At 40.8% G+C, this 72,089-nt stretch overlaps 3 protein-coding genes across 4 annotated transcripts in view; 2 read left to right on the top strand and 1 right to left on the bottom strand.

Moving 5' to 3' along the window:
• The window catches only part of LOC146504628 (uncharacterized), a 14,402-nt gene extending 5,253 nt beyond the window's left edge, over positions 1 to 9,149 (bottom strand). Inside the window, exons 1-3 of one of the 2 annotated variants that reach the window (XR_014868678.1) lie at positions 8,583 to 9,149; positions 6,558 to 6,586; positions 1 to 6,131 (exon numbers count right to left, since the gene is read on the bottom strand). The exon at positions 1 to 6,131 is cut by the window's left edge and continues 1,961 nt beyond it. Coding sequence is in view for 1 of the 2 variants with exons in the window: in XM_085130646.1 (XP_084986772.1) it covers positions 1 to 5,113 (5,113 nt within the window). In the remaining variant the exon portion in view is untranslated. Of the gene's footprint in view, positions 6,132 to 6,557 lie in introns of both variants that reach the window. The other variant, XM_085130646.1, reaches the window with a different exon arrangement.
• A 7,662-nt stretch (positions 9,150 to 16,811) lies between these two features.
• On the top strand, positions 16,812 to 37,353 carry LOC146504627 (PHD finger protein 12-like). Its single transcript, XM_085130744.1, has 15 exons — positions 16,812 to 17,545; positions 17,799 to 17,980; positions 20,327 to 20,399; positions 23,751 to 24,207; positions 24,329 to 24,449; positions 24,539 to 24,671; positions 24,789 to 24,953; positions 26,188 to 26,331; positions 26,887 to 27,586; positions 28,975 to 29,079; positions 29,203 to 29,349; positions 29,464 to 29,559; positions 33,194 to 33,276; positions 33,370 to 33,508; positions 34,635 to 37,353. Exons 1-15 carry the CDS (start codon positions 17,480 to 17,482, stop codon positions 35,105 to 35,107), a joined length of 3,084 nt encoding a protein of 1,027 aa, XP_084986870.1. The 5' UTR covers positions 16,812 to 17,479; the 3' UTR covers positions 35,108 to 37,353.
• Positions 37,354 to 56,272: 18,919 nt separating this feature from the next.
• Positions 56,273 to 59,646, top strand: LOC146504626 (uncharacterized). The gene is made up of 2 exons (XM_085130976.1): positions 56,273 to 56,636; positions 57,817 to 59,646. The coding sequence occupies exons 1-2, from the start codon at positions 56,561 to 56,563 to the stop codon at positions 58,425 to 58,427; spliced, it is 687 nt and encodes a 228-aa protein (XP_084987102.1). The 5' UTR covers positions 56,273 to 56,560; the 3' UTR covers positions 58,428 to 59,646.
• Positions 59,647 to 72,089: the final 12,443 nt, after the last annotated feature.

Genomic DNA, 72,089 nt, shown 5'->3' with positions numbered 1-72,089 from the left:
CATTGTCTCGCTCTCTTTCTTGTTCAACAAGTGGCAACCTTACGAGATCTGATTCAGGTGCCAGATTACACCATTCGTCAGTCACACCTCTGTTCTGCTCATATTCCTCAACAGCGCTCTCGATCTCCTCACTGTTTTTCTCATATTTTTCTCTGTTTCTTTTGACAATGTGTTGCACGTACTCAAGACGGTCAGTACCTGGTAGCTGTACACAGCCAGCACCATAGAAAGCCTGATAGGTTGGCAACGATGGTGTTTTCAGTTCGTGGTCTGAACGATGAGGAAGATACAGTTTAAGCAGTCTTCCGTAATATTGCTCTGGATGTTTTTCTTGTGAGCAGCGGTGAAATCTGATGATAGCAGGCTTATCGTTTTTGCGCCTTTGCACAAATCCTATCTCATTGAGAAGGGGCAAAACATCTTTACCTTTTGTCTGTTGGCCATAGACAATCCTGCAAGTAGCAGCAAAGTCTGCCATGCACATCTCCTCAAACTCTGGTGTTTCAGGTCTGGCTTTGTATTTGTCATTCAAAGATGTCATCCAAACATTGGAAGACTCGGGTGTTGTGTTGTCCAGAACTGACAGGGGACGACTCATTTTCACAGGATTATCATCAGTTGGTATGAAGATTACAGCACGTGAACATTGCTTCATGTGAAGACCACATGCACGAGCAACGCACTCCTGTGCACTGATCTCTCGCTTCTTTGAATATGCCTGCATGACGGCTCTCATTTCATCGCACTCATTTACACTGTCCTTATGGGAGTTCTCAATGACAGTTTTCAGGTACTCAGATAGCCCGCCCTCTTTTTTTGATATATATTTCATTAAATAATTTGCAGCGCCAAAAGCATCTAAAACAAAGCTTATGTCGATATTACTGTTCCAGGCTTCAAGCAGATGTGGATTATATCCATTTATCCAAGAGTCTTTTGGATCACGCTTTAGTATGATCGTACTCCTTGTGTTCATTTTATTCAGGTATCTCTCATATTCTGCATGCGTCAACTTGCATCTTGCCAAGAGCTGCTCTAAACTCATAGAAGCAGTTTCAGGCTCATTCAGCAGCTGGTTCAGTGGTCTGAGCTTGTTCTTTGCTGTTTCTACTTCCAGTGCATCATCCTCACTGGGTCTTGTGATCATTGTCTCATTGCAGGGTGGTTTAGGAAAACCAAAACGGCACCCGGAGCTTAAACTCCTAAAGCACGTCTTTGTGTGGTTCTTACTATGTTTTTGCACTTCTGTTACTTTTTTGTACAGTTCAGGTTGTTTATGTGGATCAGGCAGCTGAGCTGTGATGTATTTGTTTATAAAATCCACAACAGTTTGCTCATCATCCTCCTCAAACACAGGAGCACCTTCTACCCACAGGAGGCAGTGTATGTGTGGGCTTCCTCTGTGCTGAAACTCAACTCTGTAAAAGTAGTCAATGACTTTGCCAAGTGGCTGTGCAGGAGATAAGAGTAAATCTCTGAATAATGCTTCAACTCTCTTGTCAAACATGCGCATTGTTGTGACAGGATTGCTTCTCAGGATGTCACACTTTGCTGACCAGTCGAGTCCTTCAAAATTGACTTGTTCACCTTGCTGCCTTGTTATTGCCTCAATCACTTCAGGCCAGCGCATTTCAGCAGCTGAAAATGTGCAAAAGAACGTGGGAGTTCCCAACTGTCTGATCATGGCAAAAAGATCTCTTGTTGTTTTCTCCCAATAGGCTGGGGTTCCTCTCAGAGGCTGCATGAATCTCACTGCATCTTTATTTCTCACCAGTTTCTCCACCTCATGTTTATCTTGTAACATGCCTGAGGTTATTTTTCTCCCATCTCTGGTCAGAGGCTTTGCCTTCCTTAACTGTATTGTCATGCTGGAAGTAGCCAGGTGTATTTCAGTCACAAACTGTGCAAAGAACAAATAGTTTGTGTCTTTGGCAAAACGATCATCAATGCTGAAAAGTCTTGATTTGAAATACCCACTGGGGGATACTTTGATCAGCCTTCTTTCATCAAGTGTGTTTTGGCCTGTAGGAAACTGCACAGGGAAGGCCATGGCCTCCAGTTTAGGTGTTTTGAAAAAACTTATTGGATTGTTTCTCTCTGCAGGAGCAACAGAGTAGATTCCTTCACTGAAACATAATATCTCCTCAGCCACATCAGGGGGCTGCAAACAGGACTCGAGTGCAAAACCACCATTAGTCAGTCCATCTGCTTGCTCTGAATCATCTCTCATCTGTTCATGTGATTCTTCACCATCACAGGGTAACATGTCAATGTCCTGTTCATTGTTATTTTGTGCTTCACTCAGTGCATTTTTCTCACAGCTGTCAATTTCCATTAAATCAGCCTCATCATAATCGTCCTCATTCATGTTTTCATCATCCTCCTCATCATCATCATCTTCATCAGGAAGTGTTGGATCACACAGCTCAGCATCATCTCTGATGCTCACATCCTTATACTGTGGATGAATCTGCTTGAGTTTATGCAGTGCTTGCAGAAGTTTAGACCAGCTTACAGTCTGAAACAGCTGATGACCTTTGTAAGACAAGCGTCTCTTCAGTTTTACTCTCATCACCTGAGAATTAATTCTCAATCGAGGTAGTGCTTCAACAGTTTCCTGTACCTCTGATGGGACACAGACCACATTCCCTCTAATTGCTCTCTGTCTGCCTTTGGGAAGAGGAATAATCTTGGCAAATGGTATGCACTTGGCTATGAGATGTCTCTCCAGTATGTTGAGATCAGACAGTTCAGGTGGAATATCAGCAAGCTCCAGTTTATTGGCAACAGCAAGTGCTGGCATGGATCCATTTTTAAGATGATCGTGGCAGGTGTGACAAATCCACTCTCTCTTTCTCTCATCGGGAACATTGCACTGCTCATTTCTGCAGTTTTCATCACAAACATGAACAAACCTTCCCGTCAAACATGTTGCAACCACCTGTGGGTTTTTCACATAATTTGACCTTCTGCAGGGTCGCACTTGGTTTGGAAATGAAGCCTTGAAACACACAGTACATGGGTATGATGGTCCAGCTTTGATTTGTGATTTGAACACAGATATGGCCTCGTTGATCACACTGTTGTCACTCTCCTGGGTTTGTCTGTTCACCCATCTGTATTTCCTTTTTATTTTCATTGCACATCTCATTTTGTGCATAATCCTGAATGCAAGATTACTTTGATACCTGTCTCGCATTAGTTGTTTCATTAGTTGTTTGTGTCTTACTCTGAATGCGTTGTCACGTGCATAACGCTGAGTCACTTGAGATCTCTGTCTCTCTCTGAATTCTGGGTTTTCTTGATACTTTTTAGTTATATAGTTTTTTTGTTTTTGTCTAAATTCAGCATTGTCACAGTAGCGTCTTTTAATATATTGTTGTTGTTTCTTTCTAAATTCATCGTTCTCACAGTAGCGTCTTTTAATATATTGTTGTTGTTTCTTTCTAACTGTAGCATTCTCAGAAAAACGTCTTTTAACATATTGTTTTTGTTTCGTTCTGAATTCATCATTCTCACAATAACGTCTTTTCATATACTGTTGTTTTTTCTGTCTGACTTCAGGATTGTCTTTATATGCCTTGCTTGTGCAAGATTTTTTCTTTTCTTTGTACTCTTTATTTGAAGCGTACTTTTGTTGTTCTTTCCTTTTTTGGTTTTCTTTTCTCTGATTTCTGGGTTTCTCTGATGCCATTAATCTTCTTCTCATTTTGTGCCTTTGTTGTTTATTAACTTTTTTCAGTTTTTGTAAAACTATATCAGAAATATCACAGGCAGCAACATTTGTTATTGCAGCATTTGATTGACATGAAAAAGCATCCCTTGATGGAAGGAAACTTAATTCACTGCATAGTTCTTCAGTTGGTATATTAGGTGGTTTATTCTGATCTTCATATGATGTGAACTGAGTCATGTGGACTTCTTTTTGTTTCACCAGTGGCGTACAAATGGACATTTGACAAAAGATGTTCTCAGTCAGACCACTGGTTGTGTTTCTCCTTGGAGTAGAGGAGTTTGCTTCATCAACAGTTGTATCAGAGTGAGTAGGTGCCACAGCAGTGGCAGCTGTTGGTCTGCAGACTGTGTCTGTGATAGTATCACTCAGGTTGACTGTGCTCATACTGTAGAACTGCACAGGCTTCAGTTCATAGGTACAAGAGGGTGATATCTCCATCATTTCATAAGAATCCTGGAGCCTCTTAATCATGTCACTGAGGAGTGTGAATTTCAGCATCACAGCTGTACCATGATTACGTGACTGTAGTGCTAGAGGAAGACCACTGGGTGTTCTGGAGTGTGGATCAAAGAACCCATATTTGCCTGATGTGGATCTGAACACTGCGATACACAATCCACTCATAATCAGTAAGGCATACTGCACATCTGACAACAGGCAGCTCAGTCCTGCTTCTAAGCTGAGAAAGGTATCTACTGCCTCCTCTGGAGGTTCTTCAAATGTCCCATACCGGGAAGGCTGTGTCATGTCGACATGATACATAGACCTGCGAGCATCAACTTTGTCTGGCAGCTCATCGGTTGCCAAATGAATATTTTTAGGAAATCTTTTCTTGGCCTCTTTGTACATCACATCACCTTTATCCAAGACCAGATTAAGGTCAGCTGTAGTCATATTTTCATTCTCATGAAGGAATGCAAGAAATGTGAGTGAGTTACATGTGCACTGCTTGTTTCTGGAGTCTCCATATTTAGGATGTGCCTGGCTGTGAGATGCACAGACATGTGTAACAGAGGGCTGGTTTTCAAGGTTCACTCTTTCTGCATGAGATGGTCCTGCCACATCACTGTGACAGCCTCTTTTCAAAAAATCAGCATAATCCACCTGTGGGTCACTTGACACCTCATGTTGTTCACTAAATTCATGCTGCAGCCCACTCTTTACAGCATCAGCATAAGATACCTGTTGTACATGTGCAGGAACATGTTGACCTGCCTGTTTGACACTGTCACAATTGATCTTTGCAGACACACTGTCTTCTGCACAGCTCTGAGGAAAATCAAACTCAGCCTGTTCACATATTGGTACACTGTGAAACTCATGGAACTTCTTCCAGCGTTGCTTTGCAGCTTGTGACTTTTTCTGCTTCCTTGGCATTTTCACACACCTGCAAGTGTTTCTTAGTCTTTAGAAAATATGTTCACAAGATAAGAGTGGCACACACCAGGAGATGTTGTCTTTGTTTTTATATTTCAGTTTTTATTTGTCTGAAACAGTTGTCTTTGTTTGACAGTTTGTTCTTCAGTTGAGAGAATATTATGCACTCTCTTTATTGGCTTGGCACAACTTAGCAGCAAGCCCAGAATGAAAAACAGGTAGAGAGAAAATTTAGAAGAGAGAACAGGCAGAGCAGGAGAGACACGGCTTTAGATCAAACCGCAATAGGATTCTTAGTTTGGCAAATCACAATCACACCGTGAATTAGAGTTTTCTTTGTTCAGTTTGTTCTTAGGTAGAGGCAATATATGCACTCTTTATTGCTTTAATGGCTTGGCGTTTTTCAGCAGCAAGCCAAGAGTGAAAAACAGGTAGAGAGAAAATTTAGAAGAGAGAACAGACAGAGCAGGAGAGACAGGGATTGGAAATCACAATCAAACCGTGAATTAGTTTTCTTTGTTTGTTCAGTTTGTTCTCAGGTTGAGGCAAAATATGCACTCTTTATTGTTTTATTGGCTTGGCGTTTTTCAGCAGCAAGCCAAGAGTGAAAAACAGGTAGAGAGAAAATTTAGCAGAGAGAACAGAAAGAGCAGGAGAGACACGGCTTTAAATCAAACCGCAGAGTTTTCTTTGTTTGTTCAGTTTGTTCATAGGTTGAGGCAAAATATGCACTCTTTATTGCTTTATTGGCTTGGCGTTTTTCAGCAGCAAGCCAAGAGTGAAAAACAGGTAGAGAGAAAATTTAGCAGAGAGAACAGACAGAGCAGGAGAGACACGGCTTTAGATCAAACCGCAATAGGATTCTTAGTTTGGCACAATTTCGCACAAACCACAGAGTGAAATACAGATGGAAAGAAGGCAGAGACAACAGGTGGAGCAGGACAGAGGATAGAGGGGTTGGGGGGTTGGGATGTGAGAGAGAAGACTGGAAATCTGGTCCTTGTTCTTCTTCTGCACACTGTGAACAAAAAAGAAGAAAAAATAATAATTTTATTAAAATGAAATCACATGGTAATTGTTTGAACTAATTGTGACTACTAAATAAAGGACAAAACAAATATTCAAGCTAAACTGTTGTTGGCTGCCATGTGCAAAAAGTTGCATAATTGGGCACTTTTTAAAAGAATAAATATTTAATTAAATTCAGCAATACTATTTTTAAATACAAATATGATTGAGTGAATCATTAACTAATCACATGTAGTGTGACTACAAAAATGTACGACAAAAATATTTTAGCCCAATTGTTAAGCTGCACTTATGTGTATTTATTATAAAATTGTGTTTAAAAGGTCTAGCACAAAGTTTGAACCCATCAAAGCTTATATTAGTCAGATTATTTTTTTATTTTGGTCTACTTCTCTTATAGTATGTGCCTACCTACCAGGCAAAGCACAGATGTCAGTCAGGTTCCTGAAAGTGTAAGACGAGAAGTAATATGTTAGTTGTCTGTACAGTTTTATCAGACTAACATAAATACAAAGCCCACACGACATGATACACTGAACTTATAGTCAGCAGGTTATAGAATAATACAGCACACCAACAGACACAGCAGCTATTTTATAATTCAAACTAATTAACTTAAGTATAGAGATTGACAGACCACGTGACTTTCGCGCATTGCATGCCGGTAACTCGTGGCAAAAAATCCAAGTACCGCATCAAATGCAAACATTTGCAGCACCGCAAAACGTTCATTCTCCGGTTCCAATACCTTCTTGCTTTTTCTTTGCCCCCCAAAAAAGTTATGTACAAAACGAAGGAGAACAATGCCGGACCGTACAAAGACAGACTTGATGAAAAGTCAAAGAAAAGATACGAGGAAAAAAATCAAAGGAGTGAAAGGTTTATACCCTTACGAGCACACAGAGTGGACAAAATACGTCAGCGTGCTGCCCAACTTTCACCACGCTCATATTTATAATCATACGGTTCTTGGAGAGAGTGCATACACTCATGAAGTTTAGTAACTTCAGGTCACTGCAACAAGCCCAGGTACAGTTTACCGACGGATGGGTACAGGAGCTTGAAATGCACCGTGTAGAACGAAAGACCATCGTACGTATCATAAGTTTACCAGTCTCACAAATCGTCTTCATAAATACACATTCGTTAACCGTTTATTAATAGGACCTTTAAGCTAAACGGTAATTAATTAGTAGTGGAAATAATTTCTGGTTCGCATTACAGAAATGTAGCAGTGACAATAATACTGTATGCTGTAATCGTACTGGGCAATTAGTGATACAAAAAACCTGTTTTATCCTGTGAATAAAAGTATATGTTTTTGTCAATGTACCATGGTAATAAATGAAGCGAAACGCAATATTGTGTCACAAGTCACTATTTATGCACAATAAACAAATGAGCATAGCGCCACAATTTCTGTTCAGCACCAGACTTGCTTGTAACCTATATCACTAATTATGTTATAAAAAATGACGTATTAACTACAACAGAAGACTGACCTTTGTGAAAATGTTTTGAGCAAACTAATCTGTGAGCTGGAGTGTTCTGGGACGTTATATTTGGTCTTTGAATGGCTGTAATCCAGGCCATCCATCGCCTCTTTTTACTTCGGAAACATGGCTCGAACAATTTCTCTTCAACGACGTAATCCAATAAAAAAACGATCTCTTTACCCGTCGGCTTCCCGTGGCTGTCATGCGACCGGCTATTGCAGTTAATAATACAACAGCTTCTTGACAGTTTTTTGTGTTTCTTTTTATCGCTGTGTAACTGATTTCAATTGAAAGCCTGCGTGCGCTAGTGCCTCTTGCCACGAGTTCCCAGAATTCTTTGCGGTTTTACCCTTGAATGACGTCACATTTTCAATCTCTATAGCCACTTATGTAAGGCTACTGTTAGACTGTTACTAGCCTTAGCATTGCTGCTAGCGCTAGCATTCCGGCTAGCATTAGCACTTCAGTTAGTATTAGCAATGCAGCTAGCGTTAGCATTCCTGCTAGCGTTAGCATTCCTGCTAGCGTTAGCACTGCTGCTAGCATTAGTGCTACTGCTAGCGCTAGCACTCTTACTGTTAAAACTGAGCCACAATGGCAATAATAAAGCTCATTTGTTACTTTTGTCTCACTGACCGCCAAGACATATCACAGGAATATATCACAGGAATATTCTTTTTGTCAGTTAACAACTGCTAAGGCTAGTGTTAGCACTATAGCTAGCGTTAGCATTGTTGCTAGCATTAGCATTGAAGCTAGCGTTAGCACTGCTGCTAACAGCAAAACGTCATAAACGTATATAAATGATAGCGAAGGTTATTCTTTCTTTTTTCTTTCTTTATTCTTTGAACTCTGTTGGACTTCATATGTGAGTTTAAATGTCAAACATGTATTTTTACCATCATAAAAATAAAACAGTGCAGTACTGAGTATACTGTACTTACCACAGCAGAGAGCAAAGCGGAATAACAACAGTTGGTCCAGTGATGGGTTCAAAACAGATGAGGCGTTCAGGTGGTGCTTGGAAATTTGACCATCAGTTTGAACAGCAATAAATTGGTACTTTTTGCCCGAGTATAAGCGAATGAGTGACATACAGAAAAACAGGGCAACTGGCGTTACATGAGCAAATAAAAAGTATTTCATCTTGAACTGTTTTGTGGGTTTTATTTTAAGACTACTCTAAGTGTGTTAGTGGGGAGATAAACTATACAGACTATAAACAGAGACATTAAATGAGATTAGATTAGTTAAACGTTAATTAAAATGTGGGAAAATCAACTACAGACAGGTAGATGCTGTGAGCTTTAATTATCCAGTCAGAAAGGATGATTTTAAAGTCATCAACTGACTCAAACTGCCCAGATCTGAAAAACCTGTGTGCCAATCACAATGCTCTCCTTAGTTGGCATATACTAACTACTGACAAACTATTAATCTGTGGCAAAACCCTGTCAAATCTCTCTTATTGTACCTATTGAAAACGTTAATCTTACTACAACTGCTTAGATGCAGCAGACATTTTTAGGTTTACTCTTGGCACAGTGAGAGAGAGTTTCTGAAGAAACTGCAGTGTGAATGCTTGAATCTGAATGTATGCACTGAAATGAAATAATTGCTGAATTTTGAGTTAAAAATTTTGAATGGGATAAAAAAAACTGAATTTTTAACTTGAAAACCGAAGTGGTGAACTGCTAAAAGCTGACATTTACACAGAAGAAGTTGGAAAATAGATGAAAATGTTTTAAAGGTAAATGAGAAAAACCTAAGAAATGAGAAAATAAAATTTAGAGTCAGAAAACATCTGAATGAATATTAAAAGTTCATATTCTTTGAATCACTGAATGACTAAAATGTGATCCCTCCACTTGGATCCACACAGTTTAAAAAGTTTACATCTCTGAGCTTTCAAAGACACGGTGTTGGAAAGAGAAGAATGATGGCTACGTTTTGAGGGTAAAAAGATGGCTGTAGAGCAAACACTGTGGACACAGAAGTCGTTCAAAGAGAAGTGTTTAAGATGAATCTTGGCACAGTGAGAGAGAGCTCGTTAGGCAGGCAGGTGTGAGCCTGGTTGCTATAGTGACTGCACCCAATGGCTCCATACACACACAGACAGAAAAGTCAGCCCCAAACAAATTCTTCCCAAATTAAAAGTACACGTTGTATCGACAAAATTCTTTCACCGTAAGCACCAGCAATGTCTAGTCTACATAATTCTCAGTTTTCATGCCTGTGGAGTTTATTATATGGACGTGGTGACAGTGGAAAGACACCATGCTCTTCTGATTTTCAAACGAACCTTCTGAGCCATTTTAACATTAGAGTCTATGGAAGAGTTGGAGGGAGGAGGCTGTGCATTGGTGACATTTATGAAAGAACCATAACACCTAGTACAATAATAAACACATTGGATGAAAGAGGACAGCGATGGCTACGTTTTGAGGGTAAAATCATACCTGTAGAGCAAACGCTGCGGACAGAGCAACAGTTTTAAGAAAAGATTTTAAGATTAATTTTTTCGCTCCTCTCACTCTAGCAGTTGAGCTGTCTCACTCTAGCCCCAACATTCCGTCCCATACACACTCATTATAAACTCTGAAACGGCTGAAAAAACATCATGAAACTTAAACTGGAACTGAAGAAAAAGTATAATAGATATTGAAAAGATAAATACAAGTTGAATAGTTGAATGTCTTGTCTTCGTTTTAAAGTTTGAATGGTGGCTCTATGTCAATGTATGTGGAAGTAGTAAGAGTTTAAAAATGAGTAAGTTGAATGAGGATTTGAAGGGTCTCCCCATTGAAATACATGGGAAATTTTTGTTGAAAAAAGTTGAATAAAATTAAAAATATAAATGTTAAAAATGTGAAAAATAGAAGCAGTCATGTCCAAAAGAAGAGGAATCTAACGGTGTTTGAATGGTTTTTCTAAGTTGAACGGTTTTGAAGGAGTAGGATTTCAAAAAACGTACGGAAGAATAAAATATAATAATAATAAAGAAACAGAAGAACAATACTGTGAATGCTTTGACAAGCATTCACACTAATAAAAGTGCAGTAACAGTAATTAGTGACTGAGCAGCCCGGGGCGTTTCTTTTGATTTCTTTAGTAAATTAATTCACCTGCACAGCTAAACGAACCCTGACAGCCGAGTCCTCATTATAGCTAGCTAGGTCTCAGGAGCTAGCTAAGGACGGTAGTTACGGATTAGCTTACAAACACGTTTAACTTACCGAAAAAGTGCAGCGGGGCCTCGGGTACTTCTGTCGGGTAGTCCAGTTTACTGAAGAACACCTCAGGCTGTCAGGTTAAAACACTCGGTCGTGTGTTCGTAGCGTAAACGCTGGCCCTCCTCTCAGAGCCTACGCTCTATCTGAGCTGACCTATATTGCAGCCAGACACCAGGGGGCGATAGAGACGTTTTGGCTTCATTTTTGGGGAGCTGTCGCGTCGTCCATGTTTTCTACAGTCAATGCTCTAGCGCCGTTGCTGCCAGAGCGATGGTGGCTGACAGATTTTTAAAAACTGTTTTGATTTTCTTTCACAAATGTGGGGATTGTGTTAAAATGTACAAAACAATGTCATGTTTTGTGACGAGGACCCAGGCAGAGAGACTTGATGAATCTTATGATTTAATAAAGAAATTTGCAGACTTGCACAGAGATGGTAAAATTATGATGACTGATAACAGAGACGAAGACAACAGACGATGAAGACAGGGAGGAACAGGGGTTTAAATGCACCAAAGAGACAGTCAGAGGGAACTGGAGACAACTGGAGACATTTAAGGATGCAGGGACTGACAGAGACAGGGAAGAAGTCTCATTGTGACGAGTAAAGTTTATCTTGCCTGGCTGGGCATCACTCTGGGTGCTCAGCACCCCCAAAGCTCTGATACTAGAATCGCCCCTGGTTACCACTGTCCTGTTGGAAATGGATACTAACTAGCTAACTGACTGAATGCCCATTAACCTTATAACTCCTGTTGTGCGTGTATGTGTGTGTGTGTGTGTGTGTGTGTGTGTGTACAGAGAGACAGCCAGGTTCATAATGGATATAAGGAAGTTTTTTCAAAAAAAGGAGCCACATTCAGGTAAAAGTGTAAGAACAAATGATCCATCAATCAAGAATAATGTTGGATCAGTGTTTCAATGTTTATATCTTTTATTAGATGTTCATGTGGTTTGGTTATTTGCCTTTTGGTTGAAAGTACACTGAGAGAGGACTTTTTGTTAGTGATCTTAACAGTATTTTTTTCATATTAATGTAATTTTTCATCTGATTGAATACAATCTATTTGTGTATGATTGTGAGTCCAAAGAGGGAGAGAGGAAAGAGGGAACGTGAGGAGAAAGTACAAGGTCAGGAAGAACCAGGTAAGAAAACAGACAGGGAACAGTGACAGGCACAACAGAAACTGTTAAACTGACAAAGAGAAAAAACCTGATTTTACTCACACAGTCTGGAAGTTGTGTCCTCCCTATATTAAAGCTGCTGTACAGAATCTGCAAAACAAACTGGGTTGAAACATTTTGACCCTCTTTAACAACATTCCAACATAACATTATCATTGATTGGGGAGATTAAAATTAATGATATATTTTTATGTGGTTCAGCCACAACTCTACTAAAACCTCAGCCAGTAACAGGTAGGCCAACTTTTGGACCATCCAGTTGTCTGTATGACTGCCGCAGTACGTACATCACATTTGCACACTATCAGAAAGTGCCAAACAGCCCTGGTGGAGTGAGGAGCTGTAAAGAGAAGCAGATGCTCTGTTTATATTCTAAAAATGTTTTAAGCTTGTTTCAAAGATTCTGTACAGCAGCTTTAAATGTTTTCCAAAAGCACACATACACTTAACTTATCAGTGTTTCTCAAGGTTTTTACAGTGTGTACCACCTGATAAAAATGTCAAGCTCTCCTAAGGACCACTATGAAAGCATGAAAGTCATAAATCTTACAACACAAAATTATTATTATTTAATTAGTAAAATTAATATCTGCAATAAAGATTTTTTCATACATTGTATAAATTCTACCACATGCAAAGTTGCCTCCATTTTTATAGTTTTTATTAATATTTTGTAATAATTTATTTGTAATAATTTATTCCGTTTCGCGACTGTTTTTTATGTATCTGTATTATATTATACATACACATTAAAAGTGAATCTCTGTCCAAAAAATGCACTCAGTTTACTTTTTACTCACTATGAGCATCACTCATTATTCTCCTCCAGTAATTAAGGTTAGGATAGGTATTTTTTCTATTCCAATCCATTCTTCTTTTGCAGCATTTAAATAACCTTTATCAGATTTGATGGTTTTGTTACAGACTTTTCAAAAAAGTGTTTTTCTTTTCTTTCACAAATGTGGGGATTAAATTATGTTAAAATGTACAAAACAGTGATGTCATGTTTTGTGACGAGGACCCAGGCACAGAGACTTGATGAATTTAAGAATCTTATGATTTAATAAAGAAATTTGCAGACTTGCACAGAGATGGTAAAATTATGATGACTGATAACAGAGACTAAGACAACAGACGATGAGGACAGGGAGGAACAGGTGTTTAAATGCACCAAAGTGACAGAGAGAACTCGAGACAACATTTAAGGATGCAGGGACTGATAGAGACAGGTTTATATTGCCTGGCTGGGCAGCTCTCTGGGTGAGAGAGATCAGCACCCCCGAAGCTCTGATCCTAGAATCGCCCCTGAATATATATATAAATAATATAATTATATATATATATATATTTATATATATATATAATTTCTCTTTGATATTTGGTCACATTGGGGCCTGATGAATGTAAAAACAAAGAATTACCAGATTTTTTTTTTTTTACCTTATTTTTGCTTTTAATAAAAATAAGAACCACATATGGGGATATTCATTTTAAATTGTGATAGAACAGTAGCAGTATAATGTCCTCATAAGTTGATATCAGGCTCTTGTAGAGCAAAATTCAGTATTTTGGTCTAAATAACCCAAAATGTGATGTCCACATATGTGAATACTTTTTAAGGGCTTTTACAAATGTGATCAAAATATGTAGATTCAAAAATATAACTAAAAATTCACTGTGTAAAAAAGATTTTTTTATTTTCAACATTCTTGTACTACATATTAATGTACATTTTAATATATGCACTAAAATGTTCAATAAACTGTAGCCTGGTGAATGGTCATGCTGGACATGTGTCCAACATGTGATGGCTAGTAACATTAGTAATTTAATTAAAATAAATTGGAACATGGGAACATTTCTAAAATGGAATGTCATATATTTCTGTGCACAAAATCACATAAACTAACTACCAGCATGAAAACTCATTTTGCCAGCTACTCAAATACAACTGAGCAGTGCCTCCCTCTGCTGGCAAGGGTTAGCAATTACCCATCATTCATGGTAATTCTGTCCACTATACATTAAAATTGCAAACATTTCCTCTCTCCAAGGCAACCATTTTTAGGTTTTAGAATCAGCCCCATTAAAAAAAAAAAAGCCAGTATATATATAAAGCCCTTCTTAGATTTGCTAGAAAATGTCAAAGAGTTGAAGGCAAAGGTATGAGCTTGCTGAACTTTTTAAATATATATGATTGTTAAAGCAGAATAAGGCTACATTACCATATAGAAGAAGATGCATAGATCTAGAGTAAACAACCTAAGTGGTTAAAATTAATTAAATATAACGCAACATGCACATTAATTTTGCAGTAATATCAATTTAAATATATTAGATATGAAAATAAATATTTTTCTGCACAATGAGTACTAACATGCAATTTTCTGATAACTGCCCCGTGTCACTGGGTATTGGCACAACATACAGTGCCACCTTCATCATTCCTGTTCAACTTGTGCATTCAGTACAACTCTGGGTAACAGAACTACTCTGACAGTTCTACAATGATTGGATGTATACGTGATGGACAGCAGCAGGAGGATGATTTTGTGGAGTGGTCTGGAAGAAATCATCTCTGAGTAAGACCAGAGATCATCAACTACAGAAGGAAGAAAACAACTACAGCCTGTGCCTATCCAGGATTTTGAGGTGGTACCTGGTGCCCACACTGACAACAAGGTGAAGTAGAAGACCAACAATTAGCTAGCCAGTTTTAATCTTCTATTTCTGTTGTTGCTTTTGTTTTGAAAGGGAAATTCTAAAGGAGCCAGTTGAGGTGGTTTGGGCATCTGACTAAGATGCCTCTTGGACGCTTCCTATAAGTGAGGTATTCTGGGCAGTGGACTCAGTGGAGAGATCACACATCTCTGCAGGCCTGGAATGTCTCAGTATTCCCCGGATGAGGGGAGACACCCCGGATAGAAGAGGTGGCTGTTGTGAGGGAAATCTCTGTTTAGACTGCTGCTCTCGCAACGTGAACCTGGATAAACAGCAGAAAAGGAATGAACGAATGGAAGTTATATATCACTAATCAAAGTTATACTTATTTTATTTTATTGTGCCTAATTTTATTTTCAACTAGTTATTATTGTTGTTAATTGTTAAGATTTTATTAAGCTGCACACCACTCTACTTATTTAAGTTATTTAGGTTTGTTTGATTTAAGTCAAACATTAACTACTATAACATAAAAATTTCCCAGTTCTGGGATAAATAAACTATATCTATCTTTACCTTAATATCTAAATACTTCTATTTTACCGAGACTTTAAATGCAGGACCTTTACTTGCTGTGGATGTTGTGATCATGTGCCTACTTTAAGTGGGCCTGCACAGCATTTTTATTCCTTGTCTACCGGTCCCATATATTGATGCAATGCCCCACATTTTAATGTGCTCTAGTTTGCAACAGAGAACACTAAGATGAAAAAGTGTGGTTCAGAACTGATGTGCTATAAGTGTTCTGCAAGAGCAGAAAAGTGCTGCATAACAATCCATTTAAAGTCCATTTACCAAGAATCAGTCCGTGTGCTGACCTATGGATTAATTGCTATTAAAACTGAAAAACAGTTTGGCTGCTAAAATATATTTAAACAGTTTTAATACTTAATATGATAGACATCTATCATATTATAGACATATGATAGACATAGACATTTTCTATTTTAAGATTGGACATTTTCATTCACATAAATGGCAGTATATATGTCCTTCACATAACTGATGCCAAACTGTTAACTAGCATAGTTTTGTTTTTGTTTTTTTGTTTCTAGATTCAGTTTTCATCACCTCTCAGCATTAGTAAGGTGTCCCACACAAACATATTCTTTACCCTACATGTAGTGTTTTGGGATCTGGTCAGACTTTATAGTTGGTGTGATCTGGTTAACAAAAACCAGATAAACCTGCAATAAATACAAATTTTATTTATGTGCGAACTTATATTATTTATGTGCTAGATGGAAAATAAGTAAATTAGGGCTTCATACATTCTTAAATAAATCTTTGATTTAAGAGAATATAGTGGTGGATTATTGATTTGTTAATGTTTTGGATGTCTTTGTTTTCTAATGATCTGTGCATTACTTCAGCGTTTCACTTTGCACAATCTGGTCCTCTCTTAATTAAAGAATGTGTTTCAGACTTCAGCAGCTTAACCCAGTGAGGACTTTAATTGCAAAATACACAATGCCCTCTGTCAGAAAAGTCTGATTGGTAGACGATAACTAAGCGCTTTGAGGACAGTGACATCTGATGTGATTTGGTGCTATATAATTAAAACTAAATTGGTTTGAATTGATCTGAACATTTCTGTTAGCTTAACTGACTTGTCATCCAGCTGATATAGGCTCCAGCTGGTATAGGCTCCAGCCACCCCGCGATAAGGATAAGCGGAAGAGAGTGGATGGATGCTGTCTACATGTTGAAATAGACTACATGTTGAGCAAGCGGAAGAAGAATTAAGATGGTAATTTGAGCAGCTGAAACGCTATTGTAGCAGAAGTGCAAATTACATGAGTCGTGTTCTTTAACAAACAATAAAGCTATTGAAGCAAGAAGCAGTTAATGCTACTCTCGTAGCAGCACAAGTACGTGGGCACAATAGTAATGAGTAGTGCCATAAGGCAACCGACAGGGAAAGTCATAGCAAATAAAATAACTTCAAAACGTCAGTGCCACTCAAAACACCGTGTAGACAATGTTTTACCGCTTCGTTATAATGCATCCGTAATTATCTATATCCGTTCCAATACGCATGCGTGTCCGGTGTGCGCGGTTGCGCCAACTGTAAGGATGTTGCTAGCAGCCAGTGTAGATGCACAGCCTTTTCACAACAATAACATCAACCAAATTTGCATTTCCACATACTTGATTTGAGGATTATACATTCCGGACGCTGTCGGAAACCAGGTTTTGGGCCGTACTACATCTAGTTTTCTCCTGGATTGTTTGGTTACATTTTGTTTTGACAATGGGAGCGGAGGGCTTTGCAGATTTACAGCGCTCCTTTTTGCAGGAGCAGAAACAAGAATCATGGCTGGCCAGCTAGGCCGCAGATGGATTGTGTAGCTAAGAGCAGTAGTCTACTGATAGAAAATTCTGTATGTTTTCGTGGCACTTACACATAAAAAGTGGTGCTAAGGAATCAGTATTTTAACTACATAGTTAGACGTCATTTTTGTTACCTTTTTATGGCCAACCACGGCAGCTAGTGAGACCGCTAGCTTCACAACCTTGACTGGTTGACGTTTGCCTAGCTAGCTCCTTTGGGCAGCTAACGATAGCTAACGTCGATTTACCAGACATCCTCTGACCGAAAACGTTCGGGAAGTAATCTCTTACAGGATTTATCGTGGTTATTGTGAGCACTGAGGCACTTGGTTCGCAAATTCCTTTTGCAAAGTCTTTTTTCTGGATGAATGTGGGACAAAATGGAGACCCCAACGATTGTGTACGATTTGGATACCTCTGGGGGCTTAATGGAGGTAAGGCTGCTATGTCTAAGGCCTTAATTAAGCGAAACATTCCTCTGTTGCTAACACTTTAATATATTTTACCAAATTTGAATCGCAGCTGTCATCATCACTGTAGCCCGCTGTCAAGCTCTTAGCTTGCTAATTCGGCTTGGTAACGGAGGCCACAAATTACTGTTACCGCTCTCTATACACGTCACAGCGGACACTAGACAAGCAAAGGACAGCCGCGATGTCAAACTAAACAGCTGAACAACTTTTGCAGCAAATTCAAACACTGCTGGCGCCCCCGAAGTCAGACGAGGTAGAGAAACGGAGTCGGAAACTGGTGAGGGACGTCCGGAGGAGCGGCAGGGCGACTAACCACGACACCTGCGATAGTTGCAGGGAAGGGGGAGACTTGCTGTGCTGTGACCACTGTCCTGCAGCTTTCCATCTCCAGTGCTGGTAAGTTATTTGACTGAAGAACACGCACAGAGTCAGCAAAACAAGCGGAAATAACTGCTAGTCCCCGTCAGTTATATGTGTAAAGATGGCTGAATGCTAACTCAAGTGATTGTCCTCGGTTACCGTTTCGCGGTGGTTCCGATTCTCATAGACACATGATTTGAAATGTGTAAAGAAATGATCTGTTAAATGGTTTCATTTTGCCTAATAGTTTTTTCGCTACAAAAGCTCACGCTTATATCAATGAAAAGTCAACTTTAACGATCAATTGTTCTTCCGAAATTCCCGCTGTGTTCTCCGTTCACGTTAACCATGGAGGCCGGCTTTAGCCGCTGTGTTGCACTCTGTAAGGTTTATTATTAACTCCCATTTTTCTCTGGAAGCTGCTTGCATGTCGAATTTACTTGCACACATTGTCAGAATCTCAGGAAATAAAGCAGTTGAAGTTAATTAAAAGACGTTTGGTGATCTAAGATAGGAACTGATAATTAAAGTAACAGAGCAGAATGTTTTCTTGCTCTGGGAGGACTGTGCACCGTTATCCCAGTCGTCTATCTTGTATACTGACTTTTGGACTTTATATAGTTTGGAAGTGTATAGCAAACTTATTTTCACGCGTCGCTAATGAAAATATAACATACAGGAGTTTGAATAAATGCTTAAATATGTCGTATCTGCAAGAGGCTAGAATTAGCTTGCAGTCGGTCCTCCCCTCCTGCCGAGGCTGCAGCCAGCGGAGCTGCTGGTAAAAATGTAGCCTCTGTTTACAATATGGCGACCTCGTTGCTCTTTCCCCCCTTCTTCCACCGCCATCTTACAAACCTTTAAAATCAACTGTGATGGAAAAGGGGTGCATTAATAATACGGACGAAATATTCCGCAGTTTTTTGGACGGGTATAACAGCGTTTGTTGAGGTAATTTTGGTGCCGCAGCGATAAATAAATACCCGTATCATTTTTTCTGTATTACTTTGGTATTTGGAAGAATTGAGTCCAGACTGTCACCTGAAAACCGTATAAAACCCGTCTGTACATATATAGCCACACCTGTGGACGCCTTCATATTTTAAATATGTATTGACGAATTTTGCTGCTTTAATGTCTATAATGTAAAAGACAGTGTTACATGGGGTGACAACTCAGTTGTGCCATGCACAGCGCATCTCACATGTGACCACTTCAAACACAAAAGTATCATTAAAAAAAAACTTGTTTCATATTTTAAATCTGTGGAGGAATGTATTATTGTCGTCATTTTACTGGATATGTTTTGTATTTCTTAGTCCAATTTTTATGCTAAATTCTGCAATTATGAATTCATACACCGGATGCATCAGCAAAAAAAAAAGTTTAAAGTTGACTAGAAACTATAGAAACAAACAGCCAATAGAAATGAATAAATTGTTAAAATAGACAAATAATAATGAGTGAAGAGAAAAAGTAGTTAAATAAGCTTACTACAAGCAAACTAACGGTATGCAGCCATTCTCTTCCGCTTATCCTTGTCAGGGTTGCTAGGGGAGCTGGAGCCTATCACAGCTACCATAGGGCGAGAGGCAGGGTGCACCCTGGACAGTTCGCCAGTCTGTCGCACGGCGAACACGTAGAGATGGACAACCATTCACACTCAAATTCACACCTATGGGCAATTTAGAATCATCAATTTACCTAACCTCACTAACTGCTTGTCTTTGGACTGTGGGAGGAAGGCGGAGTACCCAGAGAGAATCCACGCAAACACGGGGAGAACATGCAAACCCCACAAAGAAAGGCCCCGGCCAGGTGGTAGAATCAAACTAAGGACCTCCTTGCTGTGAGGCAACAGTGCTAGTCACTGCACCACCATGGTTAAAAATGCAAGTTAAAAAGAAAGGAGTAACAAAGCATAATAGGTAGATGGTTCAGTTTGGTCACTAAGTGTAATTTTATGAATAACTGTTAAACGGATGGTGGTTGCAAGTAGCAGATGAGTGATGGAAATACCAAGGTAACAGTTAACCAGACATAATTTTAAAAAATGGTAAGGTGAAATGAGGTGGATCTGATGAAAGTGTTCTTGAATGGGGGCAGTATGTAGTGTAAAACATTGGGAGCAATTGATTATTAATGAATGTGTCAGCTACTGTAATGAAAATGTAACATTGGTAACTGCCATTACTTTGCACTGTGTGGATGCTTTTGTTGTAATGCAGCCATTGGCCCACCAGATGGAGACAGAAGAAGCTAGACTTGTTTTGATACCAAAACAATGGGATCAAAACAGTTTTTCATTTGAATGAAATGGGAATTAGAAATTGTGATTCATTTTATCTTATTAAATATTTAATTTCTGTCTTCTTACGACAGCAACCCACCTCTGAGTGAAGAAATGCTCCCTCCAGGGGAATGGATGTGTCATCGCTGCAATGTTCGAAAGAAGGTGAGTGACAGATGTTTTGTTACACATTTTATTCATTCTGCTTTTGAAATGTATCCTGGAGAGTGTGTTCCATGTACTGATAAATGTTGAAAATGAAAATGTTGGTGCACTTTTGCAAAAATGTGATGTCTTGATAAACTGATCAGATATTTGAAGTTTACACAGCTGAATTCTCACCTGTAAATATCTTAAAAGTTTATTTTGTGACCCAGAAAGAGTAATATTAAAACTAAGTAGCTGCTGTCAGTGTTGGAAACTGGAATTGGCTGGGCCGTGCTATGAATTCTGGGATAGGTTGGGCAACGAAGGATACACCCGACCCATCCTTGAAATCTGGGGAAATGAAGGACACATTTGTCGGAGTCTTCGAATTTGGACAGCCTTCCTCGTGTCGCTGTAATGTAATCGACCTCCAAATGCGGTCTCTGAAGGGTGCGGCCCCTGAATTTGAACACAGCTATGATATTGGAGACTGCGGCTGTGTCCCAATCCGCTTTGGAGTATGCACAGTTTGCGTACTAGGAAGTACGAGAAGTGCGGAAGTGAGAGGTTGTGAAATGGGACGGTCTAGCCTTCGTCACGCTGCTCAGGTTGCCTAGCAACCATGATACAAACCACGAGAAACGTTTCATACAGCATTGTTTGACAGAAATGAAGGAGAAAAAATGTTTTGTTGGTCATTTTTTTATGACATCACTTTGATTAGTTGAGTATCTGAGGCTGAGACCACAGGACTGTAAAACATAATTGTTGGGCTTCATTTCTGTACTGAACAGTCATTTCAAGATTAGTTAGTAAATAACAATTAGTTGTTCATGAGACTAAAATCATCTCACTTTGGTAATCTAACTATAAAATGGCCAATTGTCAGATTATTATGATATATTACAGCAGTGAGCTTGAACTTCAGTAAAGATTCAAATTGCATTTATTCAAATTTCCTATCACCTTAAATCTTCACTCAAAGACAAGTATCTTTGACAGTGTATATATAGATGTATTATATATAAGAGACAAATATTGTTTGTTTAATATGTTGGCATTATTAAATTTGGCTCAATGCTTACATATATGTGTAAAAAAAGAAAATGTACGAGCTGTGATAACTGTTTCTGATAGAATGAAGAGTAGACTGATATATTAAATATTTGTTTATTGGGTGAGAAAATCAGACCATGTCATAACTGCTTTAAGTCATACAGAATAGATATCAGAGCCTTAAACAGGCTGACGTCTGCTAAATGGGTCAAACTGGGCAGAAAGTATACAAACACATAACATCCTTATAGAATATGATGTAACACTATAGATCAACATACCTCAGAATATATAAAGCATATAAACAATTACAGCGATATGATGCAACAAACACAGCAGTACTACTAATCCAAAATACTCAAAGCTTCATAGAACTGAAACAAACATTTATTTTTAGCTCCATTCTGCTGCTGATACATACTTTAGGTTTCTGAACATTAAACTTGTTGCTGCCTTTCATAGTGTGTAACTTGAAGGCCCTGAGTACTTTCTCCCACACTGAAAACACTGGATGATAACATTATTTGAACATTACCTAATAAGACTGATTCAGGACAGACAATTAGTTATAACTTTTCTAGCAGTCCTTCACAAACAGGGAACAGTCTGTCTATTCTCTCCATCTGTCAGCTGCTGCTGGCTCTTCCTCCTCCTCTTCCTCACACACTGCTGAGTTTGTCCTGGTGGATCATCAGGGGTGCAAAGCCTCACTGATGATGTGCAGCAGTGAGTCCCTCAGTCTGTCCTCACTCTGGACACTTGCAGTCGTCACACATGGAAATCAAATGTGTGATAAGCTGCAGGATTCAAACACAAGTGTGACTTATAAACACATGTTCATACTTTTATTCCACAATCAGAGAGAAAGAAACAGAGAGAGAGTGCAGGACAGACAGGTGACAGTCTCAGGTGTATACACTGCTACAAAACGGCACCAGAGAAGGAGGATTTAGTTTTTGTGTTATTACGAAACAAGAAGAGTTCCCAGATGGTACAGTGGACACATGAGTGACTCCTGTGATTAAAGCATCTTTCTTTCAGCTTAACGAGTGAACCGTCAGCTCGTTCAAACACACGTTAAAAGTCCGTTTGGCTCGACACCACCGAACAGAGGCAGCAATATAACATAGCTAACATTAACAGTGCAGTGAATCCTGCTTGTGCCGTGATATTCAGGACTGCAGGACTGTTGTGTTTGTGGATGTCTGACTGACTTTAATTATCCATAAAATCGTCACATTCTCTGTCAGATTAAGGTTGACTATTGAACGGCGTATATTTTAAAGTAAAGGCTTTAAAACCAAGCTGACTCTGAAAGTACAAACATCACTAATGTCACACAACTTTGCCGACATGTGGCCAACAGTAATGTTTTAATGTTCATCATTATTAAACATTCGCACATAAATAAGTGACATAACATTCAGTACTTACTTTTAAAAGTTTACTCTTCGGCTGCTCCGCTTCAGTCGTCTGCCGTATTTTTCGGCAAAATTATCCACACCCACTGTCGCGCTATGAATTGTGGGAATTATGGGACCACGAAGTCTACAACGGACCACACTTCAAATTTGGGGAAATTGATGGCGCATTCTGAGTACACTTCGGATCGGGACAGCCGTCATCGCGTCGCTGTGACGTAATCGGTCTCAAAATGCGTACTCCGAAACGTGCGGTCGCTGGTTTGGGACACAGCCTGGTTCTTCTTCTTCGGGTTTAACAGCAGCTGGCATCCTTGTACATGCAGTGCTGCCATCTTCTGTTTCATTTTGTTGTTACACTCTTAAATCCTACTACTTATTCCTGCATCTTTCGGGGTCTTACAAAGCTTCAAACGACACATTGACTATTAAATTAGTCGTCAACGATTTTGATAGTCGACGTAATCGTGACTAGTTGACAAATTGTGGGAGCCCTAATACAAACCACTGCAGAAATAAATACCTACAGCATGCTCTAATAAATATTATGCTTGACCATAATAATTTAATAAAATGTTATGGTCAAAAGTATTGAACGTTGTGTGAGGTCTAACAAGTACATGTACAGAGATGAGTCCACTGTCAGAGGCCATAAGAAGATTAACTGTAACCTTCACTAAAGCTGTTTCTGTGCTGTGATGAGCTCTGAAACCTGACTGAAACTGTTCAAATAAGCCATTCCTCTGCAGTAGTTAGCTTTTTTAAAATTATTTTTTCAAGAATCTTTGAGATAAAAGGAAGATTAGAGATTCATCTATAATTTTCTAAGACAGCAGGGTCAAGAGATGGCTTTTTAAATCAGTGTTTGGGTTTTTTGTGTGACTTTGTACAGAAAAGAGAACAGAAGTCTGAACAGACCAACGGCTTGCCAGAGAAATCCTCCTCCAAGCGCTCCGCTTCTCCATCCGTGGAGCTGGAGCTCAACGCTGGCCCACTGCGGCTTGACGGTCTTCCTCCGGGGGCCGGAGCTGCAGGCCCTGGTCTACGAGTGGCCCAGGTGCGACTATTGGACCGCAGAACCAGCAGCAGGCCAAGCAGCCGACCTGGGACTCCAAATTCCAACACTTCATCCACCCCAACCCCCTCAGAGGAGCAGAACGATGGAGAGGAGGAGGCAGCAGAGCCTGAGGATGAAGTTCAGGGTGCAGAGCTCGAGAGTTCTACAGTTTCTGCTCCGACACCGCGACTCCTCAAAAGGCCCTTTCAGCTCCTAATAGCAGCTGCTATGGAGAGAAACCCCACTCAGTTTCAGCTGCCGAGTGAGCTCACATGCACCACTGCACTACCAGGTCAGTCAGTCATAATGACTACCAAAATATGATTTCTTTCAGCACCCTAAGTTTAAAATACCTCTTTATATATGCAGTTTAGACTGTTTCTTCAATGTTGCTCTTTTGTTTGGATTTCTAGGCAGCAGTAAACGGAGGAAAAAAGAAGAGCTGCTTGGAAAGCCCTTCAGGAGGCCTCAGCATGAACTGGATCCCAATGGTCTAGTCCCTTTGCCAGTCAAAATCTGCTTTTCATGCAACAGGTCAGCAGTTCTAGAGCACAGTGCAAAGAGGTAGATGAAGCCCCGAAGTGATGACAGCAGGTACTAATTCTATTTATTTGGTCTCTCAGGAGTTGCAGGTTGGCTCCGCTGATCCAGTGCGATTACTGTCCCCTCCTGTTCCACATGGACTGTCTGGACCCTCCACTCACAGCTTTACCTGCCGGCAAATGGATGTGTCCAAACCATGTCGAGCACTTAATAGTAAGATGCACTGTGCTGATTCTAAGCTAAAGCTAAAGCTTTCCTTTTCCTTTTATTGATATCAATTTTTATTGATATATTTTTCTATTTTATCTCAAATGTTTGTTTGCCGTGCAGCTGAATCAGAGGAGCCTCAGCCTGTCCAGCCGCTGTCAGCTCTTCGATCAGTTCCAGGACAGGATGTCCCAGCACGCAGTTAAGTTGGACTTCCTGCGTAGAGTACATCGACAAAATGCTCCCATCCGGCGCACCGCTCACCAGCGCAACAAGAAAACCATCAAGGTAGACGTTTGTCTCAGTGTGACGGTGCAGTGTGTTGGATTTCATATAATCCTTTTTTCTTGGCCACTGGAACACAGGTGGAGATCTAGGAAATTAATGGCTTTAATAATATATCTGTTACACTAAGACAGTAATACCTAGATATAGGGCGGGGCCATATCATACCGTTCACGGTAATACCAGTGTAATGTTGGGCAACGATAGGAAAATGAAATATCGCGATAGAATATGGGTAAAACACGCATGCGCAGTGCCTTTGTTTACATACGCACATGGCGGCGACGCAGAATGAGAAGAGCGAAAGCGGCTCATTGAATGAAACAGATGAACCAGAACTGGTTTGTAAAAATGCTGCAACTTCAGTGGTGTGGAACTGGTTTAGCTTTTGTCCGTCAGATACACAACAAAGCACTATTTTTGGTAGAGCATGCTAGCAGGCCGTCGTTATTACTGTGTTGTTTGGAAAATACGGCACTTAAAATCAATCCTTTGATTTTTCTGAAAATCGACAGTGCACCTTATAATCCCGTGTGCCTTATGTATGAACTCTGGTTGTGTTTACTGACCTCGCAACGATTTTATGTACACGGCGCTCGAAAATCTGTCAAATGTTTTAGTACGACTTTGCTAAACTACAAAGCCGCACCGCTTGATGGATTGTCGGAGCATTACGGCTATCATAGGCAAGAGCCTCGCGGAGTGATATGTACTGTGCTTCAACATAATGTTACCGTATTGTGTGTGTATAACCTCTTTTTAAGTTTTGTGGATATTATACATGGTTATGCTGAGGATATGTCGGCCAATTTCCACTGGAAATGCCTTTTGGTTGAACTGTCAGCAAGGAATTTGCATTTGCACTGTTAAATTTTATATAACTTTAATGCACATAAAAAACAGCTGCTTGTTTAAGTGGAAATACATTGATGGGGTTTTTTTTTTTTTTTTGCACTAATAAAGTTGAGGAGTTGTAAAGTGTTTTGTCTAGTGTCAATTATATCGTTATCACAAATTTTCAAATGTATATCCTGATAAATATTTTTGGTCATATCGCCCTGCTCTACCTAGATACTGACATACTGTCTTTTTTTCAGCTTCTGAAATTTAAGCAGTTGTGCACTTGTATGTGAAGTGACCTTTGTGAGTTAGATGCTATTTTTAGACACATCTGAACATACTGGTTAATTTGTTAGCAAGTGTTAAATTGTCTCTAACAGTCAGTGTTTTTTTTCAGGTGCCAGATGCCATCAAGTCCCAGTACCAGAATCCTCCGCCCATGCTGCTTCCTGCAGGGGTGCGCCAGCTGGAGCTGGTTTGTAGTGGGATTCCTGACCATCAGCCCACAAAGCATTTCACTACAGAGGCTGAGCAGCACGAGGTAGGCACAAGAGAAACCAGCAGCTGCCTAACATGTTCTTTAAGTCAGATTGTAATGATAGTTCCCTGAAACAGGCTTTTGTGTGCTACAATCTGTGTCATCTGATGTAATAGGATGTGAGATTAATAGGAGTGCAGTTTAAAGATGATTGATTGCTTTCCTTTTCATTTTGGATGATTGGATGAGAGTTTGGACAAGAAGTTTTTAGAGAGTTTGATTTTTGGTGTAGATGAGTGAAACACTGACACGTCCTGTGTACTGTGTTTATCAGAAAGTAACAGAAAATTCAGTTTCAGAAGTTCTGAAAGCTGAACCAACTGCTTCACGGCACTTCCAAACCTTCAGATTGCAACAGTTGCATTAGAAAGTCTGTTTTTTTCACAGACTGTGTAGACTGTAGAGCTTTGAGTAATTAATTGAAAATTGCAACAAAAGATAAATTCTGGTATCCGTTTGTTTGTGTGATTATAAATGAATTCTTGATGAAGGGGAGGGCCTCTCAACAGAACTGCTGGTTGCTTTTTTATAAAAACATACATGTGTTGTGTTGAACAGTGGCTTCAGGATGTCATCGCTCTCCAGTGCAGTATCATGCGACACCTATCCATCAAACAGAAGGCCTCACCAACAGAGTGGCACTTTGAGCAGAAAGCAAATACACAATCAAGTGGAACATCAGAGGACATGAAAACTCAGGCCTCATTAGAAAGGACTTCTTCCCCTGACCCCTGCTCTAAAGCTTGCAGTACACCCAGTGACTCACAGGGGGCCTCTCTTTCCAAGGACAGCCCATCAGGGCTAGCTCTTTGCAAATGCACCGCGACACCATGTCAGAACTGTAGGAAACCTAATGGACCTCTGGAATTGGTTCAGCCTCCCAGAGCCAATGGACCTGTAGACTGTAACAGTGCCTCAGATTCCTGCAGGCAGGCTGAGCTACAGAACAGACTGAAGCCTGGGAAAACGCCATCAGCTTCTGCCTCTGGACTGGTGAACCACATAGGAACAGAAACGGTTAAGAAGGAACCCGAGAGCACTGTAAATGCATGTGCCCAACAGAACTGCCCCACTGCCCCCACGATATGGCCCCACAGTGGCCAACAGAACCACAAGAGCCAGACAGAGCCCCAGGAGGAGTGTGTGAGCACCGATGAAAAGCCCTCCTTCTCAATCACCAGCAGTTCCTTGACAGATGCGCCATCTAGAGGCAGCCAGGAGCACGACACAGTAAAGTCTGGATCAGCACCTACTCCAGGTACACATCATCAGAAATGTCAAAGCTGCAGTCTTAATGTATCACTTTATACAGCTAATAATAAGAATATTAATAATAATCATGATAATAATCATGATAATAATAATAATTTATTTTAATAATACTTTAATGTGTAAGAGATAATGTACAGTAGCTATAGTGATTACGAGGGCCCCACCCTGGAGCCAGGCCTGGGGAGGAGCTCAAGGGAGTCTAACCAGAGACTGTGTTTTAGCCCATGCAGTCTGGCTGTGTACAGGCTAAAGAGATGACATGGGCCCACCACCCCCCCCACCCCCCCATGTGCTCACCACTTGGAGGTGTTGTGGAGGTTCTGTGCAGTGTGTGTGTGTCAGTTGGCAGTAAATGGGGGCCATGGTGTGTATGAGAAAACATTTAATTTAAAGCTATAGCAACATTATTTTACATATTTAAATTAATATAAATACATTTTTAACATTAAGAAATTGTGTTAATAGTCATACTGTTAGGCTGAATTATTATTAGTATTAACATCTCCACTTTCATAATGTCTGTTTTGCATTAAAGCACAGAGAATGCCTCAGAACTGAGAATGGTTATATGCTCACCTTTCTTCACTGCAGGCACTACATGCTTGTTTGAAGTCTTACACACATTCACTCACACACTTTAACACACATGCATTCACACGCGTGCACACTGACCAACTCTGCTTCATCCAGGAGATGCAATACTGTCAGAACTCTTTTTTTCCCCCTCATAATGTAAGAAAAAGCTCCATGAAAATGGGAAGAAGGTCATTTTATTTCATGGATGGATGGGATGCATAGCTTATTTTATTTGGCAGGGAAAAAAATGTAAAATTGTGATTCTGTTATTTAAATTTTTAATAATTTATCAGTTTTTTGTCTTTAGGAAAATGTCTCTTCAAGAAAGTGGAAATGTGATTGTGATATGGGATGTAAATACAGTGAAAGAGTTGAGCTCTTTTTGCAGATACTGTGTATTGTTAAACTATCAAAACAAGCATTTTCTAAAGTGGAAACAAATGAAAAGTTCATTTTAAAAGACCTGAGTTTTCTCTTTTTTGAATGTTTACTGTTGCTATTAATTGAATACTCACTGCTGACATAATCGATGGTGCTAACAGTTTTCTTGCATATTTTGTATCGTGCAGCCCCATTTACCAAAAGGATACATGGCCATTTAAGAGGACATTTTATTTTCAGTTATGGAGTTATGAAGAAACAAAAGTTATTCAGATACAACTTGCTTTGCCTTCTATCTCAGTAATAGTTCCTGTGCACTTTTTTCCTTTATAGTGAACTATCAAAAACTGTCTTTTTTCTGGTCCTTCTTTTATCTCATCTCATCAATTTGTCTTTTTTTTGCCTCCTGTCCCTCAGACATAAAGGCTGCTCCTGCACTGACGGACTCACTGCTGCCCAACACACTGCCCTCCATCACCAACCTGTCCAGCTGCATGAAGGATGGAAAAGAGGAGGATGGGGGTGAGTTTGTCACTCTGTGGCCACATGTGACAGTTTAAGAGCCTTCGTATTGCTGTGTTCTGCTATGAAGCACACGAAGATGTAATTAGCTTCGAGCGGTTGTGTGTTTGTGTGTGTGTGCAGGGATCGAGCTGGACAAACTGGATACAGAGATGATCAAGCTCTTGGCCTATCAGAGGATCCAGCAGCTCTTTGCTCCCAAAGTGCCCAGCACTCAACCTCCCCCCACCACCAGCACTACCCCAAAAACCTCAGCACCCCACCCAAACAGTAAGACACCTTTGCACTACAATTTAGTCTGTTTACTTGTCAAGAAGTCAGTTTTTCTTCTGTTTGATTGCTGTTTTGTTCTAATTATTAAAACCTACACTCTCCTCCTTCCAGGTCAGAAAAAGGTGCAAGCCAGAGCGGTCTTTTACCCTCTGACAGGAAGAGGAGCAGCTGTCAGCATGTGCTATAGGACGTTACACATAGGATCAGGTAGGACATTCAGTCGCTGTGACTTTGACCCTGCTGCATTCTGTGCCCTGACCCTGAGCCACTCTTAGGTTTCACCTTTGATGGGGAAAGTTTCACGTACTGACGTACTTTTTAAAAATCATACCAGTTCACCAAACTCCAGTCAATCATGTTTGATTTAGGTTAGACTCTTGCCTTATGACTAAAGTTTAGTAAGACCGAAGTGGAACATAAGTAAGACCCCATTATACCTGCTGTGTGGTGCCTGGCAAATGTCATCGTATAGCAAAATTGATGTTATCCATCCATCCATCCATTTTCTTCCGCTTATCCGGGGCTGGGTTGCGAAGGCAGCAGCCCAAGCAGAGAAGCCCAGACCTGCCTCTCCCCAGCCACTTCCTCCAGCTTGTCTGGGGGAATACCAAGGCGTTCCGAGACCACCCGAGGGATATAATCTCGGTCTGCCCCGGGGCCTCCTTCCGGTGGCACATGCCCGGAACACCTCGCCCAGGTGGCGCCCAGGAGGCATCCTTGTCAGATGCCCTAACCACCTCAACTGGCTCCTTTCAATGTGGAGGAGCAGCGGCTCTACTCTGAGCCCCTCCCAAATGGCCAAACTTCTCACCCTATCTCAAGTGAGAGGTCAGCCACCCTTCGGGGGAAGCCCATTTCCGCCGCTTGTATCCGCAATCTCTTTTACACTCAGCTCTCTTCACCACAACAGACCTGTATAGTGTCCGCATCACTGCGGCCGCCGCACCAATCCGTCTGTCGATTTCCTGCTCCCGTCTCTCGTGAACAAGACCCCGAGATACTTAAACTTCTCCGCTTGGGGCAGGAACTCGTCTCTGACCCGGAGTGGGCACTCTACCCTTTTTTCGGCTGAGAACCATGGCCTCAGATTTGGAGGTGCTGATTCTCATTCCCACCGCTTCACACTCGGCTGCGAACCGTTCCGAGGGAAGCCAGAGACTATCACCCGATGAAGCCAGCAGAAACAACTTCATCTGCAAAAAGCAGAGATGAAATCCTGAGACCACCCAAGTGAAAGCCTTCCACCCCTTGGCTACGCCTAGAAATTCTGTCCTTAAAAATTATGAACAGAATTGGTGACAAAGGGCAGCTCTGGTGGAGTCCATCACCCACCAGAAACAAGTCCGACTTATTGCCGGCTATATGGACCAATGCAACGGTTGTATAGGGACTGAATGGCCCGTAGCAATGGGCCAGACGCCCCATACTCCCAGGACTCCCCGAGGGACACAGTCGAATGCCTTCTCAAAGTCCACAAAACGCATGTAGACTGGTTGGGCAAATTGTCATGCACCCTCAAGTATCCTTGAGATGCTGAAGAGCTGATCCAGTGTTCCACGACCAGGACGAAAACCGCATTCTTCCTCCTGTATCTGAGGTTCGACTAACAGACAGACTCTCCTTTCCAGCACCCTGGCATAGACTTTCCCAGGGAGGCTGAGGAGTGTGATTCCCCTGTAGTTGGAACACACCCTCCGGTCCCCGTTCTTAAAGATTGGAACCACCACCCCGGTCTACCAATCCAGAGGTATGGCCCCTGATCTCCATGCAACATTGTAGAGGTGTGTCAACCAAGACAGCCCTACAACATCTGGAGCCTTCAGGAACTCAGGGTGGACCTCATCCAACCCAGGGGCTCTGCCACCAAGGAGTTGTTTAACTGCTTCAGTGACCTCGCCCCCAAAGGAGGTCCTCGAAGTATTCCTTCCACCGCCCGACAATTTTCTCAGTCGAAGTCAGCAGCACTCCACCTGCACTATACGCAGTGCAGGTCGAACACCGCTTTCCCCTCCTGAGTCGCCTGATGGTTTGCCAGTCCTGGCCGCCGCCTGGCTCACAATGCACCCTACCCCTACGGTACCTCCTGCGGGTGGTGGGCCTGCAGGAAGATGGGCCCATGTCCCTCTTTCGGGCTGTGCCCGGCCCGATAACCCTATCCCAGGCAGGGTGAACTGTTCCCTCGATGGTCTTGCCATAGGGGTCTTCCGAATCGCTCTTTGTCTGGTCCCTCAACCAGGACCAATTTGCCATGGCAGACCCTACCAGGGGGCAAAAGCCCCCAGGCAGCATAGCCCCTGGGATCCCTGGGACACACAAACCCCTCCACCACAATAAGTTAGGGATTCGCAGAGGGGACTTCTCCATTTTTATGATGCATCGTTCCATTGCTGCTGCAGCTGGGTTAAAGTCTGTTTTTAATGGCATCCTAACATCATTATCAGTACAGGAGTTTAGAGATTCACAGGTTTCACAGAGGGAGATGTTGAAACTTTGAAACTTGGCTTTAAAATTCCTTGGCTTCCAACTTGGACTTCTTCTCCTTCTATACCAGCGCTGATTTGGAGGATGGGCAACACCTATTGTTCAGAAGAATACTGCAGCACGTACATGCACCGTAACAGCTAGCATGAATGGATATAGCTGTGTGATGGCATTGCCGGGGATACGCAAAGCTGCCAACACAGCAGGTGTACCAGGGCCCCTGGTTTGGTGTCTTAGACCTGAGCTAATCACTCCTACAGATACAAAAATGGGAAGTGATGCAGAAGCAGTGTGTGGAAAAACTAACAACACCCCATCATTCATTAGCTTGCAGAACCACCAGACATTCTTGTGTAGATTTGCTGATCTGCTTGGAGTCATTGCACTGCCTGATCCTAGGTGAATTTTTTTGGACTTTAACTCCTGGGAATATTTTGCAGCTGTCTTGCATGTTTTCCACTTGAATAGTGAATAATCTTTCTCATGCTAGAATTATGAGCGTGTTTGGGACTGGCTTTATGCCACCTCAAATACTGACATGCAGCACTCCATTTATTCTTTAAGACAGCGGTCCCCAACCTTTTTTGCGCCACGGACCGGTTTATGCCTGACAATATTTTCATGGACCGGCCTTTAAGGCGTCGCAGATAAATACAACAAAATAAAACTAGTACCGGTACCGAAAAAAAGAAGATTTATTCATAACACACGTGAAAAGACCCAGGAAAACCGAGTCAACGATTAAAACGATAACAAAATAACGCTGAAAACCATACATTTCACCCCTGAGCCTCAACTCTCGCGGCCTGGTACCAAACGACTCACGGACCGGTACCGGTCCGAGGCCCGGGGGTTGGGGTCCGCTGCTTTAAGACATCTTTCCTCTTTGGCATTATGTTGACACACACCAGAATGCTCCTGAGTTTATAGAGGTGGTCACTCGTGCTCATAATCAGTTAATCAGTTGTGTTTGATTAGCAGTATGTACCTGCTACTTGTCATCTTTATTTCTATGGAAGCAACAAGGGTTTGCTTAGTGTTTCATACACTAATTCTGCATTTTGGCTTAGTTTTTTTTCAAATACATGGCAGTAATGTCATATTTTAGAGTATAATATAATAATATATCACAATTTCTGCATTATTAGTCAGGTTGAGTGATAGTTGTCTGTGAAAGTGAGTTCTTAGACCTGTGAGGGTCATAACAGGACCATGTGGAAAAAAAACTATGTCACATTGGAGTGCAGGTCATTAAAATACATTTTGACACATCAATATTGCAGAAACAAAATCCATGTTGCAAATCTGTATTCTTTGTGTTGTGGGAAAGGGTGTTTAAGTCTTTAACTGTTTCTCTAAGGTGCTGACATGGATGTGTGCCTTACAAACTACGGTCACTGCAACTACGTATCGGGGAAACATGCCTGTATTTTCTATGATGAGGTGAGGCCTTTAAACTACATCACTCTGCAGAGCACTCCTGTGGTTGTTAGTGACCAAGATGTAAATTGTGTGTGTGTGTTTGTCGTCCTTCAGAATACCAAGCATTATGAGCTTCTGAACTACAGCGAGCATGGCACCACAGTGGATAATGTCCTGTACTCATGCGATTTCTCTGAGAAGACCTCACCATGTCCACCCGGTGGCCTGGTAGCCAAAGTCCAAGGAATCATTCGTAAGTACATCTCCGTCATCTGTTTGGATTGGCTTGAAGGAACCCAGGTCTGTGTGCCCAGTTTGATTTGGACTGCTGATGAGGTCGTCACTCATGGATTTTGTATAAACCTTTTATGAATATCCATCCATCTTCTTCCACTTAGCCACTCATCTGTATGTGTTCTGGTTAAAATGGTTAAAATTTTAATTGTGAAGAAATCATAACATCATTGCTTCTGTAAATTTAAGGAATACTTTAATTTATACTCTAATACTGAAAGAATCATTTTTAGTTTGGCTAGAATTTCAGGAAGTGTAGCCCCCCATGTGCTTAATGTCAGTGTCCTGTTTGTTACACTGACACTGCTCCTGCAGTATTGGTCAGCTTTTAGTGTTCTTCATCCAAATTGTGGTCAAGGTCACATTTGTCATTCTTAATGGGTACATGTAATTAGTTTGTGTAGAGAACCGGTTCTCCGTCTGTTGTAGGTTCTGGTTAGAGTGCCAGCTTGAAGTGCAGGGAAAAAACAAACCATGAGTTTGGTGTTGGAGTTCATCTCCATCCATAATGGCGATCTAGCCAGCGAGCCTGCTGGTAGAGAAAACACCAAATGGGAAAGAACGGGCTGGCTTATTATTATCAGTTGCAATTTCAAAGTAAAAGTAAGGATGTAGTAAACGTACAGTACAGTGGTAAACTTGGTGCATGTGGCATTGTAGCAATGAGAAAGGTAAATAAATAAAGTGCTAAAATGAGCAGTCAGATATACTTGTTCTGTGGCAGACCACGTTATGTAAAATCTGAATGTTGCTGTATCACATAAAGCTTCCAGTCTTAATCTGTTATTAAAGATCATTTGGACAGATGTTTAATTAGTAAAGAGCTGCAGTGTGAAACAGCATTAAATCAAATTTCTCTGAAACTGTTTATAGATGATGAGTGTAAAACATGTTTGCCAGAGTTCAGCTTTCCACATCATTTTAGTCTCATTTTCAAAACAAAGTGTTCATTTTTTATTTTGTGGATAAAATGTAATCAGTGAAATCTTTTCATGGTTGCATTGTCTCCACATTAATGGAGTTTACTGTGACACTAGTCTGTACAGACGTCTTTCTCAGACCTGCTGCATTTCTTCTTTGCGTAGGTCGCAGTAAGAAACGGGAAGAGGACGAGGGAGCCAACTCCATGGTGGGATTGTTGCCAGTAGGAGGAGTGATGAGTAGCCAATGTCAGGGTGGTGCTGAGCCGTCTTGTAGCTGCAAAGCGAGTAGCTCCAGTCTAATTGGAGGCAGCGGGGCGGGCTGGGAGGGCACGGCCCTGCTCCACCATGGCAGCTACATCAAACTGGGCTGCCTCCAATTTGTCTTTAGCATCACTGAGTTTGCCAGTAAGCAGCCCAAAGAGGAGCAGGCCACTACACCTGCTGCCAGTTGCACAAGCACCAACACCAGCAGCAGCAGTGTCATCAGCACCACCCTCACCACCACCGCTAACACCTCCACACCACCACCACCCAGCACTGCCACAACAAGCGGCTTTTCCAACCAGGATGAGGCTGACTCTGAGACTGTACCTCCCCACCAAGTGCCCGTACTGCGTTCTAACTCTGTTCCATAATCCGCACAGGAAGCCCCGCCCTCCCTCTTATTTTGCACCTTCTGTGTCATGATGAAGGGAAAGCTGCACAGCTGGTTGGTCAACAGGGAAAAGTTTTTTTTTTTTTTGTTTTTTTTTTAATGGTTTATATCTTTGCATGAACTTGAAGTATTATTGACAATCTCTTTTTTTCTTTTTTTCTTTTAAATGACTGACGTAACCGTTAGGACCGTTAGGACTTTGAGCAAACATTACTTCTTTGCGCTCAATCTTTGTTTTTGCCAGTATATTAGTTATGTATGGTGTAACCTTTTTGTCAGTCAGCCCATTTAGCACAAACATTTTTTGTTTTTTTTCCTTTGTAGTATTGAATTCCATACATTCTAATTTCTTTTGCTGCTTTTGCACCACAGGTAGCTATATATGTATGAAAACATACATGCTTATACACTATAACATGTATATATAATGTAAATACATTTTAATTCAGTGCCTCTCGATTGGAGAAACATTGGATTTCATGTAGATTTGCCATTTTTTGGTTTTTAACTGTACAGCTCATTGAATTTGTGATACTGTGTAGAGTACCAGACGTTTTGTGATAAAACTTGTTCTTAGTCTGTACTTTCCGCTGTAGTCCATCTGTAAATACCGTATAGTTTTAGCACTCATTTTAACATCTTGTGCTGCTGTGTATATAAGCACTCTTTGTCTGTACCTGCTTGTCTGTTCAAACCTGTAAATACAGAAAGATTTTCTAAGAACAAACTCAGTGTTTATGCCTGTTATTTTCAGCCTTGTTTTCACTTTCTGAGACAGCAAGTTCAGTACTGACAGGGGTGGATCTACAGGGGTGGCATTGGGTGGGCATGTGCCACCCTAAAATAATCCCTTGCCACACCCTAGTTGTTTGCGTATGACAATGTTGTTTATTAAAATAAGTTAGCATTAACACTTTGAGCCTAGCTGAAATTAACGTTGAATATAATTCTAAAAAATTAATATATTGCAGTGTTACCCTCCCTCCCCTATTAGAAAATGGTTCAGTCCTTGATCGTTTTCTAAAAACGTTGATGAAAATCTTTGGCAGTCAGTGACTGACTGAAGTCTAGATGCTCTGTCGGACCTTTGCTGCAGCCGCTTTCGGTTTGTTGATTTGTCTCTGCCTTCAGTTTTGTCTATGGTACAGTTAATAGCATTTATTTCCATATATACAAAGGCCCTGGAGCCGTGCACATTCAATCCCAAATGAAAACATAAACAAGTTTTTCTTTACTGAAAATGAAGAAAAAGAATATTAGGTTGTTCAAAAAAATAGAAGTGTCTGCGTTTTCATTTACAAACTGGAATATTTACAGTAGAAACAAACTGAAATGAGGATTTTGCTTTTCCTTTAAGCACACAACTAATATTAAGTTGTGTAACTATTATTTCTGATCACTGTTTAACATCTGTGTGGCATGGAGTCAACAAATATTTGACACCTGCCTCCAAGCTGACTGGACTACATTAAACAGATCTTCTGCATTCTTGGGTTTTGCATCAAGAAGACAATTTTTGAGGTCATTCCACTAATTCTCAATCAGATTGAGGTCTGGGTATTGGGCCGGCCACTTCATAACATCAATCTGTTTTTGTCTGCAACCAGGATGTTGCCCGCTTGCTGGTGTGTTTGGGGTCGTTGTCCTGCTGAAACACCTATATGACAGGGCATTTCTTCCTCAGCATAAGGCAATATAACCTCGTCCAGTGTTTTTAGGTACTGAAGCTGGTCCATGGTGCCTCTTATGTGATAATGGGCCACACTCCAAAATATGAGAAAGATCCCCAGGTGCTTGCACCTCCATGTTTTACGGTCTTCACAGTGTGCTGTGGCTTGTATTCAGTGGCCTTTACACCCATTAGGAACCATCTTGCTCTCATCTGTGTCTTTTCTTTTTTTTGTGTCCCGTTTGGATCTTTAGCCATCAGAATTGTTGTCTTAAGGCCAAGAAAGATGCCAAGCGGATTTATTTTACCAAGTGGATCATCATGGCCTTGCCATATTGGTCCATTTGATTGACCTTTATTATAATTATGAATAAATTTTATTTTTGGTTGCTACAAACGGGACAGACATGACTGGGGATAGGACAGGGAGAAAGAATGAAAGAAAGAGAGGGAGAGAAAGAAAACCAGAGGGGAGAAGAGACGGTGAGAAAGGGGGGAAGAAAGAAAGAAAAACAAACAAAACACCTGGATCACCTGTATAGAGAAAAAAAAAACAAGAGAAAGCAAACAAAAAAAGAGCAACATAATAAAAACAGCACCATCACAATAAACTAGCTAGCAGTAGATAACAGTAGATACTAAATATTAAATGATATTGTGCAGCACGCAAGATAGACAGCGCACAATGTGCTTTGAGGCAGCAGCCAAGAAAGGTGTGGTCTGCGTCTGTGAACACCCGTGTGTACACCTGTGTGCACACCCGTGTGGATCAGCATGCTTGTATTCCAAAGGTTTCTCCATGTAACGATCTGCTAGGCAATGTGGGGAGCCATAGCCCCGTCCCCCAGGGCATGAAGCAGGTATGGAGGAGATTCAGGCCCCAGATATCCAGAGGCCCCAGAGTACAAGGACCCGAGGAGGACTACCAAAAGGGGGGGAACCGTGCCACCCTCCTGGGAAGAGCTGAGTAGAGCCCCAAATGAGAGGTCACCCAGCAGCTACGGAGCAGAGGCCAGAGGAGGTTGCAGTGGCGTGCCCGCGGGCTCTGTCGGCAGCCAGCTGTGCCAGAGAGGACCGAGCTTCAGGCCCAGAGGCCTGAGGGGGGATGGGATGCATGCATGGATGCATGAAAAACAATCATGCATCCATGATTGTTTTTCATGGGATGCATGAAAAACAATCATTATGAGTCCCTTTTTGAAGGCGGCAAGTATGGCCAGTTGAACATGGCCTCCGTTCCTCGTGTGTGGAAACGTACACCAAAGTCCTCTGATCGTACTGCCGCCAGGCCCCGCCAATCGGCCACCAGGAGTGAGCCGGTACATACATGAGCGCCCAGCCCCAGTCGACAAGGACCACCAACACACTAACGTCTGAGGGCATCAGCCACCGGCAGGGAGTATGGTGAGGGGAGATAGGCCTCCATACTTTGGAGGGCCTGAGATGTACCCAGAGAGGTTGAGTCTAAGACCCAACCTGACATATAGACACAGACGAACAGGCGCATGCGGACACAAACGTGCATTCCCACCCCCATATGCACAACCAAATACTCGGCACTCACCCAACATGTAGACAGACACAAATAGACACTGCACAGACAGTCGCACTCCCCAAACATACTCTATATCCCAGGTTCAGGTACCCCCGCCCCCAGAGGGGCAAGCCGCACCTAAACCCAGGAGATGTAACCCTTCTCTCTGGGGTGGAGGCAAGCGGACCTCCTCCTTAACTGCAGTAGCAGGGAGGCCCCGCATTCCAGACCCCAATCTGACTGCCAGCACCTCCTCCCAGCCCCCCAGCCCTGACGGCTAACAGAACCGGGGTGAGTGAAGACCCCAAACCTCCCTACGCCCGCTCATATGTAGTGTTGCTGTGTGCTGTTCTAAAGTGCATTTAAAACACAGGAGAGCATGGTACTTGCTTCCTCTCAGCAGCAGCACCGCCCAGCCCCACAGAGTCCGGGGCAGCCCACCCGACTCCACCCCAGAGAAAACTGCACCCACCCCATCATCCAATCATCTCCCAGACTACACAAGACAATAGACACCCAGGTTGAGTTCATTCTCCACCTCTCCTATATCTCTCCCCCACCTGCAGAGTGAGCTCCTGTAGAGAGGAGACCACCTGCAAAGATATAACAACCTCCCCACCAGTTAGAGAGCCCCCTAGTTGGGCCGATGCACCAGAGGTCCCCTGCACTGGGGCTGAGCCCCCCTGCACCCACCCGCCCACAGCTCCGGCGACACAACAGCCAGGACCCAAGCCCCCAAGGCCCAGCCAGCACCCCAGACCGGGGGGCGGAGCACCCCCAGACCCCCAAGCCTCCACGCCTGTCCCAGACCCACCCTGGGGCACCCAGGCTACCAGGCCAGTAACCAACGTCCGCCAGCACAGACCCTCCCCCATCTCCGCTGTACGCAGCCACAAGGAAAATACCATCTAAGAGCCCCCAGAGCCCGTAATATTGGTATGATCCAAGCTCAGAGGTACCAAAGCAAATCATTTGTACTGTACAAATAATGTAAATATGATGGTGTATCACAAAAGATTGATGTCAAACTGATCACTTGACCCATATTACATTACTTCTCTTCAAGTGAATCAACAAATGGCGAAATGAAAAGCCGAACAACAACAATGCTGTTTCTTTAGAGAGTCTTAGCTTACATGTGTGTTTATTTCATATTTTCAGTTGTTTCCCTCCACGGCTAAATAAATCGGTTTCAGTAATGTACTGATATACAAGAATGGACATAAGGGGCTTCTTTCAAAGAAAAAACTCTGGTAGAAGTTATTTTATATATTATGCTTTGTATGTTGTTCAGTATATTTCTATGCAAAACAAGAGGAATTTCAATACACAGCAGTATATTCACAGTTTAAACCAGATATTTACATACACTTTATGGAAAACACAAGAACATTTTTTTACTGTACAACATCAATTTAGAGTAAACTTGTTTTGTTTTGGATAAATAAATATTGAAATATCTTTTGAATTAGTTAAATGTCAGAATAAAGAGAGACAAAGCTGTCTATTTTCATCACTTTCATCAAATTTGGGGGTACATATACACTAAGTTTATTGTTAATTAATAAGAAAACTGCAGATGATTCCATTCTGAGCTGAAGAAGCTTCTGATAGGTTAGTAGAGTCCATGTGAGTAAATTGGTGGCACACCTGCAGATGCATATAAGGCAAAACACAGAGCCTGTTTCTTTGACATGGGAAAATCAAGAGATGTCAACCAAAACTCCAGGAAAAGAATTGTGAAGCTCCATAAGTGTAGTTCAATTTGGAATACAATTTGGTGCCATTTACAATTAAGAAATACAGATAGTTTCTCTCTTTACTCTTAAAGTTAACAAATGTGTTTTTTATATTTATCAATCTAAAAAAATAAACATTTAGTCTGATTTGATGTTACAATTAAAAAAGTGTTTGTGTTTTTATCTGAAGAGTATGTAAATATCTGGTTTCAACTGTATATTTGATGATGTTGGTGTTTGGCTTGATTGTCAGCACAAAGAGGGAGAGAGAGAGGAACAGAGAGGGAGAGAGAGGGAGATGGAGAATGAGGACAGAACAGAGATGGAACAAGAGCAGGTGAGACACGCATGTTAGTCAAATGGTTGCTTACCAAAAGTATCACTGTATCATAGGTACTCATGTATCTCGTACCTAGTGTTTCTTTTTAGGTTTGTTACTTTTCAAATTCTATATTTATTAAGTTATGCAGGCTTGTTTGCACAACAAGGCTAAATAATTATATAAACGTTTCTGAATCTAAACAGTGGACTTTGGTAGAATTAAAAAATAAGTGTAGTGCAGGTCTATGATGATTTTTAGTGCTACTACCATCTAGTTTTGATTCTGGTCCTGTCTTGGTTAAATCCTAAGTACTCCTGATTTTGAACTGTTGTAGTCCTGTTTTAATTCCGGATCAGTTCTGGGTCTGGTTGAATTGGGGTTTAGTCCTCGTGTCTTGATACAGCCCCGACTTTGTTCTGCCTTGCTGCTTAATTAAAAAACTAGTTTAAGGTGTCCTGCATATGTAGCGTTTGCTGTTTGTGAGTCTTTGGTGCAAGTGGTGTGATATGCCCATGTAGAAAGGACGGCACTGCGACGCTGGACTTGCCCTTACTCTGGGCTCCCTCTTTATTCTGGCAACTGGTACAAAGAAAACAGCACACAGTCGTCATTAACAGTGTGCAAAGCAACTGCAACATTCAGTTCACCAACTTGGGAGTATTTTCCTTTTCTTTTTTTCCAAACATACCACTTAACAAATGACTAAGATATATTTATACATCATAACAGCAACAAAGTCTTTCTTTAAAAGTTCTAGCTGAAACCAAACCTGTGATCATATAGTGGCAGTATTATTTATTTATTTTTCTCTTTGTGGTAAATGAGTGATAAGAGACATTATATCTCGTTTTCCCTAACCAACAACAACAATAACATATAACAACAGCTTTTCTATTATAAAACAATCATCATTGTTTATCATTTTTTCCCCTATACAACAGCATCAATTAAAACTTATACTTAACAGCACCTACCTGGTACAAAGAAAACAGCACACAGTCGTCATTAACAGTGTGCAAAGCAACTGCAACATTCAGTTCTGTTAACAAGAATTAGAACAATTACAATCTCATAGAGAAACATTAGAGCTGAGTGCAAGTCAAAAAGCACCCGACTAGCTAACGAGTATTAGCTTAGCATGCTAACTAAAAATGCTACTCGTGAATAAAGTTACTACCCATGCATCAAAATGCCTGTAACTTTCAGGATACCTGCTAGTACTGCTTACAGTCAAAATACATGTTGACAATTACCACTATAAGAATGTTTTCATTAATACACATACAAAATTGACAACAGTATCGCTCACAAGCACCTACCACCAGCTTGGGAGTATTTTCCTTTGCTGAGGCATGCGCTGTGCAGCAATTTGGAACCTTAACAGTTGCAGTTGCTGTGTTTGTCCACCAGGTGGCTCCAACTATTCACAAAGCACATCAATTTTGAGGAAATTCATTAAGCTATTTTCTAACTCTGTTACACATATGGGATATATATTTTCCCCTATATAAAGTCATTCTTTTTTGAACAAAACTCAAAACAGAACCTATTAATCTTTCAGTCATTTCTAACCCCCCCCCCCCCCCCCTCCAATCCCACATGCATACTACCCTTTAGGGCTAAGCCCCAGGTGTATCAAATGTCTGCCTCCGCCTCTGCTGAGCAGAGACTGTCGTACTGCACTGCGCACTTCTGAGTTCACCCTACCAATGACCTGCAGGCAGTCCTATGCTATGACGTTGCTTCCATCATGTTTGACAGTAAAAGCGCAAAGGATCGCTATTTATTCAAGTTTGAAATTCGCCAGAGGAAAGAGGTTAAAGATATTTAACCAGCTTAAAAAACTACAGGCAGATGTTGTTTTATTACAAGAAACTCACAGACCTGTTACAGGTTTAAACGAACTTAAAACACCTGAGTTTCCTAATGTGTTTGCAGCTTGTTATAATTCTAGACAAAGAGGAGTAGCAATTTTAATACATAAAAATGTTAATTTTACAGTACTCGATACAGTTATAGATCCAGAGGGTAGATTTCTAATTATTAAACTATCAATATTGAACAAAAAACTATGTATTGTAAGTATATATGGTCCAAATGTTGATGAACCCTCATTCTTCCACGGATTTTTTAGTGCACTCTCACCTCACTCAACACCTTGATTGCACACTCATTCTTGGAGGCGACCTCAACCTTGGACTAAATGAAGAAATGGATAGGCTCAACACAACAGGAACTCAGCGCAATTGGCAATCCACAAATATAATCAAACAGTATATGAGCGACTATGGCCTTTGCGATGTATGGCGCTCCCTTCACCCCAACAGTAAGGAATATACTTTCTTCTCACATGTTCATCACTCCTACTCTCGTCTGGATTATTTTTTGGTCAGCAGCTCACTGCTGAGTGACATTTCAGACACTGAGATTCACCCTATAGCTGTCAGCGATCATGCTCCTGTATCTTTAACACTAATGCACAAGAATAATACTACGCCAAGTAAAAACTGGAGATTTAACACATCACTACTTAAAGATGAAGACTTTATTAAATATTTTAAAAAGGAATGGATTTCATATTTAGACTTTAATGACACTCCCGGAACATCTGCTTCTGTTCTATGGGAAGCAGGAAAAGCTGTGATGAGAGGTAAAATAATTTCTTTCTCATCACACAAAAAGAAAGAAGAAAACAAAAATATTCAGGAATTAGAAAAAACCATCAAATCCTTAGAAGAAGCCTACGCGTTCCACCAAGATCAAGAAATAATGAACAAAATATGCAAAACAAAACTAGAATTAAATGAAATTATTAATAGAAAAACACAATTCCTTGTACAAAGACTTCGCTTGCAGAATTTTGAACACAGTAACAAATCAGGTCGATTTCTAGCAAACCAGTTAAAAATAAATAAAGAAAAAACAACTATATGTGCTACTAAAGATTTATCGGGGAACACAATATATGACCCTGGAAGAATAAACAACATTTTTAGAGATTTCTATGAAACTTTATATTCACCACAAATAAACCCGTCTAAAAATGAAATTGATTTGTTTCTTGACAACGTAACTCTTCCAAAATTACTAGACAGTCAAGCAATGGCACTGGATTCGCCACTGACGCCAGGTGAACTCCAGGAAGCCCTGATAAGTATGCCCAATAATAAGGCTCCAGGTCCAGACGGCTTTCCTGCAGAATTCTACAAAGAATTCTGGACAATTTTGGCACCAGTATTCCATGGAATGTTGCAGGAAATCAAGAAAAATGGCAGACTACCACCAAATATGAATTCTGCTAACATTAGTCTCCTGCTAAAACCAGGAAAAGACCCTTTATTTCCCTCAAGTTATCGTCCAATATCCCTTATAAATGTAGACCTTAAAATAACCTGCAAAGCTCTCTCAAAGAGATTAGAGAAAATAACCCCCCTCTTAATTCATCCTGACCAAACTGGTTTCATAAAAGGTCGGCACTCCTCAACAAACACTCGTAGATTACTTAATTTAATAGACTACTCATACAATAAAAACATTGAAACCATAATATTATCTCTAGATGCAGAAAAAGCATTTGAAAGAGTTAACTGGAAATTTTTATTTGCAACTTTACACAAATTTGGTTTTGGAAACTCTTTCATAAATTGGATAAGAATATTATACAATTCCCCAACAGCTCGTATCAGAACAAATGACCAGACATCCTCCAGCTTTTGTCTCCTGAGGGGCACCAGACAGGGATGCCCACTCTCCCCTTCACTTTTTGCAATTTTTATCGAACCTCTAGCAGCAGCACTTAGACAGGCTACAACAATTAAGGGCATAAAATGTAAGAACGTAGAACATAAAATCAGTCTCTATGCGGATGATGTGTTGCTTTTTCTGTAAAACTCACAAATCAACCTCTCTGAGGTAATTACTCTAATAAACTGGTTTTCAAGAGTTTCAGATTATTCAATTAACTGGCCAAAATCTACAGTTCTTCCCATTAACTGCTCCTTCCATAATTCATCTTCTGCCCCACTACAATCTGGAAATATTAAATATTTAGGTATTAATGTTTCTCCTAAGCTTTCAGACTTAATTAAATTAAACCACATCCCACTTCTAAAGAAAGTAGAAGGCGATCTGACTAGATGGAAATCTCTACCCATATCACTCATGGGAAGGGTCGCCACTATAAAAATGATGATCTTGCCAAAAATAAATTACTTATTTTTAATGATCTCTAACAAACCATCACAAGATTGGTTCAGATCTCTGGATTCACATATTTCTAAATTCCTTTGGAAAGATAAACCCCCGCGTATCAGCTTAAAAACACTACAAAGAACCAAGGATAGAGGAGGATTAGATCTGCCTAATTTTCACCAATACTTCTTAGCCAACAGGCTTCAGTTCATCTCAGAATGGTTAAAATGTACCCTCTTAGATGAGCCCTGGCTAGATGTTGAACAGGCACTATGCAATGATCTAGAGATTTCAGACCTACCATTTATTAGCTCAAACATCAAAAGACATGAATGCTTTAAAAGCATCAACATCAGCTTTTCTCTGACAGCATGGTGGGAGTTTCTAAAAATAACGGAGTCTTCATTAATCCCATGCAAACGTACACCTATCTGGAATAACCCTGACATATTACAAAACAATAATATGATTAATTTCCCAGAATGGAGTTGTAAAGGAATTAAATACTTAGAACATATATTAGAGGGAACAGAATTTATTCCATTTGACAGACTAGTTACACAATATGGGATCAACAAGAAAAGATTTTTAGAATATCAACAAATTAAATCCATAGTAAAAAAGAAATTTAACCTCAGTCAAGTTGAATTACAAACACCACCAAGTGTGGTTCAATTTCTTACTCTTAAATCCCCCAAACTATTATCTAAAATATACAGAACACTTTCTAAAATAGATGAATCAATATCCCTTCCTATTGCAAAGTGGGAAGCAGATTTATCAGTCAGCTTAGACCAAAACGTCTGGTCTCAGATTTGCTTCAAAACCTTTAAATTGATTAAAAATCCCAATCTGCAATTAATACGTCGGTGTGTCGCCGAGGTTGTGGGCGGGTGGGTGCACGGGGGCTCAGCCCTGGCGCAGGGGGCCTCTTGTGCATCGGCCTAACCGGGGGGCTCTTGAACTGGCAGGGAGGTTGTTCCATCTTTGCAGGAGTCCACTCTGCAGGTGGGGGAGAGACATAGGAGAGGTGGAGAATAAACTTAACCTGGGTGTCTGTGTCTTGTGTAGTCTGGGAGATGATTGAATGTTGGGGTGGGTACAGTTTCCTCTGCGGTGGGGTAGGGTGGGCTGCCCCGGGTCCTGTGGGGCTTGGCCGTGCTGCTGCCGTAGGCCCCGGTCTGGATGGGCCTGGGCTCCCTTGCCTTGGTGGATACCAGAGGACGGGGGTGCCTATTGGGGTCAGCGGGGGAGCTGGCCCTAGGGAGGGACACCCTCTCCTCCCTTATTTTCCTCCCCATCCCAGGCTGCCTCCCTCTTCCCGCTCCACCACACCCACCCACACAGGTAGGGCTTTGGGTGCGGGTGTGTCACCAGGGTGCAGGGGAGACATTCCCCCCCCCCCTCTGTCCTCTTCTGGCCACCTGTGCCTCAATTTTTGTGAATTAGTGTGTCTAATTCACAACTTAGACATCCACATTACTTACACTCTCATAACACACACACACACACACACATATATATATATATATATATATATATATATATATATATATATATGTATAGGGCCTTGAGGGTGGGCACGTTAACGGCGTCCAGTAGACGGTCTGTGTATTCAAACCTACCTCTGGCGCCGGTGCCCACCTCTCAATTTTAAATCCATGTAGACATTGAGGGTTCTCGGGAGGGGCCGTGCTAACACCTGCTGCTCTCTGGCAGCAGCACCATGCTCTCCCTTGTTTTAAATACACTTTAGAGCAACACGCAGCAACACTACACTTGAGCGGGAGGAGGGAGGTATGGGGTCTTAACACACCCCCGTTCTCTGCTAGCCATCGGGGCGGGGGGGCTGGGAAGAGATGCTGGCTGTCCGATTGGCCTCCCTGCTGCTGCGGAGCCTGGGGCGGTCTGCTTGCCTCCACCCCGGAGGGAAGGGTAACATCTCTTGGGTCTGGGTACTGTTTCCACCTCTGGGGGCGAGGATACCTGGACCTGGGGTATAGAGTATGTTTGGGGAGTGTGATTGTGTGTACATGTCCATTTATGTTTATTCCTACATTGGGTGAGTGCTGAGTGTTTGTATATGTGTGCATAAGGGTGGGAATGCATGTCTGTGTCTGTGTGTGCCTGTTTGTCTGTGTCTATATGTCAGGTCGGGTCTTAGACTCCACCTCTCTGGGAACTCCCAGGCCCTCCAAGTGTGGAGGCCTATCTCCCCTCACCACACTCCCTGCCGGTGACTGATGCCCTCAGGGGTCGGTGCATTGTTGGTTCTTGGTGTCCGGGGCTGGGCGCTCAGGTCATGTGCCAGCTCACTCCCGGTGGCTACTTGGCGGGGCCTGGCGCCTGCTGCTCGGTCAGGCCTCTTCCGGGGCGCGGGGGGCCCTCGGGCCTCCGGCCTCTGTGCCTGCGGCTCGGTTCACTCTGGCACAGCTGGCTGCCGGCGGAGCCGGCGGGCACGCCGGTGCAGCCCCCTCTAGCTTCTGCCCGGTGGCTACTGGGTGACCCCTCGTCTGGGGATCCTCAGCCCTTCCCATGAAGGTGGCACGGATGCCCCTCCGGTGGTCCTCCTTGGGCTCTTGCACTCTGGGGCCTCTGGATGTCTGGGGCCTGGATCTCCTCCATGCCTGCTTCATGCCCTGGGGGACAGGGCTATGGCTCTCTACATCCTCTAGCAGACCATTACATGGGGAAACCATTTGAATACAAGCGCGCCGATCCACACAGGTGTGCACACGGGTGTTCACTGTTCGTAGACTTAAATCACACCTTTCTTGGCTGCTACTTCAAAGCACATTGTGCGCTGTCTGTCCTGCGTGCTGCACAACAACATTCAATATTTAGTATTTACTGCTGTTTACACTTAGCTAGATTAATGCGATGGTGTTGTGTATAGTATGTTGCTTTGTTTTGTTTTTTTTGCTTGTTTTCTATTCTTTTTCTCTCAACAGGTGATCCCGGAGATATTTTTTCTTCCCCCCTTTCTCACTGTCCCTCTCCCCTTCTGTTTTTCTTTTCCTTCCTCTTTCTTTCTCCCTTTCCTATCCCTCACTCATGTCTGTCCCGTCTGTAACAACTGAAAATAAAATAAATAATAACAACAAAGGTCGATCAAATGGACCAATACGGCAATGCCATGATGATCCATTTGGCAAAATAAATCCATTGGGTATCCTTGTTGGTCTTCAGACAACAATTCTGACGGCTAAAGAACCAAATGGGACAGGCGGAAAAAAAAAAAAAAGTTTGAAATTCGCGTTTGTAAAATAGTTCAAAGTGTCGTCAGAGTCCTCAAAAATTGTGCATAAATCACTGTACACAAGCGTTTGTAACACATTTAAGGGGAATTTCACTCTGTACAGCTACAACGGGGAAAAGGTCAAAGGCATTTTTATCAAAGGCGCAATTAAATAAACCGACATTATTTCACAGTACAACAACTTTATTATACATGTTTTGTTTGTTTATATATAAATTTTTTATTCGTTCATTTATTTATTGTGTGGATGCTTTAAGGCATCCACACTATTGAGTTCCTGTTTCGTACGTTTTTCGCCGTGGAACTACCACAATTTTTGTGCTATTTTCACCGTTCAAATTTTAAACTATTCTGCTATTTTTGCTCTTTCCGGCTATATCGATTGGTATTTTATACTACTATACTTTTTAAAAATTACATTTTTTTCTTTTAATTTGTCCCATTGAAATGAATGGGAAACTTCCGCAATTCTGCTAAAACTTGCTTGTTTTTGAAACTTAACTACTTCCTCATATTTTCACGTAGAACAACCATTCAAACTTTAAAATGTTCTCAAAATATTGGGCTATTCAGGTATAAATCAGTCTTTTCAAATCTTTTACCGTTTTATTTTTATCCCTCTTAAAGTTTTGAGTTGCAAATTTGTGATTTTTCAGAAAATACATGCGTTGTTATGGTTGCTATGCACTTGGCTTTCAGTGTGCCACTGTAAGTTTCGCAGTCTTCTCTTCATGTCCGAACAACTTCTTGCTACTTGCTCAATTTTCACTCAACTTCCACAAATTATACATCAAAACATCACTATCATTGTTGTGGGATTTATAGAATTTTGGCAAATCTCCTCAGACCAACACAAAGTCTCAAAACTCTCCATAGAAAGTCAATAGAGAGTTTGTTCAAAATCACCGCTTGATTTCTGTAATGAGAGGCATATTCGAATCGTCATATCTCCTTAACGAAGTGAAGTTAAGACATGAGGCTTGTGCCAATATATCTTCAGACACTCCTGACGCTCACAATTCAAGAATTTCTTTCTCACCTATTACCGTTCTGAGATGAGTTACACTTGTTTGAGGGTAGGAAATTCGTCCTTCGCTCAGATTTCTTCAGATTTCAAACTCTGGAAATGATCCACTTTTTTCTCTCGTCATATCTTTTTGATGGATTTCCACAGAGACCTGAAAATTTCCATGACTGTTCACCAAAGCCTGCTGTCTCTTACGGTGAAAGAGTGATATCGATACTCCAAATAGATTTAGAGTTAGAAAGCGTTGTTTGAGGGCAAGTCAATATAGTTTTTGCTTCGGCTCTACTCAGTTATGGTGCATTAGAAGTCAAATATCTTTAATAATTCATATTTTAATGATAAATTGTCAACACTTTAAGATTCCCCCATCTCTTCTGAACAAAACGGTGTAAGAATGACTAGCCCCTACGGTTAGGAAATTATGGTCATTTGTTTGAGGGGAGTCGTCACTATGAGAAATAGACTACAAAAATCCTGTCTCTCTGCTGCATGTGTGTAAAAACAGCTGCACCTGTTTTGGCGGGAAAAAGTACACAGCCTCTCTGATTGGTGGATTCAAATTCAGCAGCTCCCAGGCTGCTTCACTGACCTAGAAAGTTGCTTCTCTCTCCCTCTGTGTGTGTGTGTGTGTGTGTGTGTGTGCGTGTGTCTGTGTGTATGCGTGTGTGTGTGTGTGTGTGTGTGTGACAGAAAGAGAGAGAGAGAGAGAGAGAGAAAGCCTTTTTATGGGATGATCTCATTGTAAGATTCTTGACTGAATTGGATCTTGTGTGTGTGTCTCTCTGTGCATGTGTGTCCATATTTGTGATTGTGTGGCTGTTAAATTTTTTTTGCTGATTTTTTTTTCATTTAACAAGTATATTTGAGGGACCCTTAGCATGTTCAGCATTTTTTCAGCTGTCCATTTTGCTTTTCCAATTTTTCTGTTTAAGTTATTACTATTGTGCTAAATCATACTATTTCTGCTATTTTATAAGAGTTGTGCTAAATATAGTATTTCTGCCAAATATAGTATTTCTGATTAATTATAGTTTTTCTACCAAATCATAGTGCAGTATTTTTGCTTTTTATAGGATTTTTGTAGGATATTTATATTCCTTAATATAGTATTTCTGCCTTTTATAGGATTTGTGCTTAATATAGTATTTCTGCTTTTTATAGGATTTGTGCTTAATATAGTATTTCTGCTAAATGTAGTATTTATGCTTAATCATACTATTTCTATATATTTCCACCAGGTCCCCAGGCAGCCAATCCTCTGTGAGGACTGAGACATTCAAATTTACATATCAGGGCCTGCACGGCTTCCCAGCCAGCCAATCATATCTGAGGTCTGCCGTTTCTTCTCTTGTCATATCTCAGCGAGGGATGTACAAAGAGCAATGAAAATCAGGGTCAAAGTACACCAAAGTCCGCTGATTCACCCAGTACAAGAATCATGCTTCTAGTCCACCTAGTTTTTGAGTTACACGACGTTTTGTAACTCCAAAAAACTGTATTTTTCGCCTCTCACCGCGATCTAATTCTGACTGCTCATCACCCTGTTTTCCAGGTGCTCGCTCTCTTTCCTAGTGGCGCAGTTGGTAATGACACGGGTCTGCAACACAAAGGTCGTGGGTTCAATTCCACCTTGGTCAACATGTTTTTTCCCTACAAATTAATACACTATCACAGACCAGTAATTCATATTGATCATTTATTACAATTCTGCAAACTTTTATGATTTTAGCAACTTTTCTAATATGAACCTCAGATTCTTGTTAATACTCCATCCATGTCAGAAATACTGTTCCCTTTAGGCTCTGTGTATGTGTGTGTGTATCAATATTTCTCCCATTTTAAAGTATTACTCCTCCATAATTGTATTTCTGTTAAATCAAAGTACTTTTACTACATCTTAATACTTCTGCTCAATCATAGTATTTCTGCTAAATCATAGTATTTTTGCCAAATCATAACATTTGTGTTATGTTATAGTATTACTACTAAGTGGAGGAATTTCTGTCATGTTACAATATATGTGCTGATTACAGTATTTCTGCTAAATCATAGTATTTCTGCCAAATGATAGTATTTCTGTCAAATTATAGTATTTGTGCTAAAACATAGTCTTAATTTAAAATTACAATATTCATAGTTCATCACAGTGTCTCTGGTAAATCACAGTATTTCTGCTATGTTGTACTATTTTTCTAAATCATAGTGTTTCTGTAATGTTTAAGTATTTTTGGCTAAATATATTCTTTCTGTTATCTTATACTACTTCTCCTAAATTCTTATATTTTTGAGAAGTTATCTTGTTTCTGGTAAGTTACAATATTTCGGCTAAGTTCTGCTATTCAATTAAATTAAATTTTATTTATATAGCGCCAAATCACAACAAAAGTCGCCTCAAGGCGCTTCATAGATACAGAGAAAAACCCAACAATCATATGACCCCTTATGAGCAAGCACTTTGGCGACAGTGGGAAGGAAAAACTCCCTTTTAACAGGAAGAAACCTCCGGCAGAACCAGGCTCAGGAAGGGGCGGCCATCTGCTGCGACCGGTTGGGGTGAGAGAAGGAAGACAGGATAAAAGACATGCTGTGGAAGAGAGACAGAGGTTAATAACAGATATGATTCAATGCAGAGAGGTCTATTAATACATAGTGAGTGAGAAAGGTGACTGGAAAGGAAAAACTCAATGCATCATGGGAATCCCCCGGCAGCCTACATCTATTGCAGCATAACTAAGGGAGGATTCAGGGTCACCTGGTCCAGCCCTAACTATATGCTTTAGCAAAAAGGAAAGTTTTAAGCCTAATCTTAAAAGTAGAGATAGTGTCTGTCTCCCGAATCCAAACTGGAAGCTGGTTCCACAGAAGAGGGGCCTGAAAACTGAAGGCTCTCCCTCCCATTCTACTTTTAAATACTCTAGGAGCAACAAGTAGGCCTGCAGAGCGAGAGCGAATTGCTCTAATAGGGTGATATGGTACTACAAGGTCATTAAGATAAGATGGGGCCTGATTATTTAAGACCTTGTATGTGAGGAGCAGGATTTTGAATTCAATTCTGGATTTAACAGGAAGCCAATGAAGGGAAGCCAAAACAGGAGAAATATGCTCTCTCTTTCTAGTCCCTGTCAGGACTCTTGCTGCAGCATTTTGGATTAGCTGAAGGCTTTTCAGGGAGTTTTTTGGACATCCTGATAATAATGAATTGCAGTAGTCCAGCCTGGAAGTAATAAATGCATGAAGTAGTTTTTCAGCGTCACTCTGAGACAGGATATTTCTAATTTTAGAGATGTTGCGCAAATGGAAGAACGCAGTCTTACATATTTGTTTAATATGTGCGTTGAAGGACATATCCTGGTCAAAAATGACTCCAAGGTTCCTCACAGTGTTACTGGAGGCCAAGGTAATGCCATCCAGAGTAAGAATATGGTTAGATACCATATTTCTAAGCTTTTCAGGGCCGAGTACAATAACCTCAGTTTTATCTGAATTAAGAAGCAGAAAGTTAGCGGCCATCCAGGTCTTTATGTCTTTAAGACATTCCTGCAGTTTAACTAATTGGTGTGTGTTATCTGGCTTCATGGACAAATAGAGCTGGGTGTCATCTGCATAGCAGTGAAAATGTATGCTATGTCTTCTAATGATGCTGCCTAGGGGAAGCATGTATAATGTAAACATAATTGGTCCTAGCACTGAACCCTGTGGAACTCCATAATTAACCTCAGTGTGTGAAGAGGACTCTCCATTTACATGCACAAATTGGAGTCTATTAGATAGGAATGATACAAACCACTGCAGTGCAGTACCTGTAATACCTACAGCATGTTCTAATCGCTCTAATAGGATATTATGGTCAACAGTATCAAATGCTGCACTGAGGTCTAGCAGGACAAGCACAGAGATGAGTCCACTGTCAGAGGCCATAAGAAGATCATTTGTAACCTTCACTAAAGCTGTTTCTGTGCTGTGATGAACTCTGACACCTGACTGAAACTCTTCAAATAAACCATTCCTCTGCAGATGATCTGTTAGCTGTTTGACAACTACTCTTTCAAGGATTTTTGATATGAAAGGAAGGTTGGAGATTGGCCTATAATTAGCTAAGACTGCTGGGTCTAGAGATGGCTTTTTGAGTAGAGGTTTAACTACAGCCAGCTTGAAGGCCTGTGGTACATAGCCGATTATTAGAGATAGGTTGATCATATTTAAGATCGAAGAATTAATTAATGGCAGGACTTCTTTGAGCAGTTTTGTAGGAATGGGGTCTAAAAGACACGTTGATGGTTTGGAGGAAGTAATTATTGAAGTTAACTCAGAAAGATCAATTGGAGAAAAAGAATCTAACTTAACATCAATGGTACTAAGAGTAGTTGTAGATAATATTACATCTGTGGGATGATTATTGGTAAAAAAAATTTCTCTAATGATAAAAATTTTATTTGTGAAGAAGTTCATGAAGTCATTACTAGTTAACGTTAAAGGGATGGTTGGCTCAAAAGAGCTCTGACTTTTTGTCAGCCTGGCTACAGTGCTGAAGAGAAACCTGGGGTTGTTCTTATTTTCTTCAATCAGTGACGAATAGTAAGATGTTCTGGCTTTGCGGAGGGCTTTCTTATAAAGCAGCAAACTATTTCTCCAGGCTAAATGATGATCCTCTAAATTTGTGACACGCCATTTCCTCTCCAGATTACGAGTCATCTGCTTTAGGGTACGTGTTTGAGAATTATACCACGGAGTCAGGTACTTCTGATTAGAGACCTTAGTTTTCACTGGAGCTACAGTATCCAGAGTCGTACGTAGTGAGGAGGCGAAATTATTAACAAGATAATTGACCTCTGTTGGGGTAGCGTTCAGATAGCTGCTCTGCTCTGTGTTGGTACAGGGCATTGACGATGATAACAGTGGGTGGATTATATTCTTAAACTTAGTTACAGCGCTTTCAGAAAGACATCTACTTTGATAAAGTCTACTCTCCACTGCTGTGTAATCAATTATTGTAAATGTAAATGTTATCAGGAAATGATCAGACAGGAGAGGGTTTTCAGGAAACACTGTTAAATGTTCAGTTTCTATGCCATATGTTAAAACAAGATCTAGAGTGTGATTAAAGTGGTGGGTGGGTTCTTTTACATTTTGAGAGAAGCCAATTGAGTCTAATAACAGATTAAATGCCATGTTGAGGTTGTCATTTTTAGCATCTACATGGATGTTAAAATCACCCACAATAATTATTTTATCTGAGCTCAGAACTAAATTAGATATAAAGTCTGAGAAATCAGACAGAAACTCTGTGTAAGGCCCAGGTGGACGATAGATGATAACAAGTAAGACTGGTTTCTGAGTTTCACAGCTGGGGTGGACAATGTTAAGCATCAGGCTTTCAAATGAATTAAAAGTCTGTCTTGGTCTTTCATTAATTAATAGACTGGTGTGAAAAATTGCTGCGACACCGCCCCCTCAGCCTGTGCTTCGAGATTTCTGGTAGTTAGAATGACTCGGGGGTGTTGATTCATTTAAACTAACATAATCATCCTGCTGCAACCAGGTTTCTGTAAGGCAGAGTAAATCAATTTGTTGATCAATTATTAAGTCATGTACTAACAGAGACTTGGAGGAGAGAGACCTAATATTTAATAATCCACATTTCACTGTTTTACTCTTTGGTTCAGATGTGGATACTGTATTGTTCTTTCTTTGTAATTGTTTATGTTTAAGTTGTTTGTTGCTGGTTTTTAGTTTGTTTTTTGTCTTTTTGGAAGCTGACACAGTCTCTATGGAGATGGGTTTTTGGGGGGATAGCAGGAGGAGAGAAGCTGCAGAGAGGCGTGTAAGACTGCAACTCTGCTTCCTGGTCCCAACTCTGGATAGTCATATTTTGGGGGGTTTAATAAATTTGTCTATATTTCTAGAAATGAGAGCTGCTCCATCCAAAGTTGGATGGATGCCGTCTCTCCTAACAAGACCAGGTTTCCTCCAGAAGGTTTGCCAATTATCTATGAAGCCCACATCGTTTCTGGGACACCACTCAGACAGCCAGCAATTTAAGGAGAACATGCGGCTAAACATGTCACTCCTGGTCTGATTGGGGAGGGGACCAGAGAAAACTACAGAGTCCGACATTGTTTTGGCAAAGTTGCACACCGATTCAATATTGATTTTAGTGACCTCCGATTGGCGTAACCGGGTGTCATTACTGCCGACGTAAATTATGATTTTACTAAATTTACATTTACCCTTAGTCAGCAGTTTTAAATTTCCTTCAATGTCGCCTGCTATGGCCCCTGGAAGACAATTGACTATGGTTGCCGGTGTCTCTAGCTTCACATGTCTGAGAACAGAATCACCAATTACCAGAGTTTGACCCCCGGCGGATGTGTCGCCGAGTGGGGAAAAACGGTTAGACACATGAACGGGTTGGTGGTGTACCTGGGGCTTCTGTTTAGGACTATGCTTCCTCCTCACCGTCACCCAGCCACCCTCTTTCCCCAGCTGCTTGGGGTCTGCCGGGGAACAGCTAGCGGGGCCTACGCTATCTTCGGCTGCACCAGCTACAGGGGCCTGGCTAGCTACGGGTGAATGAAGGGTGCGAAGCCGAGTCTCCAATTCAGTAATCCTGGCCTCCAGAGCTGCAAATATGCTACATTTGTTACAGATATCATTACTGCTAAAGGAGGCCGAGGAGTAACTAAACATCTGACACAATGAGCAAGAAAGTGCAGAAGGGACAGGTGAAGTAGCCATGGTGCTAACGAGTCGGCTACGAGCTAAGCTAAGCTAGCGAAACAGTACAGAGACAGTGAGTGAATACTTTGGCTATAAATTAGGTAGTGAGTACACAGAAAGTGTGGTTCGGATGAAGCACGTGAAGATTATACTATGAAAAAAGAATGTATTTAAAAGTTGTTAATTAAATTGCTAAGCAAATAAGCTACTCAGAAACACAACTGTGTTTGACCAGGAACAGGAAGTGACACTCTACCGAAGAGCGAGCGAACACCAAGTGACAGTGCCACTATATGCTATTGTATTTCTGGCAAATATTATGTTTCCTCTAAGATATTGCAGTTCTGCTAAGTTTGTACAATTTCTGCAACTTTTCAGCTTTTTCAGCTAGTTTTTGCAGACAGCTTCAGCTTTAAAGCATCCACACAGCATTTTCGCAGAAAATGCAAATTTTTCTAGTTTTTGTTTATTTTTCCCTGCATGAACGTGATAAAACATTTTCTTTTAAACGGAGGGACTAACTCAGTTAATTTTAACAAAGGAAATAAGCAGACTTAATTAACGTGATGAGTTTTCTTTATGGCTTTCAGTTGTTTATACTTGTTGTTTATAAAGAGACGAATTAATGATCAAAAAAACATTATATATTACAATAATTCAATAATCAAAATACTTATGATTAGAAACTGCGAAACTAAATAAGAATTATTATTTTTAAAAATCTGATAATTATAGGAAAATTATTCTGAATAAATAAAGCATAAATGTTTATCACTCCGCGTCGCCTGCGTGACCCTGGGAGTCAAGGTGATGAGGATGACGTGTAGCGCGGCAGTTATAAAAGCAGAAGCCAACATTCGAATTTGGTTTTCACATGAGAGTGCGAGCAGGAGGTTTGTTTAATAGTGCTGTGAAAACCTGTTTGTTTCCAAAGTTTTAAAGCTTTGAAAAAACGAGGATTCAAACACCCCAAAAATGAGCTCCGGTGGAGTACGGCGTGAGCGGTACCTGCTCTCCATTGGTGTTACCCGTATTCTCGATGAGCACTATGGTAAAGCTTAGTAAGCTAATAAGTATAATAGATAATATAAAATACACCTTAGACTGGCCTTTTATTACTTAAAAGTGAGGAAGATTTCATGAGTGTGAACATGTCAGGTGAAATATGTCAAACTTTAGAAACATCAGTTTTGGGCAATTTTGGTTTGAAAAATGCTAAAAAAAAAAAAAAAAAAAAAAACCCCACTAAATTTAATACACGCGCCATGGAAACGACGTCAGTCATTAGAACCTGCGGGAGGCTGACGTCTGACGTCAGTGCGGTCATCCTGGAGTCCTGTTTTTGTATGTGGAGGGTTTGAGTTTGCATGTTTTAGCAACTGGCCCTGAATTAGACGATAAAGTTAATAAATTCCGAATCTGTATAGAAGCATGATGGAGCTGCGAGAGTTCACAGAGGCACTCGTTGCGTTTATAAAGCTGGGAAATTTTGAGGGAGGTTAGGGAGTCCTCGGAGATGTGGCCAAAATTTGATCTTGCACGCATTATGTGCAAAATCAGTTATGGCTACTGATGCTGAATCAAGTATATCATATTTATGTGAGTGCATTGTGTATGCCGTGTCTGTACAGGTGTCCAGATGTATGTTATGTGCTCGGTGAGAAATTGAAACTGTGTGCATGCAATAAGCAGGTTGGAGGTTTCTCACCTGACTTTAGCTGTTTTATTTTCAACAGACTGATGCTTAAATAAAATAAGAATAAGTGCTGAACATGAATTCATTATTAAACATCACTGAAACTCTATGCAGCCTTACTGACAATGTGTCCATAATTCACAAATATTATGGACGACATTCATTTATCATGAAATGTTGTTCACAGTCACCAAGATCACACAAAGTTATTCTTTAGTATGAGCTGTACATTTTTAATTTACATGCAGCTAAAATGTGAATTTTGCAAATGTATTCTATCATCAGGACATTTTTACTGTGTGAACATGCTAACAAGCAGAGTTTGGTGCTGTGATCTTTGGTTTAAAACATGAAATTTAGTCATTTACAGTGCAAAACCATTTTTAAGGCTTTCATAAAGAGTGAGTTCTGCTGCGTGCCTCTCATTGTCTGTGTGTAGAAATAGCATATGATGATATAAAGTTTTGACATTTAAATCCGCAATTTGTCTGATTATGTCACGATTAACACAGATGATCTTTTTGTTTTCTCGTAGCTGAGCTGGTGAGTCCTGTCAGCGTACGCCAGATGTTCATCTCTAACCGGAGGAACCGTCCTTTGAGCCCCAGCCATGTGGACTCTATGAAAAATCTGGTCCTCTCGTTAAACCATAACCTGGTTACGGGGACGAAGGCGTTTCCTTATATTGCCTTCAGGGGATTCTTTAACAAACTGCAGCTGACGACACCTTTCACCCATGTGCCAGAGAGTCAGTTGGAGAACACCACTCCATCTCCTCCTACCAACTCACCAGCTGGTTTAATGGTGCTGCCTGCAGGGTCCCACCTCCATTCACGGTTCCTGACACCTCTGCGTCCAGAGAAGGCAGATCTTTCTGTCCTGAAGGCAGATCAGAGGAACTGCGTCTGCACCCTGGATGTCAACGGTGACACCATCACCAGAGTCATTTCCACTGTGTATTGCACAGAGGAAAGGGAAATGACTAATCGATGGAGAGTTACGGACTACACCTCTGACGGCAGAGTAATCATGTCGGTGCTCTGCCAGTTTCTGACGAGGTTTACACAGGGTGCAAAGACGTGGCCTGCAGAGGAGGAGAGCAGCAGCAGGAGCCCCACTCCACCAAGGAAACGTCTCCGGCTGTGATCAGTAATGAAGCCTTTCCTGGACATATGGAATATGGATGTTACATATGGATGTTTCCTCGTGCTTTGGAGCAAACTTTCTAACTCCTCATGTCTGCGCTGTGTCTGGAAAGGCTGGAAACACCTCTCCATCTTACACGGAGACCATCATGATGCGGCTAGTCTGAGGAGTTATTTCTGTACATATGTATGTAGTTTTTTTTATTATTGAGATACACCGGTCAGCGTTTTCAGTGCGTCTTGCACTTTTCTTTATTTCTTGGTGCTGGCCTGTGTATTTGATATGACTGCAAGGAATGCAAGACTGACTTTATTATATAATCTGCGTAAAATGAACCAAAAATGTTACATTTTTGTAAATGTTATATTTACAAAAATGTAATATTTTCTGTAAATTCTGTGAATCTCGGGCAGCTCGACTTGCGTGAAGTGTTTTCAGTTTAACACTGATGCATGAAACGATACATTTTTAGACATAAGTTGTAACGGCCGCCGTTTTCTTTGTGAGTATTTATTACACAGCGTGCTGCGGGGAAAAGCCTGTTCTAATGTTTCAGTCTAAGATTTATTTTTTAGCACCTGACGGCTCTTTTTTGCTTCTCATCCGTAAATACGCTGCATCTTTTACGTGATTCAGTTTATTTTGAAAAGTCTCAACAGGATCTTGAGCTTTATTGTGAAATGTTTATGTGGAAAATAAACAAGCGGACATGCGATGGTTTTACCGTTGTTGTTGCTAACTAGGGTTGCAAAGGGGCGGAAAATTTCCGAAAAGTTTCCGGTAAATTTCCATGGTAAGTTAAGCTTGGGAATTTTGGAAATATTCCATATTGGAAACTTTCCATGGAAATAATGGGAATTATGGAAATTAATGGGAACTTAGGAGAACTAACTGGGAATATATTATTTCCAAGCTTAAATATAAACAGAAATCATAAGAAAACCTCCATGCAAAATGTTTTCAACAGATATTTCAACAGATTTATTTGTAAGTACAGTAGAATAGAACACGTTTCAATAACTTGTTTCATGGATGAATAAAAACAGAAATGTTGAGTTCAATATTACCATCCCCTAACCCCGCTCATTCAAAAATGCCCCCTGTCCAAAAATCTCCACAAAGTCCCATTCAAAAGGTTAAATGAAAAATGCCACTTATCCTCCAAAACGTCCCATTAAACATGCAAATCTTCCTTCAAGCAATCCTCTTTTCTCATTATAGCGCAGTCAATAGACTCTTCCTGGACCTCATCATCATCCAACAACATGTCCACTTCCTCAGCATCCAACTCTGAGTCTTCCTCTTCAGTGTCACTTTCCAGCCTTGTTGAGGATGGCTCTGTGTCAGGCTCAAAGAGCCGTAGGTTTGCCCAAATGCCGACCAGCTTTTCCACTCTCACATTTGTGAGCCTGTTGCGAACCTTTGTGTGGGTGTTCCCAAACAGTGACCAGTTGCACTCGGAGGCGGCTGATGATGGTGGGATTTGGAGGAGGATGGAGGCTGCAGGTGCAAGGGCCCCAGATTCACATAGTCCCTTCCACCAGCTGGCTGCAGATATGTACTGGCATGACTGCCATATTCCATCCCCTTTCCAAAGGCCTTGCTTTGTTCGATACTTTGCCAAACTGTCTAGAACTTTGCCTTTATCGAGACCCAGGTGGTCAGACATGGCTGCAATGACCGCACAGGCACCGTTGATCCCCAGAAAGTATGCCCTTGTCATATTTGGGGTCCAGCATGTATGCTGCTGCATGCACTGGCTTCATGCAGAACTCCCTCCGCTGTTCCAATGACTTGACCACAGCCGTTTCCTCTGCTTCCAGTAGTAGGGAAGTGGGCAGAATTGTCTGGATTTCTTCTTTGAGTTCTGCAAAAAGGCACTGGACATCTGACAAGATGGCACCATCCCCCTCTATCTTCGCTATTGCTGCTGCAATAGGTTTGAAGATTTTCTGACTGCTACTCTTTCCCAGAACACATCATCCAAGATGACCTTCTTGATGTCACTGTCGATGCCTACAGACTGGGATATGGCCATCTCTTGCAGAGACTCCTTTCCCTCCAGAAGGCTGTCAAACATGATAACAACACCACCCCATCGCGTTATGCTGGGAAGCTTCAGTGTAGTACTCTTGTTCTTTTCCTTTTGCTTTGACAGAAATGTAGCGGAAGTTACTTGTTTGCCTTTAACATATTTCAGAACTTCGCTCTCTTATTCAGAGTGTCCATTGTTTTTAGTGCTATTATGTCTTTTAGGAGAAGATTTAGTGTATGGGCAGCACAGCCAATAGTAGTTATATGAGGGTAGGTCTCCTCCACATGTGCCCAGGCAACCTTCATGTTGGCTGCGTTGTCAGTGACCAGTGCAAGAACCTTATCTGGTCCAAGGTTTGATGATCACTTTTAGCTCATCTGCAATGTATTGGCCTGTGTGTCTGTTTTCCTTTGTGTCTGCACTCTTGTAGAACACAGGCTGAGGAGTGGTGATTATGTAGTAAATAATTCCTTGTCCCCTGATATTGGACCATCCATCAGAGATGACTGAAATACAGTCAGCTTGGTCAATGGTCTGTTTCACCTTTGCTTGAACTCGACTGAACTCTTCATCCAGTAGATGAGTAGACAATGCATGTCTGGTTGGGGGAATGTATGCTGGTCGGAGAACATTCAAAAATCTCTTCCAGTACACATTGGATGTCAGCATCAGGGGTGAGCCAGTTGCATAGATTGCACGAGCGAAACACTCAACTGCGTTTTTCTGGCTAGTGTCATCCATAAAATCAAAGAATCCTCTGATGCCAGAGGGACCAGGAGCTGATGAGTGGGTATCTGACTCTCATACAGCTGAAACAGATGCATTTTCCCCTTGAGTGGAAACCTTTGGCTGCTGCAAGTGTTGGGCCTTGAGGAATTTTTTTTGCACTTTGCAATGTGCTGCTGCATTTTTGTGGCATTCTTCACGTACGTCTTATCACAATACTTAGACATATATACAGATTTCCCTTGTACATTAGCTGGTGTAAAATGTCTCCCCACATCAGATAGCGCACGTGGCATTTTTCTGTAAAATAAAACAAGAGCTTGTAAAAATGCTAATGCAATGCAAGAGATCGTAATAATACAATTGCAATATGATAATAAACAGATATAAATAGTAAGGCTAGCTAAACAACTGGAATGATCTTCAAAACAAAACAGCCAAATGAGGAAGCTAGCATCTTCTTTATGTTATACTAGCTATGGCTTATTTGGCATCTAAAAGATGCTAGCATTTTATTTAGCATCTTATCAGATTGCTATCTACCAGATTAATACATTTTATGTGATATTCACAATTTAAACATTTAATGAATATATTTTCCCATAATATCATCAAAACTTACCTCACTTGTTAAGTCCACAGGCTCAAATGCGTGCCTTCAATACTCTTTGTCCTTCAGGCTCAAAAGTGTGGTCCATGTGTACGTGTGATGGAGGCATGCACAGTGCCAGTAGGTGGTCTCAATAGCCATGCAGCAAGCATGTGCTCTGTACATGTGATTAAGGAATGGCATGGATATTCAAGTGTATTTGAATTGCATTTGTTTGTTTTTGTCAATATTATGCTAAAATATACTTTGCTCAACTATATTTAAGTTCCCTAAGAAGAGCCAACCTTCAATTTTGAAAATTCCCAGTTTATTCCCATAAATTCCCGTTAATTCCCGTTTATTCTCATGGAAAGTTTCCATCTTTGAAAATTCTGGGAATTTTGCAACCCTATTGCTAACGACAACGCATAAAAACAAGCGCTTGTCTATCTGTAGTGTGGTTATGGTAAATATATGTGTAAATATAAGAGAAAGAGAGAATTTTAAGAAATGAATATAGCCACTACAGTGACCGTCAAAATAATGAAAAAATATTGCCGTAAACAGTTTATTTTGCGACACCACGAAACAAACGATAGCGTAAAATGAAATGATAGACACTTTAACACACATGCATTCACACGCGTGCACACTGACCAACTCATCATCGCTTCATCCAGGAGATGCGTTACTGTCAGAACTCTTTTTTCCCCTCATAATGTAAGAAAGAGCTCCATGAAAATGGGAAGAAGGCCTTTTTATTTCATGCCTCAGTCTAGGATGGATGGGATGCATAGCTTATTTTATTTGGCAGATCACTTAAAATTGTGATTCTGTTGTTTCTACTTTTAATAATTTATCAGTTTTTTGTCTTTAGGAAAATGTCTCTTCAAGAAAGTGGAAATGTGATATGGGATGTAAATACAGTGAAAGAGTTGAGCTCTTTTTGCAGATACTGTGTATTGTTAAACTATCAAAACAAGCATTTTCTAAAGTGGAAACAAATGAAAAGTTCATTTTAAAAGACCTGAGTTTTCTCTTTTTTGAATGTTTACTGTCTATTAATTGAATACTCACTGCTGACATAATCGATGGTGCTAACAGTTTTCTTGCATATTTTGTATCGTGCAGCCCCATTTACCAAAAGGATACATGGCCATTTAAGAGCACATTTTATTTTCAGTTATGGAGTTATATAAAAAAGTTATTCAGATATAACTTGCTTTGCCTTCTATCTCAGTAATAGTTCCTGTGCACTTTTTTCCTTTATAGTGAACTATCAAAAACTGTCTTTTTTCTGGTCCTTCTTTTATCTCATCTCATCAATTTGTCTTTTTTTTGCCTCCTGTCCCTCAGACATAAAGGCTGCTCCTGCACTGACGGACTCACTGCTGCCCAACACACTGCCCTCCATCACCAACCTGTCCAGCTGCATGAAGGATGGAAAAGAGGAGGATGGGGGTGAGTTTGTCACTCTGTGGCCACATGTGACAGTTTAAGAGCCTTCGTATTGCTGTGTTCTGCTATGAAGCACACGAAGATGTAATTAGCTTCGAGCGGTTGTGTGTTTGTGTGTGTGTGCAGGGATCGAACTGGACAAACTGGATACAGAGATGATCAAGCTCTTGGCCTATCAGAGGATCCAGCAGCTCTTTGCTCCCCTAGGTGACCTTTTTTTGGGAATATTTTGCATGGTATCACATAAAGCTTCCAGTCTTAATCTGTTATTAAAGATCATTTGGACAGATGTTTAATTAGTAAAGAGCTGCAGTGTGAAACAGCATTAAATCAAATTTCTCTGAAACTGTTTATAGATGATGAGTGTAAAACATGTTTGCCAGAGTTCAGCTTTCCACATGATTTTAGTCTCATTTTCAAAACAAAGTGTTCATTTTTTATTTTGTGGATAAAATGTAATCAGTGAAATCTTTTCATGGTTGCATTGTCTCCACATTAATGGAGTTTACTGTGACACTAGTCTGTACAGACGTCTTTCTCAGACCTGCTGCATTTCTTCTTTGCGTAGGTCGCAGTAAGAAACGGGAAGAGGACGAGGGAGCCAACTCCATGGTGGGGTTGTTGCCAGTAGGAGGAGTGATGAGTAGCCAATGTCAGGGTGGTGCTGAGCCGTCTTGTAGCTGCAAAGCGAGTAGCTCCAGTCTAATTGGAGGCAGCGGGGCAGGCTGGGAGGGCACAGCCCTGCTCCACCATGGCAGCTACATCAAACTGGGCTGCCTCCAATTTGTCTTTTCAACAGGGAAAAGTTCTTTTTTGTTTGTTTGTTTTAATGGTTTATATCTTTGCATGAACTTGAAGTATGATTGACAATCTTTTATTTCTTTTAAATGACTGATGTAACCTTGTGTTCACTTCAGACCGTTAGAACTTTGAGCAAACATTACTTCCTTGCGCTGAATCTTTGTTTTTGCCAGTATATTAGTTATGTATGGTGTAACCTTTTTGTCAGTCAGCCCATTTAGCACAAACATTTTTTGTTTTTTTCCTTTGTAGTATTGAATTCCATACATTCTAATTTCTTTTGCAGACTTGTTCTTAGTCTGTACTTTCCGCTGTAGTCCATCTGTAAATATTGTATAGTTTTAGCACTCATTTTAACATCTTGTGCTGCTGTGTATATAAGCACTCTTTGTCTGTACCTGCTTGTCTGTTCAAACCTGTAAATACAGAAAGATTTTCTAAGAACAAACTCAGTGTTTATGCCTGTTATTTTCAGCCTTGTTTTCACTTTCTGAGACAGCAAGTTCAGTACTGACAGGGGTGGATCTACAGGGGTGGCATTGGGTGGGCATGTGGCACCCTAAAATAATCCCTTGCCACACCCTAGTTGTTTGCGTATGACAATGTTGTTTATTAAAATAAGTTAGCATTAACACTTTGAGCCTAGCTGTTATCTTCAGCCTTGTTCTAGGTCCACTTTGAGTTCTAGTTTGGTTTTCACTTTCTGAGACAGCAAGTTCAGTACTGACGGGGGCGGATCATCGTGCTTTAGAATACGATTTTAAGGCTTTAAAGGCATTACAAGGTGAAAAGAAATGGCACTTGTGTATCATTCCTACATTTAACTAGTTGTATGACCAGGGCTATCTTAAATAAACCAGACATGAGTGAAGAAAGGTGAATCAGTCGGCACAGTTGAGTTGATTGTAAGTGTCTATGAAACTTTTCAACTCTTCCACCAGTCTGTAAATAAATACTGTGATGGCAGTCAGACCCACACCAAGTCCTGAGTGTGACATGTAATGAATCAGCTAATATTTTCATGTTTTTAACTGGTAGTATATTTATTTGAAACATGTGTATAGTTACTCCATTTTTGTATACTTACTATTTTAATGATATATAATGCATATTGCAAAATGTAACAGCACATATGTGTCAAAAAAAGACTTTGATTTTGCCACCCCATTTGATCTCCATGCCACCCTCATACCACCCTAAGAAGATTTCTCTCGATCCACCCCTGAGTATGTAAAAGTTCTTCCAGAAGTAACACAGGGAAATGAAGTGGAATGGAAGTAAGTTCACACCACAATGTGTGGCTGTCTTCTTTTGAGTAGGGTGTTGTTCAACTTTGCAACCACTAGAGTGCAGGATGCCTCAATCTGCTTTTATTACTGAATGAGACCGACAGTGTAACTGTCCCAGTGGTTTGGGAAAAGTACTTGATACGAGTTAGAGGGCTGAGGAAAACATGTAGGACTTCAATCATCAATTGATGATTGAATGTCATCACTTAATGTTAAATGTCAAGTCTTACATTTAACATTAAGTTTCATTCGGCTTTAAATTTTCAGATTTTCTTTGATAAAACATTTTAAATGTTTCTTTTGATTTCATAATAATCATAGAACACCTGTTCACAATGGCAGTCATCTCAAAACCTTATTTAACGAGTTAATGACCCTAAAGTACAGAGAGAGAACCCCCCAAATCAGACCATCCACTATGACCAGCACGTGGTGATGTAGGGGAGGATTGGCAATGGATCAGAGATCAGGAGCTGAATCATACCTTAACTATACTTGCACAGGCTCACGCTCCTTGGGGACATCTCATGGTGAACTAGCAGCCCCTCTCTTTCACCATCCATGTATTTATATGCTACTGTGGCATGTCAGTTACCATATCTTCTTTGTTTGTGTTTGTTTCTTTTCTGTCTATTTCACAATACCTTTCTGTAAATATCGCTGAGAAACACTACAAGCAAATATGTAATCAGTACAATCAGTAAATAAATGACTGAATCTGATTAGGAAGCTAAAGAGTCATTAATTCAGTGAGTGATGTTGCTACTTTTGTTGTTTTCAGTAGAATGGCATTGTAATGTGTTGCCATTTTCTGCTTGTTGCCATGGACCCAAATGTAACCATGGAAACCACAGAGGGAAACGCAGGAGCTGGTTTTACTGATGATACTGCTATCACATCTGAATGATTGCGGAGAGCACATGCTGCAGGAATGCACTGAATCAACATCTGGTTCAAAGTGTGATTGACTTTCATGGGCCAGCTCACTTTTTACGCTGCTAGTTAGTAAAACATGCCAAATTAATCCCATTCAGCTGTTAACATTTTACCCATTTTATGCTGTTAGTTGTCCAGCATTTAGCTATGTAGGCAGCTCAGAGGCACCTGGAAGGGGTAACTTTTCAAAAAGAGGGCCCGGATGTTCCCAGACAGTGGCAAGTGTCTAAAAACAGTTTCAACCCTTAGATACATACGTGTGGTTGGCCAGTGTTTTCTTGCAATATCTAATTAATGAAAAGTCTTCATCATTTCATGTTCCAGCTATTCCTCAAAAACATGTTGCTGATATCATACAATTGAAATTTTCAACTTACGTTTTACACATTTTACAAAAATTGTAGTTTTTGTATTACTACCCCAAACTTTCATAGGTGGGTCAAAAACGACCTGCATTCATTTCTGCAGTAGATTCAGAAAAACAAGATGCACCATCACCACAGTTAACTTTTTCTCCAGTGTGCCCCTTATCCACTGTCTCCTGGAGAAACATTTCTGGGGACTCTACAGCTGAACAAGGCAGACATCCTTCTTCTGATCAAGGCTCCCAAGTCCAGGGAGTTTTACAGCACAGTTTGGATTCAATGGCAGCCTTACTGTGGGCAGCAAGAAAAGAAACACTGATGTACTCCTGAGCATGATGTGATACCTCTGCAAGTGTATAACACAGTGGTGGCCCATGGTGCTGTGCTACAACTTGACATTACCACCATTATTGACTTTTTAAAATAAATTAAATTAAAGAATTGTATCAACAATGCATGCCAGCTCTTCCTGACTGAGCACTCAAAGGAGCTAACCACACCACACATGAGAAGTCAACTGGAATGTTGCCCCCAAACTCCGATCACTAAGGGTGGGAAGGTGTAGGGTGGCATAAACCAGAACTCGGCCACAGGGGAAAAAACAGACAAGTTCCAACCTAAGTTAGCAAGAGCTCAGAGCCAAGTAAGAAAGATGGTAAAGTCAGCAGTCTATGAGGGAAATGCAATGTACCTGTGTGCCGGGATTCCAGCCAGAAACAGGTGGTTTGTCACAACTCTGTACAGTGAGGAGACAATGCAAGAAAAGAGAGCTGACAGTTACAGACACACATATTCTCTCTCGAATATGCACATACGCACAAAATGGATGTTCTTCAGTTTTAAAAATATATTAAAAATGTAAAATAAGTGAAAAATATAAAATATTTCAAACATTAAATCACTCTTCTGTGGACCAAAATATAGTAAGAAATATAATGCAAATTATTATTCTAAACAAAAAATGACAAAAGTAGCATAACAACACACAGATTCTAATGCAGGTCATTTTTGATCCACTCACTCATGCATCTAAGGGTTAAAGAGACAGAATCTAAGAAGTCTGTTTATACATAGACTGAGGTCAAAGTTCACCATTATCACATAAATGAGTTGTTGGAACAATAGAACAGCTGAGTTACACTGTTATTGAGCAGTAATGCCAGTATATCAATTACTGAATGTGCTGCAGCCATAAACTGTATGTAAAACATGTATGTAGTCATTGTGTGTCCCTCACTGGTTTAGGACGAGACAATTTGAAGATATTATTATTTGGCCAATGACTTTTTAATGGAGCCACAAGTATTTCAGCTGGAGTGCTCCACTATCAGCTAAAACCAGCAAGCTTGCTTAGTAAGCTGCATTCATGAATATACGGCACACAAACACATACACCTGTTAATTACTGCAGTAGCAGTCTAATAAAGAAGTGGAATTTCCCTCACCCAAACTGAAGCCAAAATGTCTTCAACACGCTCCTCCACATAACAGGGCCCTGTTCTACTAGAGCTGTGGTTTTTGTTTAACCTTTTTCTGAATAACCAGCTACAAATACCTACAGTCGGGGTCTGTTATCCTTCAGTATATGTGTGTTTAAACCTGCTTTAAAATCTGTAAGCACCACAAGAAGTTGCTCTACATATTTGTGAATTTTTGTGTGTTCATATGATTAATGTGTCCATAAAAGTGACATAAAAAAGAAGTTGTTGTTGTTCTGCAAAAGTCCTTAAATGGCCTGTATTTGTATAGCACTTTACTTAGTCCCTATGGACCCCAAAGCGCTTTACACTACATTCAGTCATCCACCCATTCACACACACATTCACACACTGGTGACGGCAAGCTACATTGTAGCCACAGCTGCTCTCGCCACTGACAGAGGCCAGTGGACAGACAGGGCCCTCTGACCACCACCAGTAGGCAACGGGTGAAGTGTCCTTGATGAAGATTAAAAGGAACTATATTAGCCAGATGAAACTTCTCTCACTCAAATTCCTCCAAATCAAAAAGAAAACTTTCAGTTTTGAGAAAGACAATTTGTCACTAAAATGATAACAGTAGAGTGAACACCATAAGGTGCTTATATGCAACCATAAGATAATATTTTCAGAAGATAGAAAGGGAGAGGACGTCTTTTATGGAAATAAAGGAAAGAATGAAATCATACACCTGTAAAAGTACTTATTAACCAAAAGACAACATTTCTCATTGAGCAATTGAAACATGTTAAGTTCCAGTGCGATAATAAATCAAACAAATACCTTACAAATTTAATTAAGCAGAATAAAGAAAAGTTGTTAAGGACTCAGGAAGGAAGCCCTTTTATAACTCGGAAGATAAAACATTGTGTTTATGGATGTCTATACAAAACTTTATTAAAATTAAAATTTAATCCACCAGAACTTAAAAAAACTGAATTCAATACAGCTGTCACTTATAAACATTGGACACTTTTTTTTAACCAGTTTTAACTGGTAATTTGGGGTTTGGAGAGTCATTTATTACTGGATTAAAGTACTCTATACTTAACTACAGCCATCAAGCTTTCATCAAGCTTTAGCTTGGTACCAAACTCTCTCCATCGCTCTTTGTATTACTTATAGAGCCACTTGAAGATGCAGGTTTTGCCACTCTCTGACCATAATTCACTGAATAAGCAGCAAAAGAAGATCAAAACTACGCTTTACCTTTGATAAACATCATCATTAATTCGCTCTTACTTTGGCTGTTTTGCTTCCACCACGATAAGATCACACTTCCTGCACAGCTCTCTCTCTCAGTGTACTTCAAGAACAGTTTCCCATCACAAATCTGTTTTCTGCATTATGTGCTTGCTTATTATGCTCCAGTCTACCATTGTGTATAGTGCTTATCTTTTTCTTTTTTACAAAAATGACCTCCGAAAAGAAAGCCTCATTTCAGCCGTTCAATACCAAAGAGATTTCAACTTTTTAAAATGATGCTGTCAAAAGATTTTACCTTATTACCTTCATGTTTAGCTTATTTGAATTGCACAGAAATGCCTGTACATAGCGTGTCAGCAAATTCTTTAGCTGGAACAAAGTGATCACATGAGGAAGTTGCTCAAGTTTAGACAACACCCACATGTATTGTTTTAACCCACTACAAGATCGTTAATCAACTTGTCCATCTTTGTCTTGCAAGGCTGCATCCTGTGCAGCCTCGTATGCAATCACCAGATAAGAAGTTGTTTTTTCCTAACTTGTACTCCACCCATTAGTAAAGCAGTATATAATAAAGTCTGACCAGATGCCTGGTGCGCTTTGCCTGCACGTTTCTGTAGTCGACGGAACGTGGTCAGGCAATCGTCCATGTACATGAATTAACTCTGGGCCCGTGATTCTTTGCTTTCCTGAGGTTTTTCTCCTAACAGATGCCAAATTGCAAAACGGTTTGCTGTGTCTCTAATCAACCTCTGTAACTTTACTCTGCATAACTTCAGCAGCATCAGGTAATTTTCATGTGTTGACTGATGGTTTTCTTCCGTTTTTGATCTACCGCAGAATATGTTACGGTTATCTGCTATGAAATGCCAGGCCAGGAAATTCTCCTTCATGTTTTTCTGTGTTTTATCCTCAGTTTCTTTGACACAAAGGCATCTGCTGTGATGCTTACACCTCTGATGAAGTCTCACAAGTGTCAGTACTGACAAATGATCAGAATATTTCTGACTGTCTGAGTCAAAATTAAATCGAATCAAATCAGGACCTTGCGAATCAGAATCGAAGTGATTTTAGAAATCAGTGACGAAACCCTCCTATTACTCAACTACTGTTGCTACCATGATATTACTTGGATATTAGGTGGTTATTACTTTGGTAATTGTATAGTAATAACTTAGAAATAACACATCATTACACTCTCGTTTCCCCCTTGTTATTCTGCTATTACCCCTTTATTACTGAGCTGTAATAGAAAATGCTACCACTCACCTGTTTCAATTCTGCTCCTCTTCTGCTATTAGTTAAGGTGATGGTTTGCCTTCAGTCTTTGTTGGATTGTTGAGCTGACACTTGTTAGTGAAGCTGACTTGTAGTTTTGCTTTGCTTACCTGCTGTGAGTGACCTACCTCGGAGAGAAGGAGACTTTGGTTTCTAGGTTCTTAGAGGAGAACAAACTGTGAAACTGCCTGTCTGTTTGGAACCCGGACTTCACTATTAGAAACCTTTGCCTGAACTGTTCCTTTTGTTCTATAAGCGTCACTCAGGCCCTCATTGAACTACTCGGCCTAAGAAATGGACTTGGATCCCGTACGTTGCACCCTCTCTGTCCATGAACATCAGCGTGGGATACATGAGCAAATGTATTATGAGCAACACACGGTTATCAAGGAACTTGCTGATTTAAAAGTATAAAAAAAATGTATTTGGATCAACTCCTGTTTCTGAAAAGTTTTCCTTCAGAAGAAAAATCTCTGAATCACTCTGGCACATCTTTGGTTTCTCCTCATGTTTTTCTTCAGTTCAAATTCAAATCAAGTATGAAACTAAAGAATCTTCTTCTTCTTTTTTAGTTAATGTATTAGTGACATGACATAATTTATTGTAAAGATAAGATAAGATAAACCCTTATTAACCCCACACGTGGGAAATGTTTTGGTCACGGCAGAAAGTACAAGTTTAAGAGCACTAAAAATCAAGAAAAACACAAAAGAATAAAATGCTCTGCTACAGTAGGAAATAATTGCACTTGGTAATGTTGCACATCAGGGAGATAGTTACAAGTGTGTGTGTGTGTGTGTGTGTGTGTGGTCATCTGCAGAGACCATGTTGTAGAGTCTGACAGCCGTAGAAAGGAAAGACCTCTGTCCCACATCGTGGGTGCTGCAGCCACTGAAGGAGCTGCTCAGTGCTGTCAGGGTCTCCTGTATGGGGTGGGAGATGTCGTCCAACAGGGATGACAGCTTACCCACCATTCTCCTTCACTCACCACCTCCACTGGGTCCAGAGGACATCCTAGAACAGCCTGTTCAGTCTCTTCCTGTCCCCAGCAGAGATGCTGCCGCCCCAGCAGACCACACCATAAAAGATGTCATAGAAGGTCTTGAGGCCTGGGCCCTTCACTCCGAAAGACCTGAGTCTCCGCAGCAGGTACAGCCTGCTCTGCCCTTTCCTGTAGAGGGCGTCTGAATTGTGAGTCCAGTCCAGTTTATTGTTCAGATGAACTCCAAGGTACCTGTAGCTGTCCACAGCCTTAATGCCCATACCTTGGATGTTTAGTGGTTGCCTGCGGAAGTCTACCACCAGCTCCTTGGTTTTTCTAGTGTTGGTCTGGAGGTGGTTCTGGGGGCACCAGTCCACAAAGTCTCGGGTCAGTTCTCTATATTCCCTGTCGTTCCCATCAGTGATGAGGCCGACTAGTGAAGAGTCATCAGAGAACTTCTGCAGGAAGCACTGAGTAGAGTTGTGGGAGAAGTCTGCAGTGTAGATGGTGAAGAGGAAC

Source organism: Neolamprologus multifasciatus, chromosome 14, assembly GCF_963576455.1.
Source record: "Neolamprologus multifasciatus chromosome 14, fNeoMul1.2, whole genome shotgun sequence".
Taxonomy (NCBI): Eukaryota; Metazoa; Chordata; class Actinopteri; order Cichliformes; family Cichlidae; genus Neolamprologus; species Neolamprologus multifasciatus.
This window is presented reverse-complemented; position numbering and strand designations above follow the sequence as displayed.

Coding starts and splice junctions, on each gene's coding strand:
- LOC146504626 (XM_085130976.1), top strand. CDS start 56,561: ATGAGCTCCGGTGGAGTACGGCGTGAGCGGTACCTGCTCTCCATTGGT. Junction 56,637..57,816: donor TATTCTCGATGAGCACTATG/GTAAAGCTTAGT, acceptor GTTTTCTCGTAG/CTGAGCTGGTGAGTCCTGTC.
- LOC146504627 (XM_085130744.1), top strand. CDS start 17,480: ATGTGGGACAAAATGGAGACCCCAACGATTGTGTACGATTTGGATACC. Junction 24,672..24,788: donor ACCATGTCGAGCACTTAATA/GTAAGATGCACT, acceptor TTTGCCGTGCAG/CTGAATCAGAGGAGCCTCAG. Junction 26,332..26,886: donor CAGAGGCTGAGCAGCACGAG/GTAGGCACAAGA, acceptor TGTGTTGAACAG/TGGCTTCAGGATGTCATCGC.